Source organism: Hyalella azteca, unplaced genomic scaffold (genome assembly GCF_000764305.2).
Source record: "Hyalella azteca isolate HAZT.00-mixed unplaced genomic scaffold, Hazt_2.0.2 contig6871, whole genome shotgun sequence".
Taxonomy (NCBI): Eukaryota; Metazoa; Arthropoda; class Malacostraca; order Amphipoda; family Hyalellidae; genus Hyalella; species Hyalella azteca.
In genome coordinates this window covers 2,663-74,751 of record NW_025937012.1, presented here as the reverse complement: position 1 = coordinate 74,751, position 72,089 = coordinate 2,663, and the positions used below count along the sequence as shown (strand labels likewise).

Below are 72,089 nucleotides of genomic sequence, written 5' to 3'. Positions count from 1 at the left end.
GATAAAAGATCACGTACAAATTGCAGCGCCAGATCAACATGATCTAATATAGATTATGAAAGTTGTTATCGGGAACTTGTTCTTATAATGATTATATTGGAATCTTGATAATTGCCAACATCTCCCGAGGAGGTGGCAATATGTAAGGATGATTTCTAACGTGGGTTGCATAGTCAAGGTAATATAGAGTTCCCTAAGTGAGAAATACATAAGCGCCACCTGCATCCCAGTAAAGGGCGATCAGTAAGACGCTGATATTTAAAAGAGACAATTCATTGTAATTCAACCCAACACATAAATTCATTCGACTATTTGTTCATGTTGACGAAATGAGCTTAATTAATATGGCAAGTCAGACAGGTTCCGGACGATTGAATCGGTTTACTATAGTATCAACCAATTAGGTTTGTAACTTTGAGTACAGCATGAAGCAAAGACAGAGAAACCAATTAAAATAATGATACACAAGTTTGTAACAAATTGTGCGTTCCTGTAACAGAAGAAACAACCCAACCAAGCGACCTATAGAGAAGCTGCGCCGTCCGAGCAAACGACTGAGCTGCATCGTATGAGGCATGTCTGCAACTACAGGCCGCGTCATACGGTACGTCTTAACCAAGATAGAAACGCGTGTACAAGATGTCGATAGTTCACGTCATGTTTACTAACAGAACAACGAAGTGATGACCACGCGTTCTTATATCAAATCTAAGTAGAAAGCCAATATACACAAATTATACAAACTGCTTATGAATAAATCATGGAATATAAGCGCTGACGGTTCCTTCGTGCCAACTTAGGAAGGTAAACCACCCCTGAAAATAAGTAGAGCACTGAGAGGATGTATGGGGGCGCGACCACACACGCGTTGCACCAAAGAGAAAGGTCGCGCTGCTCGTCAGATCGAGAACCGGGGCAGGACGACAGCTCGACGGTTTACACCTGTGCCCACTTTGCTGGTCATTTCTCGACAAATTCATCTTTCTTGATTTTCTCATTGGAAAATTATTCATATTATTGGAGAATCATGCAAACTTGATAACTATCTCTTTATTAGGTGAACAGATGAAACTCGTATTGAAGCAGCTTCAGTTACGAAGGCATGTCAATGGGCAGCTAGGCTATGCCAGTCCCAGTAAGTCAAGCGAACACATCGAGGGAAATCTCTGGACCAAAAAGCCAGAGCAAAAATTGGACGCTATGAATAGCGCTTTGACAGAATTATAAAATAACTATAGAAAGCCCATCAAGGAGAAGTATGAGTAAGGGAGATAGTAGTCTCATACGGCATATGGACCGAGATGAAAGCCCCAGATGAAACATGAAGGGAGTGTGCGGAAGTACCCTACATACGATCCATAGCTTGCACAGTTGCCAGGAGTCCTGAAAGTCGTGGCCGCAAGCTCGGACGCCGCGTCACGGTTTGAGCAATCGACCCCCGCGCAAAGAACGACGTGAATTCGACAGGGACCTGTTAAGGAAAGCCATCTGCGCCATGCGCGTACCGAATATCCAGTAAATACAAAACCACATCGACTGAAACTGCTACCATTGACAAGAGCAAGTGCGATCAATAGTATGGCATGATAACCGAGAACTGAAGTTAAGTCCGAAGGCAATAGTCATCGACGAACAACACGCCTTGTGCATGGCATATAACTCATGAGTTTAGGCGTCATTGCTCCACAAAAGCCAAAAGCGACTTCAACTTTATTGCACTGGCAGTAAAAATATTCAACGATGAAGATTCGGACGATTCGCATATGTTAGCAAACGACAATCGCAGTAACAAGACTAGCTTGTTGGCGAGCGTCGCCGAGTGGAAAGAGTTGTAACCGGACAAACGGAGCGTCACAACACGCCTCACACGAAAGCCCCAGCATCACTGAATGACCTCCTCAATGAACGGCCCGTCAAAGATACCTCCTCACCAGCTGCTGCTCGCTCCTCCGTTCAACTCAGCCCAACTGGCGACTGGTAACCATACGCCAACATCTTTCTAACATTTTTTTTTCTTTTCCTACACGTATATAGGCAGGTGCAGCTAATCACAGGATCGGTCGACTAGCAATTCCCGAACCACCAAAGCAAAACATTGACACTTCTCTTATGTTAATAATTGCTTAGAAGTTTTATTGTTCGCAAGGTGATGTAGGTGTGAAAGTATCTTGATTCGCTAATGTGTTTTACTACCGAAATAACAGCTGGACTCAACACACGGCACAACAATTGCTTGACTTAAGAAGATTATTAGGACAACGGCTCACTGGGTGCACGCCACCACGGCTCTATCGTGTTACACTCCCAGCGTCGGGTCGCTCGTCTTCCCACAGTTTTGTTTCTTATCTTCGCTCTCATTTGAGGCACCCAAGCACTCGACTATTGTTCAATTGATTACTAAGGCTGTTCGAAAGTTAATTTGCCTCAAGCTGTGAGTTAAGTTAAAAATTACTTGTCTATTCAATAACAAGGTTTGTGATATTTTTTAATGGATAGGTGATCTTTGCCAAAATCTACTACCTTGTCTCTAAGTCACCATCCCATTTTTAGTCAAACATCGTAAGTTGATAACGCGTGTATTCGCCAGCATTACAATTACAACAAGCGGCATCAGATACGAGCCACGTAGACTACAACTGTACTACAGCCAACTAATACTAATGTACTGTACTGTAACTAATATAATGTTTTTGCTTTCTGCGCTGAGGGCAATTCTCATCGTTCGTACGGCTATTCTTCCTACGGGCGTTTCGATGACTTATTGAAATACAGGTCAACGTTGAAACGTTGAGGCGACGCATGACAGAGAACGGGTAGCACATATGGACGCTCGCACACACCCGCAACAGCGGACACGCCATCATTATTCTATAGATCGATAAACTTAATGCTTTCTAGCTTGGATAGGAACCCACGAGCTCAGTGGCAGGCACAAGCGACGTTAAATAAGAACACCACCTCAAAATTCTTAGGATATTCTGCCCGGCATGCATATTATAAAATTTTATTTAAACTCGACATCGACGAAAGATTAAAATACTTGCATTCTGTAAATGAGAATCATTCAAGATTATATCACGGTTAGCCAACAGAAGAATTGTTGCCGCAAAAAAAAAAACGTGCGCATGTTTAAAGTTAAGGAAGATAGGATACTGTTTATAAAACTTTTCGGTATAGGTTGAACTCCTTACATATCGTTTGAATGAGAAATTATTATCATATGTGAATTTCCGTCACAAATATTGCTATGAAGAATATCACATCAGTAGAATTTTCTTGAAACTGTCATTATGGAAAACTTGTTCATGTTGTTTGCGTACAACGCAGTGCACTTACCTTCAGAAAACCACGGAAGAAGCAAGATGATTCTCGGCAGTTAAGTAAAGGAGATAGCACACACTTCTCAGGACGACATTAGTAGCAATCCGATCAGTCAACAAGAAGCAGACATTGAACTTTTGAAATCAACAATCAACGTTTGAATATTTCGAAAGAATGATCAAAGCAAATAGTTATTTCATCGCAAAGGTTTATTGAATAAACGTTAGTGAATGGAAAAACATGAATGCCAAAGAAAACTGTAAGCACACAGCTGATTCAAACCATCTGCAAAATAGAGCCGAAAAATCCCCTGAAAAAAAAGAAAATTACTTACACTGTTCTTAACTATGCAACATATTCAAGTAAACTTCCTACAACAATTTCCTTACAATAACATGGTTAGCTTAGGAAGTAAAATGAAAGCAAAAGTAACGTACGAAATGATGAAAAAACACCCAATGAAATACATTACTAGTGAAGCTTATTTATAACATGAAAATGTGTTCATATTTTTCATCAGAAATTAGTATCAACTATAGATTATTTCAAAAATATACTCTTCATTTGCATACAATTATAAGAAGCCTTTTCCATGTATGTTAACATCAGAAGACAGTTGGCTCCTATTAGAATGTGAACACTTATATTATACAATTTAATGGATATGAAAGAAATATTTTCTTCTTCTTTTTCACTTAACTACAAGACCTTGAAAAAATATTAACATAATAAGTAAGAACAAATCTAATCATTTAGTAGCAAACAAGCAAGAAACTGTTGAAATAATCAATCTATTCGCTATATAATATTAAATTTACTGCTGACATATGTTTTAGGGTTTGTTTCAAACCTGGCACTAAAAAAACCTACAGGGGCTATTATTTGCACTTCCACAGTACTCATTGTAGCAGATATTACATGGTCATGAAATTCTATAGTAGTATAGTAGTAGTATAATGGTTTGCAAGCGTTCCAGCAATCAAGCTATTTCGCACCGGAGGTCAAAATGTTACATCGCCAGCGAGGCGGAAGGTCTCAATTATTCAATATCTTAAATTAATCATCACCCACAAGGGGCTTAAAGTCTGAATTGTCAAGCCCGCTGAAGCTGGCTTGAAAGAAGCAGCGTTAGCATCTCAAAGAGACGAAGTGACTTAAGGAGGGACAGGTGAAAAGCAACAGAAACACTCGAACAAGAGGTCGCTTACACGGGACGTCGGCCGCCCGCACGAGGGAGGCAGCGAAGGGAATGTAAGGAATCCTACCTACATAATAACTTAAAGTAAGGAATCCTATACCTACACAATAACTTAACCCCACAACTAAGATCTGGAGTCAGACAACGCGAGCTCAGCGGTGGGGCGCTCAGTAACAATCCCCCTAGGAGCGCGAAAACTCATAGGACTTCTGACGCGCACAGACACACGTCGGAAGTCCCCCCGAGGGGTGAAATCAAGTGAAAGATGTGTAAGATTTATTCGTTACTTTATGACGACAATAAGTGAATATATAATTAACGCACACAGGTTTGCCGCACAATCCTGAATCTGACATCACATCATCACAGAGAAGGATGATTCAACATAGAATTATTGAGAAACTATCTCTATAGTAGTACGTCTGTAAACCAACAATACTACTTTCAACCACATCATTCACACAGAAAACAAAAGAATGCATTGAATGTAAGCGAATATACAGAATGGAAACTCCGAAGCCGGTCATGAGAGGACAAACTAAAATTCAGTAGAATAATCTAGGTTTAAATTCTCCCATGTGTATAAAAATTGCCGGTTTTACACGCAAATCTCGTGTTGCACGGTAGAACAAACTTTAAAAGTGTGTTTCAGAACATACTCATATAACGATTTTTTTGCCGTTTTCCGATTATTTACAATTTTTTCGCTCTTTCACGAGGAAAACAAAGCTGCATCCCCCAGATTAATTTGGGGAAATTTGCTAGCTGCCGACAAGAAAAGGCACTCAGGAATTTCCCCTATAACTGCTGAAATGCAATAGTATTGCATAAATCAAGTTAGTTGCAGTAGTATTATAAATAGTTCACCTTGCACATCCCGCTATCTAATTAGCTGTGCATGTTATCAGCGATAACAGCGAGGGAGCAGCTGTTATCTTACAGCTAGGAAATGCAAGGTAAGAGCCGTCAGATCAACGGGATATGCAAGGAATCATCTAACTAAATGCTTGACATTTTCTCAGGCAGCTTGAAACTAAAAATAAGCATGAAGCTCTCTTTAAATATCTCAAAGATCGAGCTTTCCATAAGGTGCAGGCGAGAGCGTCTTGATCATCGGTCTAAATTGTATTCATGGCGAGCCTGGCTAAAGTTGAAGATTGAAATGATTTTTGCTTCTCTGTGCATAATCAAATTAATTAAAGATGCCGCACCGTTTGCACTGGTTTTCAAAGGTTGAAAATTTGGCATTTCGCTAAATTATTACGGCAGGAAGGAATTGTTTGAGGCGTAATTTGTTCTATCGAAAAGCTGCTAAAATCGATTTAAAAACGCTAAATTAGCTTTGCATTCTATGCTACCAAAATATTTTTGCTATTATTTTAATCAGAATTAGTCCTGAAAAATAATGCGCTTGGAAATTTGAGGAGCGACCGTAGTCATGATACCTCAGACTCTGCCGAGTATATCAATCGGCTTAGCGAAAAATTTTCAAAGATTTCGCAATACTTAAAAACGAAATGGATCCATTACCGCTGAAAATTGCCCTCAACTCAGAAAGCGGAAACTTCAAACTGAAGATACTTCAAGATGCACCAAGTCGAAGGAAGGAACAAGAGTCTTTGCAGGAGGGTTTAGCCCTCGAAGAAGAAACGTTGCGATTGGAAGCACTCGCAAATATCGAGATGACCTGCGAATGACGAATGAGTTGCAGTATAGAGGTGCAATCAATGCACGACGCTTAAGAAATGCTGCAGGCGACGAAAGTCGCCAAAGAAGCGACACTGCCCTGCATGGTTGCTGGGCGATGACAGAGAGAATGCACAGATCCTAAATCAAAAGAAAACGATTAGAATTTTGAAGTACAGGTTGACTTTTGCGACAGCAAGCAACAAAATGAAATAGAAGTAGCTGGAGGCAATGAAAATCAAAACCCAAGAACAGTAAGTGAAAAGTCATCAGTGGCAACTTCGAAAACTTCAAAACGTAACTGATCTACAACCCGTAAATCACGTTTTGAAGTTTTCATTGCCTCCAGCTATTTCTATTTCATTTTGTTGCTTGCTGTCGCAAAAGTCAACCTGTACTTCAAAATTCTAATCGTTTTCTTTTGATTTAGGATCTGTGCATTCTCTCTGTCATCGCCCAGCAACCATGCAGGGCAGTGTCGCTTCTTTGGCGACTTTCGTCGCCTGCAGCATTTCTTAAGCGTCGTGCATTGATTGCACCGCTTACTGCAACTCGTTCGTCATTCGCAGGCCATCTCGGTGATTTGCGAGTGCTTCCAATCGCAACGGTTCTTCTTCGAGGGCTAAACCCTCCTGCAAAGACTCTCTTGTTCCTTCCTTCGACTTAGTGCATCTTGAAGTATCTTCAGTTTGAAGATTTCACTTTTTGAGTTGAGGGCAATTCTCAGCGGTAATGGATCCATTTCGTTATTAAGTACTTGCAAAATCCTTGAAAATTTTTCGCAAAGCGAAAAATTTCTAAATCGCCTAAATATAAATCATCTAAATACAGAATGAATCTAAATGAAGAAAGACAACTTGCAAATGATCATCTGTAGAAAAAGTTACAAGCTCATAGTGCAAACACAGTGCAGGAGCCAAGAGCAGTCTGCGCAAAAGTTGATAGATGTTGTTACTTCAATCTTGGTTTTCATCATAATAGTCATATCAGGAGCATATGAACATCAGGTTGTTCAATGAATGTCATTTTGAATTTGAATTTCATAAGATGGCCTAAAATTTTATTCAGATTGCAAGACCCAAAAAAATTATGAAAGAAAAAAGGGTATTCATGTACTCTAATCCTATTTTGCAGTGGGTACCATATGCTATATTGTATAGCATGCTTCAAAATACAGCATAGTAATTGATATTGTTATTAATAATAATTACTGATAGCTACATAACACTTTACTGAAATAGCAGATACCTTACATTTTGCCTGTCAAAATCTGAAAAAATCAATTTTATAATAACTATAACTTGCTTTCAATCTCACAAAATTTTGAGATAGAGCTTTTTTTCACTGCATCAATAAAGATTGTCCCTGCAACAGCGCTGCATTAGCACTGATCTTGAAAGTTTTCAGAAGTGAACCCAGGGCCTATACTTTCAAAAAAAGTTAAGAGATCGTAAGTTCATCAGCCAATCATTGACGGCCTTTCAAGCAAAATCCACCAATCATTGACAAGAAAATAGAGCGTAAGAACTTACGTTCACTTAGCAAGTTTTGAAAGTATGGCCCCTGGACTTGATGGATGGCTTGAATACATCATCATACAATTTTACAAGCAGCCCTTTTCAACTGAGAAATTTGTATTCAGAAGTAAATTATGTGATACCTACCATATTATACCTACTGCATGGTAGTAAAAGGTTATCCACATTCCTATTATTTTTAAGACAGATCCAGATTCAAAAAATAAATTCCCATTTTGCACGTTTGAATGGTCTACAAATGTAAAGTAAATAAAAAATTTAGACCAATCTCCAAAGTTAGCTCAATCTACTCATCTACTCATTTCAATGATAGTAGCCTATGACTGGTAGCCTATTATTTCTGGTAGCCTATGACCTCAAGAGCCTATGATGAGTAACCACAAGCAACAGTTTTTACCCATGATTTTTGTAAAATTTCTGCCTGATATTTCAGATGGGAAATTAAGTATTTATGAACTAAATTTTTGTTATATAATTATGTATTGATTAATTATTTGGTAGAACCAAAATGCAGGACTTTGAATTTTGAAGCTACAATATTTTCTATTTAATAAAAAAGGTTGGTATGGCTCAGAGCCTTAAGATTTAAGAAAAAATAGGATTATTCCAATCCTGGGGCCAGGGGCTAATGGCAATGGAGAACATACATTGTTTTGTGTATCCTTCTTCAAGTTTAATTTTGAATCCTATAAGTAGACTAATAAGTATACTGGATAGCAGCATAATCATGCACAAGAAATTGATAAGAATATCAACTAGATGAGGAAATTAAGAAACACTGATTCTAAAAAACCTCTGGTTCCACAATGGAACAGGGTGCAGGAAGTGGAAATTTGGCCAGAAACTACCTGTGAATTGGACAAAAACGCCTGCAAGTCTGGCCAATGTTACATGTTCCAGTGGCATTTTCCCAAATTCTTAAAAAAGAAGAAAAGTTATTGACTTTTACATACAATTTAAAAAAATCATCATTTGCAGAACTGCTAGATTCCTGCAAGATGAATCACCTCCTATCAAATTGCAAAATTGGTAAGGAAAATGCATGGTTAGGCTATGATATTCCAAATGTATTGAAAATTTGGCACTTTAGAGCTGCAAGATTCCAGTAATAAGTATGAAAATCCCAATCCAGGGACATGGGACAAAAACAGGGGATCTAGGCAGAAGACATTTAGTTTTTAAAGTTCCGTTCAATTGGCAGCATTATTTTACCGGCTTGTGCTGAGAAACGAACAAAAAAAACTTGAATTATGATGATGCCTTCTTATTTTTCAATAAATTTGCATAGTCTACTGCTTGGCTGGGTTTTGCAAAAGGTGCCATTTTGTGCAGGGTGCATACTGGTATTTAGAAAAAAAATTCTCTGACTTTTCCATGACCTGGTGCTAGTAATCTTTGAATGTTAACTGAAAAGAGAGTAGTCAGCGCAGCAGAACTACACTTTGCCAGAACATGTACAAGAGGTGTATAAAACCTATGCATCCACTTGTATATTTATTTGATCCTACAATTTTATTATGAATCCATTTTTCTCAGTATGTTCCAAATGGAACCACTTGGCATTAATGGGTTAACACATGCAGCACAGAAAAACGCTTCATTTTTCTTCATTTATTCGCAAATTCCATGACTTTCCATAACCTGAAATGAAATCCCATGACTTTCCAGGCCTGGAAAATGAAAAATCAAATTCCATGACTTTCCAGGTTTTCCATGACCAGTACATACTCTGTTTGTGCTGAAAATAAAACGTGATATTGTACTACTCATCTATCAGATATGATATAAAAATAAGCTAACAGTTCTTTGAAAATGCTTGCAACATGTCAGAGGCTCTGCCTATAGTTAAATAGTGATGGTAGGAATCAATAAAATGATGATTTTTGGAGTTGAGATCTGATATGTGAATGACATCTGAGGTATGGCATTTGTGATGCAGTACCTACTACCGTATACTAGTTTGTAGCATGGATTCTTGGTGATATGACATTCACAGTGGCTTCCTGTTTTGGTTCATGTATGAAAGTTCCAGAATTTATTGCAAATTATTGACTGCCCAGGATGATTTTACCGTTACAAAGACATCGGTACATGAAATTGTTCACTTGCACCTAGCCCCTGATCTACTTGCTACTGAAATCCATCACATGCTAGCCTGTAGTCAGCCTAGGGGTAGGTTCTAAGCTAGCCAGCCTGCTAGGGGTCAGTAGAAATGGCAGCTGCAAAGCAAAATGGCATTTGGTGATGTATTATTACTAGTCCAAGAATTATTAATTTATTTTCAATCTTTATTATCATAATTATTTATCGTTTGTAGTTATCATTATTTATAATTATATAAAATCTATTATCATTTACGCATCATTTCTCCATAATTTCCTCATCATTTTCCCATTATTTCCCCATTGTTTTTACATCAATTTTTCCATAATTTACCCATCATTTTCAAATCATTTACCCATCACTTTCTCATAATTTCCCCATTATTTCCCTACAATTTTTTCATAATTTCCCCCATAATAATAATAATAATAATAATAATTTCCCCCATAATCTGTCATTTTCCCATATAATGAATGCACCAATGAAGTATGAACAACCCTGCATTATTCATTCAGCTTTAATTTCTCATTCATTCATCAATTATTCATTATTCATTTATATATCATTTTTTATCATGTAATTTTTTCAAGTCACTAATTTATAATTTATTTATAAAACTGGAATTTATTCTGCTCAATTCTGCCTTTTGGTAAATTTATACCATTTCTATCTATCAGTCACACCAGTTTCCCCTACCTAACTGCAATCAAAATCTTAACCAAAATGTTTTATTTTAGTCAGAATATATAGATAGCCTACAAGAGCTTTCTGATCAAGCATGGAAAACTTCTAACATTAGGGCCACAACTAGAGCTTTCCCATAATTTCTGGAACTGCGAGATATCTGCCAGATGAATTACCTCTTATATAATTGCTAACAAAAATGCAAGATTGGGCCACAACCGTATCAATCAAAGTCTCAACCAAAATGTTTTATTTTAGTCAGAATATATAGATAGCCTACAACTACAAGAGCTTTCTAATCAAGCATGGAAAACTTCTAACCTTAGGGAACGAGCCCACGACTAGAGCTTTCCCGCAATTTCTGGAAATGCGAGATATCTGACAGATGAATTACCTCTTATATAATTGTTAACAAAAATGCACGACTGGGCCACAAGCGTATCAAAAATTTGTGAAGTTCAAGCCACAAGATTTCAGAAACAAGTATGAAAATTCTAATCCTGTTTCTAATGGTACTAAAATCTTTGAAATTGCCTCATAAGAAACCAAGAAATTATAGTTTTTCCAAAAAAATGGCAGAATTGGTCCATTTTGAAGTCATAATTTAATGAAGGAAAAAATTCAGATTTTTTTCACTTACAGGAGTTTACACTTTACAGGACTCAAAAATTAACTTGAGGAAAAATAACACAAAATGTTCTCTTTTGCCACTAGGCCTATGTATTTTGTGAACGGTGAACCTTGAGCATTGACAAATTTCTGATAGGAAAAACATGGAAAACTGCACATTTTTGCCTGCAGTTTTCTAAGAATTGGCCATAAAATTATTGTTTCAACAGATTTCAACCTATGATTTTTAGAAAATTCCACTCAATAAAAGATTATGCAGAAAAGGAAGGACAATCTAGCCTAAACATTTTTTGTGATAAAGCGGCCAAAATTAATGACACATTACCGTCAAGATTGCTTCAACTTCAGAATGTTTAGGAATAAAATTTGGTTAGTATTTCAATAATAATTTCATCAGAGATTGCCGTGCGCCCGTGCCTCCTAGTCACAGAACTTACAGAAGTCACTCCTAGCCTACTAAGCCTAGGCTCCAGTGATCCACTACTAGGTTTGGTACGTCGTACGTGGAGAACTGTTCAAGATTTCACTAAAAATGTTAAACCCTGACAGCTATGCATGAAAAATGTGTTGGGCGCTTTATTATTGAACAACGACAGCAGATCAATAAATCATTAATTACACAATATAAACATCCAAAGCACAGCTGACCGTAGTATTTCCCTGAACCTAACGTAACGCAAGAAACAGAAAAAGTAAACATAACAACAAGGCTACCAACCTCCGCCCATCTGTCAAATGCAAGAAGTAAGCCTTTTTGATGAAAATTTGAACGGGTAATTTAGATTTAGTCCAGTGAATAATTTGAAATATTTTTTTTATATTTATAAAGATTTTTATGATATCTGGGAAAACTTTATGAAGAATCTTCTCTATAACAACGAATATTGAAAATATGTAATATTCTAATTATTGTCTCAATGAAGATTTGCACATTAATTTCATACGACCAATACGACATAAGTGCGCGATCGTAAGCGTGGACCATCCTGATTTGGCCAGCTGCATTCATTCAATACGTAACTAATAATTATGAAGTTAAATACACATATTCCATAATCCATTGCGCTGCGGCGAGGATTTATTTCCTCATATTTACTCTTTCATGTTATAAATTAGAACGGGGAAACGGGGAAATTTAGCCCGTTTGACGCGCTTTTGTCATTCAATTCGTTAACTATAATTAGTTTTTAATGCCCGTTACGCTGAGGCGAGAATATTTTTATATTTTTACCTACTCCCGTTTTCAATAGGTTAGGTTATGTTAGATTACGTATTTCAGGTTAGGTCAGGTTCTACGCCTTTTATTTGAAAACAGGAGTATTTAAATATATAAAAAGTATTCTCGGCACAGAACAATGGATACTAAGAACTGTATTACAGTTCATAATTATTGGTTGCGAATTGAGGGAAAACCGCGCGGCCCGTTGTTCCGTTTTAATTGAAAACGGGAGGTGGTAAAAATGAGAAAAAATCCTCGCCGCAGGGCAATGGGCATTGTAATATGTGTGATAAATTTTATATTATAATAGTTAAGAATCGCATGGGAAAGACGCGTCGAATCGGCATTGCCCACGCTAACGCTCACACACTTTCGACTAACTGGTCTGTTTGCGATACATTTCTACTCAATCAATTAGTCTCTATGATAGGTTAATTCAATTTAACAGAAATTTTCATGTTTTATTATTCTTAACAAATAAATCATGTCATACAAACACTAAAAACTAGACAAATTCATTCGAATGATATACATTAAACGATGACCCGCCATAATGTTGCAACAACTGTTATGTACACGTGATTATTACGAAGCGTACCAACCACTTCGACCTCTGATACGTGACACTTCCATGATATTTTTATTCAATTAGTGGCACAGAAACATCAAGAGGTAAATCTTTTAACCTAACTAGGTCCGTTGTGCCTCTTAAAATATCCAGAGCCAGGGATACTACCAATTTACCAGGTATTCGAAAACAATAAAAACCTTTAGTTTTCCATGTACCAAATTGATTTTGTGAACGAACAAACTATATATTTATCATCATTATTATATGTTTCGGTTCCTGCGGAATGAGTCAGAATCTTGACATCCTTGTTATGTTATATAATAATAAGTAAAATAGATAAGTGATAAGATATTTTATGATGATTTTATTTTCCAGCCCAAGGAAAAAACTTTGAAAGGCATCAAAATTAAGCAAGAATATGCTCAGCGGTGATACGCACTATGCCCAAGTCATCTGATTACAAGTTTAGTCAATTTTTTTAGCGGGGCTCCGAGTTTCATTGGCCAAAAACCTGTCGCACACTCTAGATTCTAGAGTCTAGAGTCTAGAACCTTCGATTGACCACGGCCGGTCGCACTTCTGCTTACGATTTTTTATTAAAAAAATCCTTGTCAATGATAACCTGTAACAGAAAATTAATGGCTGGCTATAACAATTTGAACAAATAGAATTATTATAAACTGACCATAAAATTACAGATATACAAAAGTACTGGTACGTGTGAGCGTAACTAAATAACATGTTCTGAACAGATAGAGAACAAAGAGCAGTTTAGTTATCGGAGAAACAGTTGGCATGAGACTTTCTACGATTGAATAAGTAAAGCGATTCGAGAGAGCAAAAGAAAATGATTAAATTGAAAATTTAATCGCGATGAAAATTTAATTGAAAATTTAAATGATTAAAATGATTAAATTTTAAAATCAGAATTTTTAAGCAAAAAATCGAACAATTAGGAGTGGAAAGTATTAAAAAATTCTTACGAAGTTCAACCAACAAATGAATGCATAAAATATTAGACTTAATCGTACGTTATGTTAACATTTTATAACCGCAATGAACAACGCGTTATGTTTTCCTTTACATTCCGGCCATCTCGAGAAACGTAATCTTTCAAACTTTTTTGCATAACTGAAGTATAAATGTTTTAAACATTCAAAATGCTAATTTGCTAAAGTCTGAAAAATAAATGAGAAACCTTATAGCAAAACTAAATTACGTTGCGGGAGTTAATCCTTATGTACACATTAAAAGATTCTGGCACGGGAGCAAATTCATTGGTGAAATTTGATCAGGAACATAATATTAATTAAGCTCGCAAAAAAACATGTAATCCATGAAACAGCGAGCGGACCTCGGTTTATGTGAATCTCAAACTGAATTATTCTCAAATCACGTCACTCATTCGCATGGTTTATTGAAAATCTTTGACAGTAAAAAATTAACGGAGAAATTTACTTTTATTTATTTATGTTCAATTTAGAAGGGATGGGCGAGAGCTTGAAGCTACGACCTTCTCACGCTTTTCTCCCATCGCAGCTGAAAATGCGAAGAAGAACTTTGGGTATTGATATACAATTCTAAAGTCACGATCTACTGAATAGCCCGAAGTAACTTAATCATTAAGAGCCTATTCTACTTCTATTCTAAAATCGGATCTTGCTCGTCACATCCTTAATCCTGGTCGTAATCCGGTGGGCAATTCTGGAGGTAGTATGGCAGAGTCCCATTTGAGTGGTAGCTTCTGGTACTGCGGGCTCCCAGCGTCCCGTATTGCTGGGGTCCCAGTGCCACGGGAGTACCAGGCGGCTTCATCAATTTGAGGGTACTTGTACGCGAGCTTGGATGAGGTAGAGTTGGGTACTGTGGGTAGCCCCAAGACGGGGGAGGCATGGGAGGCTTGAGACAGGTACATGGAACCCCCGCCATGTGGACTGGGTGCTTAGTTTTGGAAGAATCACAAATGTACTTCACAAGACAGGCAATGAGAATAACAAAGGCAACGAAAGAAATCACGCCACCAACGATTCCAATGATTAGAATATCCATATCGTTCAAAATGCCCGCTTTTCTTGTTTTTGATTTGGACGACGGAGAGGAAACATCTTCGATTGTAATAATGTTGTCTGTCGTCGCGCTTCGATGTGTGGTTGTGAACAGTGGAGGAGCCGTTGTAGTGGTCGTAGGGATGCCATCACAAGTGAGTTCGTTTTCTTTAAGGAGGCGTATATGCCGTCCAAGAAGTTCAGCTGGCGCCGAACACGTAACGTTGTATATAGGGTCTGAAGGTCTAAGAGTGCCGAGCCATCGCTGTAAAGGACGAGCGTTGCAATCACAGAAGAGTGGGTTAGTGTCCAAGCCATCAAGCTGCAGATGACGTTGCCGAGGGTTGAGGCTGTTCAAGAATTGGGGACTCAATGACGTTATTTTGTTGTTTGACACGTCAAGATTAATTTGTGACGACATTGGAACGGGGAAGAAAGCGTTAGAAAACAAGGAGCTCACGCTTGTATTTACAAGACCAATGTTGAGCACGGGGCTATTAATTCCAGCAAATGCTCCGCCGGACAGCGCCTCGACCGCTTTGCCGCGGATGATGAGTGACTCAAGCCGAGGTGTGAAAGCGGGATGAAGTTGATCGTGTATTTCAGAATCTGTTATTTCAATATCAGCCACTTTGAGACCTGGAAGAGATTCAAGGATTCCTCGGGCGTCCATAGAATGAATTGCAGGGAGACTGTGTAAATGAAGCTCCTCTAGTGTCTTCAGCGACTGTAGGGCTGACCGCTCAACACGGGACAGGCTGTCCATGTGAGTAGCTTTCAAAACTTTCAGTTGCGCAAGGTATCCCAAGTCACCCCTGATGATGTACATGAAAGGATTATACGAAATGTCGAGGTACCTCAAGTAGGGTAACTTGGGCCACGCAGAGGCAAGCCCAAAACTGAGGTTCTTGAGTTTGTTCTTGGAAACGTCGAGGGTGTGAAGATTGCGCGTCAAGGCAAAGGAGTCGTCTTTGAGCTCTCGAATGTGATTGTCCGAAATATTTAGGAAGAGTAAAAAGCGAGCTTCAATCACTGGAATTTCACTGATGTTAGTACCAGCGAGGTTTAGGTAACGAAGAGTCTTAGGTTCGTTCAAAATGACACTTATGTCGTCCTTTGTGAGCGGATTGTACGATAGGTCGAGTCCTTTTATATTAACAATGATATCAGCATTGCTGGGCACATTTTTTATTCTGTTATGTGCTAGACTAAGATCACTTAGGAAGAAGTACTGCTGTCTCAAAGCTTTGACAGGAATAGATGTAAATTTATTGTGTGCGAGATTTAGGTCTTGGAGTTTTTGTATTTTGGTTCGTTGGAAAATGGAATCTGGAAAAGAGCGAAGATTGTTGTGACTTAAATCCAGTCTTACTCTTGACAAGCCAACAAATACATCACTTGGAAGATGAGTTATATCGTTGTGGCTCAAATCGATTACTTGTAGCTGCGTAGAGTTCTGCAGAGATTTCTCAGATATTTCTTGAATCTTATTATGCGAAAGATTTAGCTCTCTGAGTCTCTGCGAGTTTGCAAGATCATTGTCATTTAGGCGTTCAATTTCATTGTTTTCCAAATACAAGTGCTGCAAGTCAGGCAATCCTCTAAAAACTTCAGCAGGGAAAAGAGAAATACGGTTACTGCTCAAGTTAATCCAAGTCAACTTGGAAAGCAATTTAAAAGCCTGGTTTTGTAGGAAAACAATCTCATTTTTACTTACATCCAGTAGTCTTAGTTCAGTGCTTGGAACAGGAATTGTTAAGCGAAAGAATTCTTCTCTGAAAGTGTTCAACTTATTATCGTTCAGTCTGAGGATGTGCAAGTAAGGCGTGTCAAAGAAGGCTCCGTCGTTGATTCGTTCAATTCTGTTATTGCCAAGATCAATCGTATGGATGAAGAGCAAGTCCTGGAAAGCGTTTGATTGCACCTCCTTGATTTGATTTCCGCTCAAGTTGATGACGTTGATGACTGATTCTTTAAACTGACCAGCCTTAAGTGACGTCAGTAAGTTTTTGCTTAGATTAATTTCAGTCAACTGCGACAGTGGGCTCAGGACATTCACTGGAAGAGTCGATATGACATTTTCACTTAAGTCCAGCATCTTTAGTTCAGGTAGAAATAAGAAAGTGTCGTGATGAATGCTTGAAATATTATTCTGAGAAAGGATAAGTTCCGAAACATTTGGGAAATCAAGATTAGGCACTTCATTCAGCTGATTCAAGCCAAGATTGAGATAAGAAAGGCTGTTTTTGAGGCCCACAAAACTAGCAGGTGACAATGTCGAGATCAAGTTTCCGTACAGGTTAAGTTTCGTGAGCTTCGTCAGGTTACTGAAAGTATCTGCGGGAATTTCACGGATGATGTTGTGAGCAATTGAAAGTTCTTGTAGGAGAGGGACGTTCTCGAAACTACTCGCCGAGATCACTCCCACTCTATTGTAGTCCATCGTCAGCACTTTCAGGAGTGGCACTTTGGCAAGAGCCACAGAGGGAACCGAGAGAATTTTGTCGTCGTCCAAGTGAAGCTCCTCCAAGGAATCTAGCCCGTCGAATGCTTCGTCCTCGATCTGGGTGGAATTCCGGTTAGTCAGTGAGAGGTGATTAAAGGTTGGACTGTCAATGAAATTAAAAAAGTGATCCCTGAGCACAAGTTAAAAGCGTTATATGCTTTGCAATTCGGCCTATTGTCGGAAAAAAGATAAACTGATATCGATTCTACTACCGAATCATAGATTTGTGATGTGTTCTGGCGAAAAAAGTTTTCGCTGCCTTAAATATCACTCTAGGGATACGCTTGTCAAGTGGAGTCTATGTGATTATATTTTTAGAACAAATTGTTACATCAATAGTAAAGAAGAATGCGCAGAGTGGTGAATAGGGCATTTACCTTCCTGATAGAGTTCACGGAGAGCTTGAGTGAGACCAGGCCCTTGAGTTGCCTGAATGTTCCGGGGTTGAGTTGGCCGAGGGAGCAGCGGGACAGGTCCAACTTTCGCAGTGACAACAGAGGACCCAGGGCTACGATGCCTCCTAGGTTCTGTAAATCAAATTTTTTATTATTTATTGTTAAAATATTTTAAAATGAGTAAATTGAAGAAACCCGTTTTTTATAATTAGGCTTTAAAAATTTCACAACGAAATCGAAAGCAAGAAAAGAAAACTTGCTGTTGATCGCTGTTGACACTGTTGACACTCTCATGCTCTGTGAATTTTTTTAATTATTCCCATTCTTAATGTAAGAAAAGAATTCAATCCGAGGACCACGGGTTTACTGCAGCCCGTTGCACGAATCTTGTACTTTTAATGTACCTGAATGAGGTTGTCTTTGAGCACGAGAGTCTTGAGGCTGCGCAGGTCCATGATAGCCTCTACGGGCACCTGCGTCAGGAAGTTGTCGGACAAGTCGAGCTCCTCGAGGCGGTCGAGCCCTTGCAGAGAACCGCTCTCCAGGCTGTCCAGTCTGCGGGGACAACAACGTAACATCGTGTCGTGATTAAGTGAATGAAAAACATCGTTAAGTGTAGCTTTAAAAATTCCTAACACTGGCTGAATAAAAGTTAGTTGACATATAGGTGATTTGAAGCAAATATTGCAACTTTTTGTACACCATGCTACAAGTACACTCTCTCCAGGCTGTCCAGTCTGTGGGGACGACAACGTAACATCGTGTCTTGAATACACACATAGTTCCTCCCAATCCTCGTAATTATTTAATAGCCTTTCTTGTCATTGTTGTAATTCACTTTATACGTGTTTACCTGTTTTAACTAAGGAAACTAAGGAGTGACTGAAAAGCATAGTCACGTGTAGCCTAAAAAATTTCTAACACTGCATGAATAAAAGTTAGTTGACATATAGGTGATTTGAAGCAGATAATGCTACTTTTCATACATTATGCTACAAGTTACACCATGATAATGATCAAATACTGCTATGCACTCTTAAAAATGAAGTGCCTTGATTAAAACATGGAATAATTGAAGAGTTAGTTGAGGGATAGCGTTGATATTACCGGCTGTGTGAGGCAAATATTGCTACTTTTTGCAGATTATGCAACGCGTTACACCACGATAATGATCAAATACGGCTATGCACTCTTGAAAATGGAGTGCCTTGATTAAAACATGGAATAATTGATCATTTAGTTTAGAGATAGAGTTGATATTACCGGTTGTGTGAGAGGTCAAGCGTAGTGAGCTCAGGAAGGTGAGCGAAGGCCCCGGCGCCGACATCTGGTATGTTGTTGTTCGAGAGGTTGAGGAAGACCAACGCAGACACCGGCGAGAAGCTTCCCGGCACCAAAGGTCCTGCAACAGTGAACAATAAATACAAACCATCAAAATAATGTACTCAAAGGAAATTTTTAATTTGTTAATTGTAATTAATGTACGTTGTAATTACGTCTTGATCTTTGATGTTCGTCAATTTCTAGAGCTCCAGTACATCAAAAGTGTTCGAAAGTCCAACAATTTTTAAAGAGGCAACGCGTAAAGGATCTGATTAGTGTCTACGGTTGTGCCAGTACTCTTTGTAATTTCAAACCTGTAATTGCGCAATTCAGCCTTCATTTGTTCTTTGCTCAGAGCGCGCGGTAAGCCAATAATAGTACGAATAATTGTGACCTATACATACACACATAGTTCCTCCCAATCCTCGTAAATATTTAATAGCTTAATAGCCTTTTTGTCTTTTTTGGAATTCACTTGATACGATTTTACCTGTTTTTAAATAACTCTTTGGTCTGTGCTGTGCTTTTGTTTGCGTTTGAGTGTTTGCAAGGAGAAACCGTTTACTGGTTCACATCATTAAAGAAGTCCGAAATAAATTTAGAAATTCTTATTAGAGTTTGTTTTCTTTTCCCGATAGTCCGATACAATGTTTCCAGCGAATCTCCAAACGACACCTTGCGAAATGTCTTGAGCCAATACCACTAGTAAACTATTCTAGTAAATAACTGCGTTCACTTATTAAAAAAAGTTAAATGACGCTGTCTCACTGTGAACGCTATTTACAGAAATACAGCAAAATATTTACCCCTCAAAACCAACTATTAAGAGAACAATGCACATCACCCCACATGACACGACTGCTGAAGGCCCCCGCCACGCACCGATATTGTTCTCCTGCAAGGTGAGGACCCGCAAGGCGGCGAGGCCCTCGAGAGCCGCCGTAGGCACCTCCGTCAGGTGGTTGCCCTCCAGCCGCAGCACCTGGAGCGCCTTCAGCGGCTCCAGCGTCTCCACGTCCACTTCACGGATGCCGTTGTATCCGAGGTCTAGTGTCTGGAGTATACATTAAATAAAAATATAACTCAGTACTCACTGCAGTGATTGACAGAGAGCGCATTTTCTCGTCGACGAAAACGTGGTCACGGACAGACAGACAGACAGACGGACGGACGGACGAACATGGCGAGCACAATAGTGCATTTTTTCCATAAATGAGAAAATGCGCTAAAAAACTGTTATTCTCCCTCGGTATATACTTATTACTTCATTCAGATCACAACACAGGATTAAATTAACAAAGTTTATGAGCTGGACGAGAGCCAAGGTATTATGGATGGGAGGAACGAAATTTGTTGATAAAAGACAAATTCAGCATCAGTGCAACGAGCATTAAAAATTATCAATATCGCTTAGTCTCATTTTAGTCGCACAACTACAGAAGACAAAATTCAATGGAAAAAGTGCGGCAGTAGTGTTAGATGGAAAAAGATGCAACAATTTAACACAAATTTGTGTTTACTTACATAGTATCTTCTCCATAATCAAAGGCTTGTGCTTACTTAGATGCAAGTAAAATGAACGGTAATTACTTATCTGTTTCCTGTTCAGCAATTGTAACCGCTAATAAAAAGCTGTAGTGTTCGGTTAGAAGCAAACTACTGACCACGAGAGCCGTGAGATTAGCGATCTCGGGGCTGCTGAAGACCGGGCTGTATAATAAAAAGCTGTAGGGTTCAGTTAGAAGCAAAGTACTGACCACGAGAGCCGTGAGATTAGCGATCTCGGGGCTGCTGAAGACCGGGCTGTAGGTGTCGCCGAGCAGGTTGCTGCGCAAGAACAGCTCCTGGATGCGGTCCTCGAGACCGGTCCACACGCCCGCACTCAGACGCCGGATGGAGTTCTCTGAGAAATCCACCTGTTGATCACAAGTTTTATGATGAAAATGTGTGAAATTGTTTAACTTAAATTAATTTGTTTTATCGCATATATCGTTTATCTACTACACTGTTAGAAAAATGACCGTTAACGGTATTACCGGCGTTTCAGTGGCCGGTCGGCGCGTGAAAAGAAACACCGTTTCACCGTTTTTATTCCAATTTAACACCAGAAATCAGTAAAACATATGATAAAAACGGCGAAACAGTTTATTTTCACGGGGCGACCGGCCACTAGGATGCCGGTGGGACGGTTTTTTCACCGTTTTTTCTAACAGTGTATAAATTTGTGTATAGCTAGGTAGTCTTTGAGTAACAGGGTTTTTTCAGTAATTTTATTAGCTCAATGTGAGAGGCAAGCAATTGAATTTTAGATGTCAGATGAATTTGAATGATATTCTGAAAAGTTTAGAGCTACATGTGAAGATTCTTAATTTTAGTGCTAGCATGAATCTTTGAAGTGGCGCAATAAAATTCATAACAAACATGTCGAAAGACTCACCTTTGCAATCGGCAGGTTAGCATTTGTGAAGAGTTCCGCGGTCAATGCTTGGATTCCAGCTTTTCTTTGTTGGAAACTCACTATATTTACTCTGTGGAGAGAATTCGAAGGCGCCATGAATTTAATTCATTAATTTCATGGTAGGCTTTATACTACGATTTGTCAGACATTTAGTGCATTTTTTTGTATTATCTTTGAAATTAATTCTAGAGAAGTCTAAATGTCGGTCTGTTTGAAAATTAAAAAAAAAATTATTGAAGAAATTATAGATGAGGGATTCGAGGTTTGAAGTCCACAAATAAAGACGTGGATTACACTAATTGACGGCTTGTTCCTGTCCTCAATTATCTATGGCATTGATCTACCGGAGAGAACGTTTGTAATTTTAGGGCATTTGCCATTTCTGTGTGCAGGAATTGTTTAATCAATAAGCAAAGCTTCACAATACCCCAATCAATATTTTTCTGCAAGAGTTGCTTTCTGGGAAAAAAAGTAGTTCAAATGTTTAATAGTAATATATATAATTCAACCGGAGTAAATAAATTTGTTGATTTTTATTGCATCTTACCGTTGGGGAAGGATGGGGAAGTCTCCGGGAAATGAAACTTTGTCGCAGTTTATGTGGATTCCATTGCCCTCCTGAGAACACACACATGGGAGGCGCAATCTTTCGTCGATTGCAGCGCAGTTGGGGGAGTTGTGGAGAGCCTGGGCCGTGTAGAGCAGCTGCAGCGTCGCAGCCATGGTCAGCATGCGTACTAATAGCGTTGACATCCCCATGACTCCTGAAAAAAATTAAAATTATTCCCGTTATGTGCGAATGAAATACTAACGGCAGATACGGCAAGAATTCAGAGTAAAAGCGGAAACGAACGAATGGAATGAGCTATTCGATTGTCGACTAATTAAAATGTCAAAGAAGTTGCTATAACAAAACATAACATAGTGATCTCGGCGCTGAAGCGTAGGCCTGATTCTCTTCCTTTTCGTGCCTTGTTCACAGAAGATGTGAACAAGGCTGTGAAGATGTGACTCGTCTTACTGACACAAATAGCATACGAATCATTGTTAGAAAAAGTTGAAGTTGAAAGTTGAAAAGTTGATTGAATTGTTTGCTTCGCGATATTCATGGAAGAATATTGGAATATTCATGGTCCATTATGCTTCATTTTGGCGAATTATCCTTGCGCGCCCAGGGCGTTCGTGATCACTAATCACGAGCCACCGACTTGCCGCCTTATACAGCGGCAGCAATGCACTGCGCATCAACAACAGCTGCAGTTTCGCTTTTGAATCGAAGAAAGGGAATATTATTGCCGAAGAAAGGGAATATTATATTATAATAATCGAAGAAAGGGAATATTATTGCCGTTATGACGCCGGTACAGGCTGCGATAAGTGCAGTAGTTCGCTAATAGCCTCCAGGGAAAGTTCTGAGCGCGTCGACGCAGGCGGACAAGAACGTGCCTAAAGCTTGGAAAGTGCGCAAAGTCTTTGTGTTATTGGCTTTTATGCTAACTGAATAATTTAAATGAACGCTAAAGATACAATGTGAAGGGGAAAAATTCGGAGTATTTAATTTTTTGGCAATTTATTTTAAGTTTATTTACGATCATGAAGGAATTGAATTGTGGACGGAAGATCGAATAAATGAGAAACTGAATTCGAGACAAATTTTTTAAAATAAAGTAACCATCACTCAAGTAACTTCTTAAAGTAGCAGAATATAAGTAACACGCAAAAAAAAACACTCCATATCTACAACCTGCTCACATATACAAAGTAGGTACTCTTATTTCTATAAATTATTATATGCGCAGGAGCTAATTTCAAATAAGCAGAATTAACTAACTTAATCACATGAAACTTTCACCGAAACTCGAGTTGCGCAACTTTCCTTCACAGAGCTTGATTACTTCGTGTCCGGCTGCAAGAAAGAGCACTGCAAAAATTGCAAGGGCGGGACACACAAGCGTAGATTTCACTTTACGTGGAAGAAACCAAATTTTCAATGCAGCCGAGTTGACTAATTACATCCAAAATGGGAATTAGAATAGAAAAATTTATTTCATGCATATGACGGCAACTGAGAGCCTTTGCAAGTAAATATAACGCATGCTCGCCGAAATTATAGAACAAAAAGATGCAGAAATCTTTGCACTTAACCCCCCCCCCTCCACACTGTAACTCATGTTATTGTGCTTTAAAGTAAAAAATATATAACTCAGTACTCACTGTAGTGAGTGACAGAGAGCGCATTTTCTCGTCGACGAAAACTTGAGGTCACGGACGGACGGACAGACGGACGGACGGACGGACGGCCAGACAGACAGACAGACAGACGGACATGACGAGCACAATAGTGCATTTTTTCCATAAATGATAAAATGCGCTAAAAATGAGGCAACGAGATGAAAGCAAGAGCATATTTTAGAAAAATTTTCACCCATGCAGCAAAAGTAACTGAAACTCGTTATTCATCAAAATTCATTTACTCAAATTACATGTGCCGGGAAACTGCGAGACGGAAATTACTGCAGATCGCAACAAAATTAGATCATTAAAATATTATGGTGACGCGATCTCGTGTAAAAATTATCACAACATCGCCGAAGAAAGTTTCGTCGCAATCATGCGCAAATTCAATTTATTGTAGAGAATGAAAAATATAGTTATTATTATTGGCAATTTCTGATCATTGCAACCTGTCGCACCGGAACACGAGCGAGTGTGGCTGAGCACATCAGTCGAACTACTGATGCTACTGATGCCAAAGATGTGAAGAAAAAGCTCGACATGCTAAACAAATCACACGAACCACTGGTTCGATTGATGTGGATAAAATGCTTAGCAAGCTGACTACATCAGTCCAATCACTGATGCGATTGATGTGCATAGGAAATACTTAGCATGCTGAGCACATCATTCGAACCACTGATGCGATTGATGTGTAGGAAATGCTTAGCATGCTGAGTACATCACTCGAAACACTGCTGCGATTGATGTGTAGGAAATGCTTAGTATGCTGAGTACATCACTCGAAGCACTGATGCGATTGATGTGTAGGAAATGCTTAGCATGCTGAGTACATCAATCGAAACACTGCTGCGATTGATGTGTAGGAAATGCTTGGCATGCTGAGCACATCATTCGAACCATTGATGCGATTGATGTGTAAGAAATGTTCGGCATATTCTCTGTCGTCTGTCTACTCAAGTAACTGCGCGACCTTGCAATGAGATTTAAATTTTTCGTTTTCAAATTCCTAATGTCTCGCACTTCTCGTGCTTTTCACCAAAAATGGCATAAATGATAATTTTGTTGCAGCACTTGGGGAGATAACGTGCATTTATGTTTTGTTTGTCTCGCTTCATATGAATTTCGATCTCGGAAACAATTTAAGAAAGCTACAAATATTTGCACAATTCATAATAATAAAATATATTGCATGACACATCGGCTCCAATCAATGTCAGCAAAAGCTATAAAGGTGGAACGGGGTAACAATTGCAGCGTGCAGGCTTATTTAAGGTTTTCAAAGAATGTTCCGCCAAGTGCTAGAGACTGCTTGATAAAATAAAGATTAAGAGTGCAGGACGAATAACCCGCAGATCGGGCTTGAATGCTTTTCAATTCTTCCAATTACGCCCAATCATAATTGACAATGGGGACATTTTTGTTCATTTTATAAAGGTTAAATAATATTATTCTCAGAGATGAGGAAACGGATCTAGATCTGGCACCAGGTCTGCGATTTTAAGGTAAAGCTCAAATTTACTGACATTTGTGGTTAAGTTCTAGAATCTCACCTGCATTCTAAACTCGAAGCTTTTTAGCAGCACATTATTTTATGCTAAATGAAAATACGAGTAGCCATTGTTATTCTAGTTTCCACCTTTGCATGGTATGAAAGGCAAGCACTCTCTAGACCAGAGGAATGACCAAGTGAAGAACGAATAAAAATTTACAATTTAAAACGCCTTTTGGAAAAGCACCAGCGATGAAAACAATAGAATTTCTTTGAATACGCTGTTCATTTCTATGAATGAATTATACATAATGCGGAACGAAGTTATTCATCATGAGAAGTGCGAAAGGTGAACGATCAATTCAAACCTCTCGTGGGCTGTACATGTACGTAAGCAGTCACTTTGATGTGCATTGAATATCTCAGACAGACCGCAACAGTCAAGCAATGGATCCAGTAGGCGATTTCTAACTGCAACTTTCGCCACAGAGAGACACGCTCGACAACAGAACCAACTCAGCAACTGTACGAGGAGCTTTGTTTACAATTTCGAAATTAACAAATGAAGCTTTGAGATTTAGGTGACACTACGAATTTAACACATAAAAGATATCTCAGTTCTCACTAGACCCAGTTTGTCGTGAAGTTTCTAGGGTAGTCTTCATATGTACATATTATTCCGTACCGTAGTGGATGCCAGTAAGTTCCTTTGATCGAAAAGTATTGACTATCAGCATAACTGGCTCGACTCTTGCATTGTTAACTACTATTCTCATTCTCTGTAAATATCCAGCAATTTACCGCTTTACGTGTGACATTTCATGTATGAATATATCCACTTATTTCGTTCTTTGTATTTTTTATTGAAGTATTATCTTGTTTCAGAATATTGCGTTCTTGTGGATTAAAGCTCTTAATGAGTCGCTTCGAGTTTGACTTACAATACAGTTATAGGTGTGAATCGGATTTTTTTCTTCTTAATGTGCACAGATCCAGGACGTGAATTTTCCGAAACCAATGCCTAAATTTTTGCAAAACTCTGCTGTAGTTTAAATTTCGGATAAATCCAGCTACGCAGAGCCAACGACGCAAGATAGATGAAGAGATTGCGGCTAAATTACAGTGACGCGAGAGCAGCCATCAGCAGGAAGTTAAAAAAAATCTTGAAACAAAGACGAGCAGCGCAGGAGCAACGGCTGGAATGGAGGTGGGCGGTCCGTGGCCTGGAAGTGATATTACCAAATTATTGCAACAGCGACGTGATTGCGACTCCGCGATCAGCTCCATGCAAGAAGTCAACGTCGAGACAAATCTACGACGTCTTGCATGGAAGCTTCGTAAAGGAAATGCAGCCTGTTGTTCACTTCGGATGAGAAATTTGTTAATCTTAAAAAATCGAAATTTTTTGTTTATTTATCTTTTTTAAATTGTGAATGAGGAACTGCAAGTCTCAGTTTATATTTCGTACTGAATGAGAGAAGGAAGTTCAATGATTCAATTATTGAACTGCAAAAATTTTTGAATTAACGAAAAATTCAATGTGAAAATAAAAAAATTATCCTTCATTTGATCTGTTTCAACTATAAGTCAAAGTACCCAGCAAATTAAATGGATTTATAACAGTAATACTATGTTTTCCAAACACATATTACAAAATATTCTGGTCACAAAACCAGTTCGAATTTCTAGATGAAGAAGTCAATGAAACTCGTGCGCTGCCCCGGGCTAGACGAACTGTTTAGTAGACCGGATTCCTCGCAACGCATCCGTAAACAGAAATGCTGTAGAAATTTTACTTTGGTTTCAATAGAATTTCTACGTTTAAAGTGGCATGAGGCATTCTAAGAATGACGTTAAATCTTTGGTTAAAAATTAGGCCAAGTAATTAGTGCATTCTCCATGATACGCTCTACCGGTACTTATGAAACGATACTCTGACGAACACATTGATGCAGACAAGATTTGTTACATGCACGGATCTCGTTGCTTCTGAAAATCTTGAGATCAAGCCAATGCAGCACAAAGTTAAGGAGGAAGCCCATCAAAAAGGCATGATTCCTATAAAATATTCAATTTGGGGGTTAAAAGAAGTGTACAAAAACAAGCATTCCGTCGAAATGTCATAGTTTAGCTTACACTTACAACGGCAGAAAAGGTAACAGAACAACTTACTAATTACTAATAATCCGATAAAAAACAGGTTAATACGATGGGTAAATACAAAGCATATTGCTGGTGTAAAGAGGAAGAGAATGGCTCGGTTCGAGTGTCCGGCAGTAGACGGAGCGCATCAGACTGCGCCGCGCCACGCAGACGCTACCGCGCCTACGGAGTTTACGCCACACCGACACGGCTGAGTGTCCCGCTCTTCGGACCGTGTGCAATCTGCACCTGAAATCAACAGCGCGTTGCCCAACACAGGTGAGTGGTGATCTGGACAATCTGCACCTGAAATCAACAGCGCGTTGACCAACACAGGTGAGTGGTGAGCTGGACAATCTGCACCTGAAATCAACAGCGCGTTGCCCAACACAGGTAAGTGGTGAGCTGGAGGCGAGGACCTCACGGGAGGTGGCAGCTTCAAGGTTTGGTGACCAGGGATATGTTAATAGAATTGATGAGATATTATATGAGCCCAGACGCGAGATTTGGGTGAAGATTGAGGCACTTACATTTTCCAAGCCTTTGTGGTTTTGATTTGAATCTGTATTTGATTTGTGCGCTTTGTCAATATAAATTATTTCTAATTTCATTCTGTGACGTTCAAATATTGAAATGTCGTATTCCTCTAACTAGCGTTTAGATTGCCTGTGTGGCAACAGGAATAGTATTTTTTGTAATCAATTGTACATCGTAGCTCAGTTCGTAATAAACCTACACCGACTACAATTGCACTTCTCTTTGCTCCTTCATACGTCAACTTTGGTCACATCATGAAAATCGGCTAATAAAATGACAAATAAACCTAAATTAAAGAAAGGTATAATGCAACTCGAAAGGTTTCAGAACCGAGCCGATGAGCTCTCGCCTGAGTGTCAGCGATCGCTCTGTGCGTGTGGGGCCGGTGAGCGCTCGAGAGCTTCGTGACGCGTGACGTCTCATGTCACGCTCAGCGGACATGAAGCAAAGGGTAGCGCTTCATCGACAGCCGCTGGACACAAGAACGCACTTCTCCGCGCACTATCGGCAGTCATGAACGACGCACAACATATTATCCTCCCTCCGTTCTACCGTGTACTCGCTTGTAATATAAGCACTGTTTTCCAGGAAGTGATATCGTACAGACATCTTATTTTATTTCTTATTATTTTTCATATAACTTCATTGAAACGACAATAAAATAAGTTCGTGTGTCATCTTAGGGGATTTCTTCACGTTGGATTAGATTGGCAAAGCCGATTAAGTTATTGGTCGCGTCGGTTTGGCTCAATCTTCAAAGCCGTTGGGAATTCGTTGGCTTGATGTAAATATTGTCTCTCACAGAGGTATTTAGCGTCTTTTTTACATAATAAATGGCTACTTACATCGTATACGGCAAGACAACGCTTACCGAAACTTCGTTCTCAAGCGAGTCCGCTGTCAGTGCAATATATGTATAGCCTCCCACTCCCAATGACCGCTTGTGCATTAGCCAGTAAAAAAGTTGCCAGCCGTTAACACGAGATTAAAAAAGAAGCAAACGGGATCCAGTAAATCCCGAGAGAACAAAAATGCAGTGAAATCTAACAAAAAGGGATTTTGGTTGGAAGGTAGAATCAGTGGGATAGGATAGGCATATTAAATGATAAAAAGAAAAAGACACCGTCAAAATTCTGTTAATTAATGATCATTTGATTGCCAAAAGAATATTAATGCATAGAATAGCAGGCATTGGCCTGATGAGGTTGAAACGTGTCAACCTTCTCAGGTTGACATAACGTAGTTTTCATCAGGTTAAATAACGTTGTTTTCATCGATGTCACGCACTGAACTCGAAAGCATCTGTTACTCAACCGCTTGTCCAGACAAGGCATAATGTAAAAAGCAGATAATCATCACACTGAGCGTCGCAACAACAATAAACAGACACGAGGGCCAATATGGACCCGTAAGCTTCTAGTTAAATGACCGAGGACCTGGAACGCGTCACGCCCATTATCTAAATTACGGCGCACCAGAAACGAAGCTTGAGGCTCAGCTCACGTCAAAATTTCCAAGATATTTGTAACTATGTTCCGTAATTCATCATTTCAAGTTTAAAAATACAACTATTTATATGTCCGAATAATTCAATCAAACTACAACACACGGAACGCTAGGTTCCGCGAAGCTAGGTTCTACATGCACCTACAAAGTTTCGCACCTACAATACAAAGGTTCGCTAGGTTCGCACCTACAAAGCTAGGTTCTATGTCTCACTTTATACTTAGTTCTGATGCATGGAAAAAGGCGGTAAAAGCGACAAACGCCCGCATTGGAAAGTAACGCAGCACATCGAACCGACGCCCATCGATCACGTGTTGTCATTGGAATGCTACGTAGAACTGCATGACATTTAGAGCACAGGACGGCGTTCACTTGACGCAGTGGAGACCTTCAGTCAATACTGCAGACCGCGCCCTCATAGCCTGACTCGGCAAGTCTTCAAAGTATAGAATAAGTTGTGTGCAAGGCGTGGCTATGAATTTCATTTCACTCAGTAATCGCGAGCGTCGATATTAAAAATATCGTTATAAGTAGTGAGTCTTAAGCTATACATTAAGAGAAATAAAAGACTTTGTCCAAATAGCTATGCACATTTTGTCCTAGATTGTGTCATCGGTACCCAGTTTGGTTCGGTTAAAAGGGAATGAAGTGTATCACTGTTTGTACAATACGATCCATCCTCTTGCTGAGTGTATAGGGCGCGTCCCACTAGTGAAGAGTATAGCCGCGTACTAGCGATTGGTCTGCATCCTGAACGTTTATTTTCTGGTGGCTGCTTACACTGTCAAATGAATGCTCATAAGTAATTAAAATACTATTTACGAAAATTCAACGATGAGCGGACTTGATGATCGAGGCGATACACGCACGCGTGAATGTAATAGGACATGTAAGGCCTGGGATTCGAATGTACACATTGTAACAGCAATGGTTGACTTCTAGTGATAGTTGCATGTAGTCAGTGATCACAACGTGATAGCGCATTCATGCACTTCGAAATGACAGTTATAATAATCCTATTTCTATTCCAATGACGATTGAAATGAACCTGCTGTTTGGGTACTGCTCAGATATTGAATAAATTTTACGCAGGAGTCAACCAAAAGTATTCACACATTGGGCAGAGCCTTGCGCACACTATTATTTTTCGCAAATCGTATTACTGCGATACTCCTCAGGTGAAAAAATCTCCCTCGATCGTATAACCGTGCGAAATGCACCTTAGCAGTGATGGCGTCTCTAAAAACCGTAGCATACGTGGCGCAAAACTGAGCACGACTTAGGAATGGCAGTTCTGCGGCAGAAACCAAATTTTGAGAAGCTGTGCAGTGCAAAGCAAGCTCTTCGAAGTCACAAATTCGTTGGAAAATTTCGGTGTTTTTCGACTCACGGATTGCTAATACAGATTCATCATTCGCTTACTGTAATTTCCTTTTTCAATTTTTAATCAAATTATAAATGGAATCAACAACATTTCTGTATCCAGTTCTTGACCTCTGATAGATTGGATTTTGATTATTTCTTTCAAATCTTGAATCTCAGTGTTGGTTGGACAATGTTGAATAAGATTGGACAATAGGATTTTTGGCGCTAAATAGAGCAATGGGGGCTTGACAATTCCCACACGACGTAAGTAGGAGATGACCCAGAAGTTTTGTAGTCACTGTACATAAATGGCTGGCGACGTGCAAGTTTCGTTGTAAAAGCGCAACGCAGAATTCTGCCATGAAGGTACCACGAAATAAAATTAGCAAAATCAAGTTGGAAAATCTGCACAAGTATTCGCAACAACTTGCTGCAATCTCAACAAAAATGTGCTCTTATTCGCAATTATGATGAATACGCAAGATTATCTAAGACTAGTGAAGCACTAAATTGATTTTACTGAGTAAACATTATTTGAAAAATGTCTCGCCGAATAGCTTCAAAAATGTTCCTTACTTGATACATGCAGTATGGATGGAGTTCAAAATTCGCAGCGGTTGAATGACTTCGAAAGACAAAATCATTTTAAATGCGTGAAAGGTGTTAGTTTTATACCTTTCCGATTAGTTAGACAAATAATGAAATATTCTATGCTCACATTTTTGATGATAGCGGACATTTCAAGTAATATTCGTAGAAAGAAAATGAGCATTGCACGATTGCAACGTAATGCAGAGGTGACCATGCAGCAGTCCAAAGACGCCTGACCTCTGACGACAGCTGAGCGGGCTATTGAACTCCGGCCAAATACCATTCTTTGCAGCCGAACTCTAAACGGAAAGTAGGAAACAGCTTTATGACCTACTGAGTAGAACTCGGTCAATTGTAGGCACTATATATGGATCAGCGGCTTAACTTTACATCAATCAAATAATACAAATCAATTATGTTTATTTATTCTATGTCTGAAATAACGCCAATAGGCAAAGCTAGAGCAATAAACATTTAAACTCAACACCATAAAATATTACAAGACCCCATGCACTCCTATTTTCAGCATAAGCCACTATCTATATCGCATCAAAGCAATCATTTATTTGGGCGCTACAAATGGAAGTTTCGCAACAATAAGTTACCGCAGGAATTGCACGCAGATATGACTCATATTTACACTCATAAATAAATGAACATTTTCATCAAGAAGCTCCTGAAAACGTTTTTTACTATGTTCACTCACATCGAAAATATAGAAACCATTGGTTCGCCAATGATCGTCAGTCTTTGAAAGGTTTAAATCATAAAAATCTCATCAATGGCTCTCATGCCTGTTAACGAAGTCCTCGAGCGGAAATGCTAACACTAGAGCCTCAGTGCAAAGACCCCGAAGGTACTTTGAATAATACGAAAATTCTGATCTTGCATTCCAGCAATGACCAAGAAAAACATTCCCTGTGATTGCGCTAGCGAATCAAATGAAGGAAATGTTATGTCAAGGTTCGTTAACCAGTTCACAACGTGCGTGGTGACCTTTTTGAATGAGTAATTTGTTGTAAGAAACTTGTAATATAATTTCTGAACACGCACGTAGACCATGGGCTGTGGTCAAGCCATACGACCGTACACGTACACAGATCACGAAGCACGTACATGGTATTTGAGCTGCAAAATTTGCTGGAATTCGGTCAGATAAAATTCCGATACTTGCAACGGCGTAGTCTTGCAGGTCTCAGTTAAGTCACATAATTTCCAACCTCCATCAGCTGCCGAGAGATAATTTGTTCTAGCTTTTGATTTTTCGATTGTTCGCATGAATTTAGTTCGTTTCTCCGTGTTCACTCGTTCAGTTGATCGAATACCTCGTCGATCGGACGTTCGAACCTCTGCGTACAATTGAAGCGTGCAACAGGAAAAATGTCCATAAATTATCTCTGCGCTTGTTAACAGGTAACGTATCGATTTTACGACCAAATTTGGTATCATCAAACTAAGTGAATATCTAAAACTCAACATTTCTGACGCTGACCTTAATCGAACTGTTTATTTTTCTAGCTGAGATGTAATCAGAACTGGTTTAGGGAGCAAGACAGGTGCTGCAGGTGCAATTGGCTTATACCGATGGGGCCAGGTCTCGCAGGCTGTATATACATGGATGATGAGGATGAATTCGGCTGGCAGGGCGTATGCGGTTAGCAAGGAACACTTGCGACATCGCATCGTCTCACTGATAATTATTTGACACAGAACAACAACTGCTGCCTAGAGAACGAAAATATTTATTTGTCGAAAAATTATTTGGAGGTTCCTGAATTTTTAACTTTGCGCAATATCATTTATCTTAGGAATAAAATATGATTAGATGGAGATCGAGTGAATGCTAATTCAATTTAGACATATTATTCACTATATGATTTTATGACAAAATCTGAGTCGGTAGATAAATTAGACATGAGAATGACTGCCAATTCTAGATTTCCGAGTTCACCTCAGCTAGATCGACTCGTAGCTGACCTCGAACACTTCCCACCATTGCAGTGGCTATCGCTCGCTATTAATCCAACTACATTTAACTACTGACTTCCTACTGAAGCTGGGTACATCACAACTCTGCATCAATCGCAACCTCGGCTCGTCAAGACTTGGAAGTTCATTGGCTAGCCTAGCCACGCATCTTGGTCAATACTGCTCGGTCTCTACTATACTGGAGGCGATGGACTTACCGCTCCTGCCCCAAAAGCCCCAACGAGGGACGGTAATAGATATTGGCCAAAAAATTATGCTGGAACGGTACTACAAATCCTATTAAAACTCATACTTTTAGTTCTATTAATGAGGCGATAACAATACTAAAGATTTTACAGAAATGTTAACTTGTCGCATGTAATTAATTGCATTGGAGTTGCGTCAATTCTCTCAGTAATTTTGAAGACACAATGGAACAGTGAAGCCCGCAAGAGTACTTTTGTGCTACACGACTAAATGTGATATATATAGACGCCATTACAAAGTGAGCACATGCAAATCTACGTACTTATGAGGAAAAAATTTTACATGTGAGATGCGTTACTCCAAAAAATTGAGAAAAGCAAATTTACGAAACTTGACTCCATGTGCGTAGTAAGATCTGGCAAACACGAAAGTGTAATGGCTACAAGAGACGCATAGCTTTGGAATTCGCATATCTACGCTACGCCAAGCGGTCAAGGCTGCGCCACGTTTCCCGATTTGTAGTTGAGGGTACACGCATGAGCACCGTGGCCAGCTTATAATGGGAATGAATGCGAGAACCTTGCCAACGATCATGCATCGCCGAACGAAGTCTGACTTTTTTGCGCACCCAAACGTGGTTTTTCATTTGTAATCTCTCTCAAGGTGCGTGCAAACTAAAGAGAGCGTTGCCATGGGCCTGTTTACGTCTGGATTTAAGATGTTCGTTACTTCGTTTTTTTTTATTTACAATTCCAACTCGTTCTAAAATCCAGTGGGAATGAGATAATTAAGTTAAAGTTTATATTTGGTGTCATCACTACATATCTGAAGACTACCGGCAATAAGGTAAGCATTTGCGGATGATTTTCTATGTCCCTGTCATCATCCGGCCTCTAGGAAGCGATAAGGAAAGCTATACGGTGCTCAAAAACGTTACTTATAGCTATACGCTGGCCCCTATATTAAAATAAAATAAACAATCAGTAAACATAAATGAGCAGACGCGCCATCAAATGGATAAACAAGAAATTAAAATTAACGAGAGATGAGAGAATAATATGCAATTAATAAGGTTTTGGGCGTCGGGCTGAGGCGACAAGCAAGGACCCGAGAGAGTCGATTTCTGCATCGCAGAGTCTCCCACGCGTCCCATTCTATGTTTTTTTATCACCTTTGGGATCTGTCCTCTCGTAATAATGCAAACTTATTGTTGTTATTGACGCTATAGCCATCGAGATTATCAGATACCTAACATGCTATTCCATTTGGCCCTGAGATTTTCATTCTAATTCACAATCATTTTCCGACGTGATAAAGCTGATAATGGGACGATTATAAGTTCAAGAGATTTTGTTAAGTTAGCATTTAGAAACTAAATAACCTGAAGGTAAAAATGTCTAGTTTTCTATATAGAGAATATAGCAAGTATTTGCTTGTATACAAAGGTAGCGGCCAATCTTTCGCAATTCGATTTGAAACTGATCTAATTGCGACAATTTATCACTAAAAAGTCTGAAATTATTGCTCTTTACCGTCAAATATAAGAAATTACAAGTATAAATACACGCTCATCATACATACTGCTGTTGAAAAAACAATCTGTCGGAAAAGCGTGGGTTACCTTGGGCTAAATTTAGAGATGGAACGATGTACAATGAAATTTTATTTCGTGTAGTTCAACAGAATGTTCTCTTATTATCAAAAACACGTCGCATAAAATGTTCAGGGATTGAGCTCAATGCTGCTGAGAGGCCTCAACAATAACAGACTTTTTACACCTTAATAGAGATGAGAAAGCAGCAACAATAATAATCACAGTGATCCTCCTATCGATCATCAGAATTCCGCACTGATGAGGGAAAGGTTCTATTTTCCAACACAGGCAAAATGAAAGTAAACGATGAACAAAGGAGAAAGAGAAAAGACTAATTGCTCTTACTATATCTGTCATCATGGCTCTCCCAAGCCATGTCGCTCTAGTCTCCTCAAATCAGTTTTTCTTCAGTCTGCTAACCTCAGTGTGAAGTTGTCAACGATACGACAAGCAAATTGGTAAACTATTTGATTTAACAGTGTCATCAGATGAACATCATAGAGATAAATAATTACGATGTTATTGTTCACTTGAAGTGAGAAATAATGTCAAGATCAGTGATGTCAAGGTCAGAAAAACTTAGTCACTTACACCAAGCATACACCACTGCATCTGCCTCTGACTTGTTATCGCTTCGTGAACCACAGATGATCTTTGGATAACCTCCTAGCAGAAGAATGCGGGAGTCAGGCTTACCGGACAGCAAATTACCACTAAATTTTCTACGTAAAGCAATGAAGATTATTTGACTTGATTGGCTACAAGACTGGCGCTCTGACAGGATGCAACCTTGAACCATCATCGAAGCAGTTTATCGCTGCTGTTAATTTCTAAACGATTTCTAATGTCCGCCTGGCCGTGAGAAGATGTGCGGATTTTCATTTCCTATTCTGAGCAACTTACAACTGAGTTAAATGAATGTATGATAAATTTATGGCATATTTTAAAAATCATTTAGTATTGGGCAGGATATCTCTTCAAGATGCGTTGAAGTTCCCATGAATTGTCTGCGGCAGAATAATATCGAAATAGCGTGTCCGCCGAAAGCCAAAAAAAAAACAATAATTGAACAAATTTCCGTGATAGAAATATACATCCATGGGCTCGACAAATAAGTTATGACGTAACTTATTTGGTATTTTCGAGTTTTGGCATGAAAACATAACTTGGATTTGGCATGGGAACATGAGATTGAAACTCGTGATCTGTTGCGAAATTTACCAAAGCCAGACTGGTAAATGAAATAAGGAAGGTAAAATGAAACCTTTATCCAAATCCAGTTTAAGGAAGAATACTTATAAAATCACATGATTATATTCATTATTATCAATCGGAATATGCATTTCAAGAAGCAAAAGCACTCCTACATACGAGGACAGACTGGAGCGCTGTAAACATGATGCCACCAGATCACCTTGAGCTCTAAATTAGGACCCGGCGAGCGGGGCTTGAGCTCGACTGTTTCCACAACAGACCGAGCGGCCTTGCCAGTGATGTGACATCTCTTGTATCCTAGCGTGAGGGGAATACAAAACTTGACTCGTGCTTGATGCCGACCATTAAGTGTTCGTTTAGAAAGATCGACGTTGACCGCAAACGAAAATATTCCTTCGATTTATGAAGCGTAAAATAATTAAAGTAAGACTCTAGTCGCCGGTCGTTGTTTCACGCGGTTAATGACCGACTTAAACATCAGAAATAAACAAAAAAAATTTGGAAGAATTTCGCCTCAAGAATTATGCTAAATTGCTATCAAATACAGTACGTCATCATGGCCACGAGTCAGAACGCTTTCAAGAACGTACTACACATAGCCCTGACGCGGTGTATATATGATTTGTATGTACGAGGGTGCCTCAAAAAATTCGGAGAAAATGGAGATAAAAATTGAAAAATTCCATGAAAATAATATGATGCCAATGCACTTGAACGATCATGTATAACGCGTTCTCACATGAACCCTTAAATTAATTGGGAAAACGATCGAGGGGCGCTGTTTTAAAAGCAACAACCGTTCATTCAACATGGCATCTGCCGAAATCGAGGCCAGGTTAAACAACAATTTCGTGGTGAAGCTTTGGTGGAAGAACAGCCAAATTATTGACTCTCTAGAACAAGTTTATTTTGACAGTGCCTGATATGAATAAGTCAGCTACAAATGGATTATTCGAAAGAAATGATTAGAAGCGAAAGAAATGAGACAAAAGATGAACCCCGCGGACGCAGGCCACGCACATCAGTTTGTGGGGAAAACATCGAAGCTGTTCGTGATTTCATCGAAAAATATAGACGAATAACCCCCAAATCAGTACCTAGCACACACCCTCAGCATCTCCGTGAGCTCCGCACACCCAATGATGGTGGGCAGCTTGGGACTGAGCAAGCTGTCAGCGCGATGGGTTCCAAGACATTGCGGGAAACTTCAAACAAATGGGTTTAGAGCTGAAGTTACACGCGGATTATGACCGGGTATGAAACATAACTTTACCAATACAATTTTGAAGACAAAATTCAATGGAAGCAGTGGCTGTTCAGGGGAGAAAGTGGGCCCGTCGAAGAAAAATGTGAGGTTCAAGAGGGAAGGATTCCTGAGATACAAAGGGAATCTTGTTAGTTGAATTCTTAGGAAACAAGAAATATATTACAGCTGTTTATCGTAATAAGATTTTGATAAAAATTTCCAATAAAATCGCTGAAAAACGTTCTAGGAAGTAACATCGACGCGCACTCTTCCTCCAAGACAATGCACCCGCTCATGGCGCTCGGCAGACAGGAGCTTGCTACGCGAATTTCGACGGAAAATCATTAGGTATCCACCTTATAGGACCAACTTAGCCCCATACGATTTTTTATTTCCAAACATGAAAAAATCACTGAAAGGAACCCAGTTTCCATCCATTGAAAAAGAAAAAAGAGCTACCAAAACATGGTTCAAATCGCATGACTCTCATTTGAACACAGATGGACTTAATGTCCGGTATCAGCGTTCATAGAACTGTAGCGACCTGGATGAAGACTTTATGTACGAAAAAAACATCATGACTTTGATCGTTTTTCAAATGTTGTTTTTCCATGCATTTTTTGAAGCCCCTTCGTATGTATGAATGAAATGAACATACGCCAGGTAAAATAAAAGCTGCTTTATAGCTTCACAGTCGTTATGACAGACCCAGTCCCGAAACGAGCACCACATGAATCGGCAACCTGCCAAACAGGCCTAGTCTTCAACACCGACACTATAATTGGTACTATGCTATACCAGTGCTACAGATAATTCGAGTTTGCAGGCTACGTTCTGGTCAATCATCCAAATTGTTTTCATGGTTGTTCTACTTATCAAACCTTATGTAATACCGAATACTTACTGCGCTGGATACCTGCCCAGGGGCTGTCCAATTACACACCAGACCGAGCAGGTTTTACTACATAAAAACACAGTTTTTATACCTGGGCAGTAAAAAGTATTTTTTATTAAATGAAATACATATGTTGCAATAAATTTAGTTAATTGTTTTTATCTTAGATAGGGCAATTAATTGCTATTACTAATCGAGTTTGTATCTATCGATAATATCATATCTTTGAAAGAACCAATATACTAGTGTTATCAATGGACTTTCGTAACAGTTTTTGCTTGTACATAAGTAGTTAAGGAACTGGAAAAATTAGTGAAAAGAGATCTTCTGTTTCAATACGTTTCTTTTCCTAGTCCTAGATCATGTACGATCTTTGCGCCCCCCCCCCCCAAAAAAAAAATCATTAAGTCACCATGCAACTTGCCACTTGCCTTGTTTACAATAGTCATACAAAATACCTCAGACTCAACCTACTTCTAATTCTAAAGTGGAAAAGTTCAAAATTTGAAACAATCAGTTCAATAGACACCGAGCTCACCGGACGAGACAAAACTTTATCATTGTGACATTCATTCGAGACTAATTTTTTCCATTTATAACATGGTTTTTACGAATATTTCTCCATCATTCTTCTCATTCAACTCCACACACAGATCTTTATTCTGGTTTGTTTTAACGGTATTCTTCTTCGCCTTCAATGGTCAATGACAATAATTTAGCAAGGTTCTTTAGATTATATACCTACTTTCTGTCGTATTTTTTTTTCATTTCGTTCCTAAGCAAGGTCATGTCTTATGTTCTTATATATATGTATATTACATATATACATGTATATATTTAAAATATTATGGTGTATATTATATCTTAGTATCTTATTATTATATTAATATTATATAATATAATTGTGTATATTATATCTTATATCTTATTATAATGCAGGGGCATTGTTCAAACAATGTAAAAATGCACAACTTCGTCCAAGTTAAGGTCATCTCAGGACGAATTTTCAGCTGCATCTTTACGTGTACATGGCCTGCGTGTGGATGACCGCACTCTTATCGACGGCCACTTTATTTTTGTCAATCCGAAGCTTGTGTTGAAGCTGCTCAACAGTTGTTCATGACTAATTGATGAAAATCATGACCAATATATAGAATAAGATTAAATTAGACGGTTATACATACATTTACATAAATTTTGTTATTAGACACATTTAACTGACGTAAATAACAGAGTAAAACACTTAAAAAACCCCTTCATACCCCTTCTTTTGGTGCACATGGGTATATCAAGCGATTTAAAAGAAGCTATTTTTCAACAGATCCGTTACACCTACAGAGCCAAAATTTAAAACACGAGCTTATTCCAATGGGAGAAGCAAGTAATCAAAATATCATGGCGATCAAAAATTTGGTCGGGACATCTCTATTTATTTTCCTTCACTAATAGCAGTATGCGAATGGATACCATTAAAAACGAATTACGAAAGGTAAAACCTATTATTATAGCAGTCTGAGTACAAACTATTGGTTGTGCTAGCCCCAAAACAATTTCAAACAAACTCAATGTTTCAACCTATAATTTAGCAAGTAAAATTTTTGAGCGACTGTTCCGATTGAGTTGCGTCTCTCACATGCCCTAGTCAAGGAACTCTAGAGCGCCGGCCTGCTCAAGGAAGGTCTGGATGTCTCAGCCTTCGCATTCTTCACCTGACCGGTTCCGTTAGCTGCCTGATTGCGCTCTGCTCCCACGAAGCTGCAGTGCCCCGACCTGCACCACGTAATGCAAAGCCTCACTTGCCGGAAAAGAGTAATTGATGAGAACGCACCGAGTCACAGAGTTTATAATAACTTCTGATTTGGATGACGTAACATCGTTCAGACTTGACCTATAGAGCGGAGAGAGTGAGAACAACTGAGGCGAAACACTAGGCAGGAGCAGCAAAAGATGATTTGTTTGCGTTTCGTACGTAATATACGAAAGGTAAAATGCTTCAGTCACCACTCATACCTTACCTTCACCACTTTCTCCAATTAGGAAATGAAAATGCCAAACCTCAAACACAACTCGACATAATAGACAAATTACTTACGAATTCTCATAATTTACATCGAATCGAAAGACGAATTGCAGCATCATCTGAAGACCATATAAGACTCGCATAGGATAAATAATGGAAAAAATACATTTTTTGTATCTGATCGAGTAGTTCAAAAAACCATCTGACAACACCATATGGCAGTTTTTTTACTTTAAAACTTATCAATTATTAATTTATTCAAATGCACGTTTTAAACTATGCTCAAATTTTTCGATTGGTTTCAGATCAGATTATTTTTAAGATAATACCCGTTACGTGCAGATAGAGAGGATACAAAAATTGGATAAATGAGTTGGTGGTTCGATCTCAGCTGGCAGCGTAATTTGGTTCATAATTGGCAAAGAGGTCGGGTGATTAAGATCAGAAATATTGAAGTAATAAATCACCTACTTCAAGTAATTTTTTACTTGGAGGAATATATTACCTTAAGTAATTTATTACTTGAAACTCTCCCAAATTTGGCAATATCTAGAAACCACCAGAACGCCCTTATCAACGTCAACACCATTGTTACAATTCATTATAATAACAATTTGCCACTTGTAAAAATTGAAGCGAAATTTTTCACATTTTGCTACCCAAAATTACAAAAAGTTTCTATGAGAAAACAAAATAATAATAAGGAGTGTAGCTTGTCCTGTGGCCTAAACAGCGCAACATAGCGTAACACTGGGCACAATATCATCCAAGAGAACACATACTGCATAATGGTAAAGTGTAGGTCTCTTTAATGGCACACTGAGTCAGCAATATAGGGGAAAACGGGGCACTGAAGGCACCCCGGCCCTTGTCAGATACCCCACTGTGATGCCGGCCTAGCGGGACCGTTACTCGGTGCGCCCGCGGGACGGCCGGGTGCGCCGGCCGCGTCCCAAACAGGATTGTGAGGTCGCCCAAAACAGGATTGTGAGGCCAGGCGATAGGAGCCTAGGCCAAGCATCCTTCAACGCCCAAGCCGACAACGATTGAAACGCAAATTATTTAGTACCGAACATACGAAACGCGAGTTTTGCATCGATTCAATTTGATAAATATTTCTCAAAATGAAAATCATACGCTTGCGGCTTGATTTTCGAAGCATCAAACAGGCATTTAGGGCACGAATAATTCATCAATGCGCAAGATTCACTAGTTGACTAGAAAGTTCAGGAAAGACGCAGTTCGTTCTTTCATTTGCGTTCGAAAATAATAATTTACAAAATCGAACGACGAATTATCCTCGAATATATAATTGAGTATACAGTATATGTATACAGTATGTGGCCCAGTGGTTAAAGTTTAGTACCAAGATTGGAGGAGAGAGGTTCGGGTTCGATCCCGGTTCTGTGCGCCTGCTTCTGCTCAGAATCGGCAAGGAAGCCGGGCGGTTAAACCAAGAAAATTTGAAGCAATGAGTTGCGAGTTGAAGCCCTCAAAAAGCTGTGGATGTTCTGCAATGTTAAGAATAGGTGACAGACGTATGGTCTAATAAACATTGATACTGCTACATTATTATATAATACTATTATTATATTATGTATCATAGATGCAAACACTCAAATAAAATAACTTGAAAATACTTCGAAGCAGGAGACAATATCGGAATACAATCGTATCAATTGACGTTAATTTACTTTCTAAATCTAACTTCCGTTTACTTTCTTAATTACACTCCTTAACTTTCTCATCGTGAATGCATTAACACACTCAACCACGATGAAGAGAACATATTAAGCACTGGCCACCATGCAGGATGCAATTAATATGGCACCCACAAGTAGGGCGGGAATACACAGCACCACCGGCCATCACGTCCTGGGTCCATAATTTCAAAGTTCGTTAAGTGAACGTAAGTACTTACGCTCTATTTTCTTGTCTATGATTGGTGGATTTTGCTTGAAAGTCCGTCAATGATTGGCTGATGAACTTACGATCTCTTAACTTTTTTTTGAAAGTATAGGCCCAGGGTCCCCACGACCACAACTTTGTCCGGCCCGGGACGTTCTCCCGTGGCTCCGGGTGAAAGCGCGGTGCTGGGACGAATGCAATACGGAAATGTCCTGTAAATATGGATATTTCTCACGCACCTGCAAGACTTTGTCATGCGATAAAAAACACATCCATCATAGGTAAGAATGAACGTCTCGACAAATTTCAGTGTACAAGGTTATTGAAAGATTGGTAGTCAATAGATTCCACAATCCAGCAGGAAGTCAGCAAAGTGAGAAAATTATATCGTAACTAAGTAATACACGATGCATGATTGGATGGAATGTTTAGGAATTAGATGGCGGCAATTTATTAACAGTACACAGTGGACGCGCAGGAGAGCTGGGGACGTCATGCTTGTGCATGATTAAAGGCAGCTTGAACTCCAGGAATACAAAGCAATACGTCACGAGTTACTCCAACATAGACCATGCAATTGAGTCCAAACAGGCTTTTATGTGTAAAAGAACCGTCAGCCATAAAGCCCGCTCGTCTCAAGTTCTATATTTGGGACTTGAAGACTTCTGGACAGATATTATGTTGTACATAATTTGTGGCCCAGTGGTTACAGTTCATAATACCAAGATTGGAGCTGAGAGGTGCGGGGTCGATCCCAGCTCTGTGCGCCAGTTTCTGGTCAGAATCGGCAAGGAGGCCGGGCGGTTAAGCAAAGAAAATTTGAAGCAGTGAGTTGCGAGTGCAAGTCCGCAACAAGCTGTGAATGTTCTGCAATGGTAAGAATCGGCGACAGGCCTACGGCCTAATACGCCGAAACAACTATATTATATTATTATATTAATTTTTCATTATTGTAGGAGGACAAATTTCAAAGTGCGGAAACGCACCATGGCTGTAATACAAATGCCGAGTGTACGATAATTAATGGTTCTGACGTAGAGACGGAATTTTACGTATTAGTCGGGGCGTACCGTCGATGCCTAGCATTTTGCGTATACAATTCGGAATTTGTTTCGAAAGAAATTTCAATTCAAAAATCTGCATTGACATGATCCGACATTTTAACATTGTTCATCGTTGTAAGTTAAAGCAATTTTACGTGTCGCGGGGCTTAGTTTGTATAATCCCGCTTCTACGATTCGTATTTATATATATCTGTGTATAAAAAGCCTTGCTATAAGCCTACTGTATGTTCCCGTATAATTTCTCAACTCGCATGAACATCCAAACACCACGTACCCTAAGAAGGATAAGCATTCATAGGAAGTAAAAAGACGAGCAAGGGAGTCAGTGCAACGTTGAGGGAGTTTTGGCGGTGCGTCTTGTGCAGCGGTGACGCGTCGTGCCCTCAGCGCTCAAGTCTCGCACATCGGTGACACATCGGCTTCAATACAAGACGCAAAATCCAGTCAGGCACAGAAATTTTGCAATTTATATTGCACATTATCATGCCTGCACAGAGGTTACTAAGGCGAGTGTGATTTTGAACTTAATTTTCAATCTTTAAAGTGCATGCTCTTGATACGTTCTTTATTCAATGTGGTTGAGGAAATCAGCAAGAGCCATTTCGTTTGACATTGTCGGTTTTTTCCTTTGTGCATTTTTAAATTTGACGACAAATTTTTGATTCGCATTAGTTGATCAATCAACCAATTTACCAAGCCAAAACAGTCTACTTAAATTTGGTAGAATTACTTACACGAGATGGAGATATTAATGAATCTACATGTGCGTCCAAGAATTGTAATGACAGATGCATATTGAAGCATATGTCCGTCATATAGATATGTTATTCGTGAGATCTCTCTGTGTAGAGGCAGGTCAGGCCCACGGTACACGACAGCGTGGGAAATCATTCTTCAGCTCCGCTATTATCACTGGAATTGGGAAAAATATTTCCCGTCTAAAACGTGACTTGGGTGATTGACTTTGGCCTTCCATGCAGTACCTATACCGAGAAGTCCTACATGAAGATAATAACTTTGAAATTGAACTACAAATCTTACCAAACTCACCGGCTCAAATGAACAAGAACGAATATATTAACGGATAAAAATGGTTTTGTAATAAAACAGAACACTCTAGAAAAAAAGAGTGTTGCATGAAGAGAAATTATTCAGTAGTTACGTTATGGTTGTTGAACGCTAATTTCACTGAGTATTGTGCTAAAAACTGAATATTAACCATACATATAATTGGTACACCAGAGTGTCTCCTGAGCAGCAGTGAAAGGGAATATGCATACCCTTGTGTACAGAGGAATGAATTACATGCGTATGAACCTCGACAACATTACGTGCTGCAAAAAGCTGCATCGTTGCGCATGCATAGCGCGTGTTGTCTGCTCAGTCACTTTCACTGTGTAAGATAACGCAAGACTAAAATGTACTGAAAAAATCCTTAGCGCACACGGAGAGAGTCGCGCTTGACGGACATCTGGATTGTGGAACGATTACCGGAGTCCAAGTAATCTCGATACACCCGAGCTCTAGATTTGCACCATTTGTACCGTGAACGCTCCGCAACTCGTGAGTTGAGGATAACATTCAGAACTAACATTGGATACTGCGTCATTACCCATATTACTTATATTATTTTTACTTGAAGAGTAATTAAAACAGATAAATGGACTTGGAATGTTACGCGTAAAACCCTTACAAGGATTTTCAAGCAATTTGAACTTAGAATAATGCAATATTACTTCGCAATGATATAACTGCACGGCGTCGTAAAAAGAAATTACTCAGCAGAACGATATTTCAGTGAACTTATTAATCTTGTGCGAGGTCGTTTTTCATGTCGTAATAAAAAATATCTTCTACGTGAGCATATCATACGCTGTGCACTAACCTTTTGTTATAGAGATAGAAGTTGTAGCCGCTATTGTAGAGCGATCATTTCAAAGGTGAAGGTCCTGCAACAAAGTAAACAAATACGGATTAGTCACTAAGCTATGAACATATTAATGTTAATACAAGTGTATGGCAATCGCAGGTCTCGACGCTGGAGGCATAAAATATTCCTATAATATGAAACAAAAATTAATTGAACATTCATAAACAATATCACCGCTATACAAACGTTGATTTTCATACAGCAATGAAACTTGTAGAAACAAAACTAGCCTAAAAATGCAGCAATACGCAGCACTGCGTCTTCCAGCATTGAAACAGCATGTTTTACAACACTGTGTCTTCTAACATCAAAAACATGAATAAAATTACTATATCTTAGAACATAAGAATTGACTTCTTTAGCGTGTGAATTGCTGAGTGTTGGGTTGAGTGCCTTAGAAAAGTGCCTTGGGTGGAGTTCCTTTTTATCTAAAAAAAACAATGTACACACAGTAATAGCATTAATCGTTGAAAAAAATCCATTCCAACTGAACATATGTGTGCTTACGGTGCCAAGAACCGTAGATAAGAATGTGCGAAGACTTGATTGTTCATTTAGTTAAAAGAATGCACGGGTTGTGTTGAAAACCTCATAATAGATCGTGTACAAGTGAACGGTCTAGCAGCCATCTTCAGCTACAGATATTGTGCCTCCATGTAACGGCTCGTCCTGAGTACATCCTGTGACCTGGCCCAGCAGCTTCCTCCACTCGGTTCTGTGGACGCCCAAGGAGACCATATATCTGCATGAGACACTTCACTGATGAGATCAGAACGCTAGTTAGCCCATTATTAGGCCAGTTTATGTTCATGCAGACAAGGGAAAATCATTCCAATTGTCTTCTTTTAAGTTGAACTGTCCTCACCGTGTCGGGCCAACCGTTATCTCTCTTTCTCGTCCGCATCCAGTGCATAAAAAATTCGCCCGCGGCAGTTTATAGTGCTCATTATAGCCCCGCTTCATCTGCATCTATACCATACTTCTACAAGTATTCATGCAAATATAATAAAACGAATATTTACTAGCTATTTCGCCAGCTTCAGGTATCAAAATATTCATTCACAACACTGCCACTTGTGCAGACGGTGAATAAATTTTCTATGAAAGCCTTGCTTAAGGGCGAAATATTGTATTAGATAGTTACACTTGCTGCTCCGCCGTTAGGTACGTAAAAGAAATAATTCTATTAATTCTATTAATAATCTGCGGCAAAAGTTGCTTTAAGAGAACAAGCATTCGAAAGGATCGTGGAGTCAAAATTATGCATTTCAAATTCGCGCTGCCCGCAATGTCCTTTCATTGTATATTTACTAATGTTCTACTAAAAGAAACGATGTTGATGCAAAGAACATATTCTCACTACAGTACGTATAGGTAAATCACTGCTTTGATAACAAAAAAGTCCTACAATTGGTGCGACATCAATTTATTAGTTAGTATTTAGAACATCTTGAATTTCCATACGGTAAAAGATAGCTACTCAAATCATATGACCAACGAGTGGATAGAATGCCTCGTTTGCTGTTGAGAAATTAAATATACTGATAATCTTATAAAAATGTGATAACGTAGTGGGTTTTGTGAAGAAGGTCAAAGAGCGACGGCAGCCGAGCAGCGTCACTTAAACCGTCAATAGCCTGGAGACTCTCTGAGGAGAGAGGGGAGCACCGCGCACGAAATTGCACGGACCATGAGAAGAAAATATGTCCAGGCCCGAATACCGCAAGAATTAAGTGGTACCTCAGTACGCCATCTCTGTGCTACCATCATCCTGTTACCAGCGGTCGCGCAAGGCTACTACTCAATTACAAGGACCATGAGAAGAAAATATGTCCAGGCCTGAATACCGCAAGAATTAATTAAGGGGTACCTCAGTACGCCATCTCTGTACTACCATCATGATCATCCTGTTACCAACTGTCGCGTATGGCTACTACTCACGTTTAAGAGTAGAGCTTATAACATCATCCTCTCGTGGTGTAGTTATTTTGGATCTCTACTGTACAAATACTTTTCACTTCGTGCTGTTAAGAAACCAGCCAGTCTAACGAGACGCGTAAATCTAGTTGAGACTTACGTAAGACAAAAACTCCGACACAAACGTCATTACATTTCTTGCGTTCCATGAAAAGTATAGATCACAAAAATATCAAATGTATTATAGATGGTTTTCTTACACATTCTCGATGTTCATTGAGAAGGAAAATTCTTTCAGGTAATAACACTAAATTCAAATGGCTAGAAAAAGTGTCGGCTTATCATTCAAGAGGTTGAAGAAGCTCGTTGGACCTAACGAATTGAGCATTTTCTCATACGTAATATCTTGATAATGATGCTTTTAAAGGTAGTTCAGAGTAATAATATGCATTAATGACAGAAATCTCAATATAGAAAAGTACAAATTTATAGTTCTCAAATTTGGTGATTTTTAACACGTTTTTAACACGTTTTTCTTAGCTTAGCTTCGCGTTTGTTTGTTTGTTTGTTTGTTTATTTGTTTGTTTGTTTGTTGTTAACATTGACAACGAAAATTAGCCCACTTCTGATTGTTCTAGAGATCTGAAATTCGGCATGCAGGCTATTTTCGCCTAAAAATTTCAGATACTGCCCGACCCACGTTTTTTGGGGCGAGCCATAATTTATTTTCCACTTTTTAGTCTACAAGAAAAACGTGGTTTTTTAAAAAGTTTTTTTTTAAGTATTTTATTTCCCATCCCCACTCCTATCCGGTTTCATCATGGCCTAGTTTTCAGTCATCTTAAGAATCCATGAGGATATAACAAAGATCCTTCTCTTGCGTAGAGGTAGACCCAAAATAGCTTGTATTTTTGACTCTGCAAGCCTGACCAGCAGATCAGCTCGAGCGTCTGTTGCTGAACAGCTTTCTCAGCCCCGGGCCACTGCTGCTGCGTTGGGATGACGCAGGGAACGTACACGCATAGGGTAGGTTTAGTAGCAACCACTGCGTACTGCGCATAGGATGGCATCACATGCACTTCCATGTCCATAGCAGTGTTCAGCATGCATGAATTCATGTAGATTACCCTATCCCAAAAATTAATTTCCAGGCAATATGAGTGTCGTTCTACTTTAATTAGTTCAACATGGAACATAAATAAAGAACAACATGAACAGTCAACTTCCAGGAGCGTCATCTGCTAGGCACGCTCGACAGCTAATCGTCCAGTCAGGGCACCCGGTATGTCCGGAGCTCACGAGTCGAGATTAAAGAAAGCTGACTTCTCTTCGTCGGCATTTATACTCTGGAGTTTAGCGCCTTTTATTTAAGCCATATCTTCTTAAATTAGTTCAAATCTTGATTGTTTTATAACACATGCAAAGTAAAGTAAATCTTGATTGTTTTATTACACATGTAAAGTACAAATTTAGATAGACTTCTGAAAAGGAGCGATCGAATTGCATTATTTTAAAGCGCCGAAATTCAGTACGTAATACAAATTAAATGCGAGTAAAATTCTCAGCATGATTTAAATTCATGACAAATCGCCTACATACGTTTTGTTATGAATAGTTTAGTAGATTGTAATAGTAGTAGTTTAGTAGATAGTTTGAGCGAGGAAGCTCCATTTTGACTGCGTGAGTGCATATGTCGTACAAGTTTGACGGCTTTGCTAGAAAACAAGAATATGACAAAAAAGAAGAAGAGAGAAAGCAATAGGTATACGTTGACGCGCTTGCTTGGGCTTCTGAAGATCTTCTGAAGGCGAGATGGTCAATGCAGTTCAAGTTAAGACACTTTCTCTAGCCAGTAGAAATATCGTAAAACTTTCAATAAATGAAACTTCGTTATAAGCCAAAATAATTTCACTTGTAAAAGCGGTGAATTGAAAGTCGGTAATACGTTAAATGTACAAGCAAATTTAATAGTCGAAACGTTATTTTAGGCATGTGCCGATTCAGTTTTTAAAGTCTATACTGGACTTATGTGCGTGTGCGATTTTAGAAAAAAAAACAGGTTTTCATCAAAGAGAGTACATTAGCAATTCACTAATCGAGTGCTCGTCTCACATAAAGAAGTGTTGTTGGTGGTAGGAACACAAGCAAAGGGTTTCACTCGCCATCAGTTTACCGCTACAGCGGGAGAGCGGCGGCTGAATGGGTCAGAGAAAGTTCTCAGACGAGCTTACCAAGACACGATTGAAGCTGGCCTTGCCGATAACTGTTTACCACCATGTGCACTTGTGCAGTGTGCAGAGGTTCCCAATGAGTCGCCTCAGTCTGAAAAGTATTCGCCCATTCAGGATTTCTACATCTTTTTCTCTCATTGGATTTCTACATCTTTTTCTCTTTTTCGCATGATACAGGCTTTCGCATGATGTTTTCTCCATACGCATGATGTAGGCTTAACCAATGAGATATATAATATATGTTGAAATCCAGAAAAAGGAAAGATGCCCGAGTTATAAAGTACATAGTTCCATGGCGCTTGAAATCGTTAACAAAATAGTAAAAATTGCAGAATCCAATGGATAACTTAATGTGCTTTTTTAATGTTGAACCGAAAAGCTCGATCATTGAATTGATAAATTTTCCGCACCCTTGGAACGCATGGAACGAATTGGAACGAATTGGTTTGAAGGATATATACTCGCTTAACAGACCCAGACCGGGAATGCAGCAGGTGACCGCAATGCCTATTTCGGATAACATTACGCAGATGTTTTGTAGTATGAATCTTATACTAAATTAACGTAGACAGCATCGATTATCACACTTAACTTCTCTTTAATTACTGAACGCATCACATTTAGTTGCACGTTCGTGACAACATCAATTGAATCATTGAAGTTTTCCGCATTGTGGCTAAATATTTCATGAAAGCAATCAATTTTGATCCTGATTTATATTCAAATTGAAACTTATGGCTCACTAAATTTCTTGAAAAAATGCGTAACAGGAAATAAAGACCGTCGGAACCACGCGTGGGTCTCGAAGGTCGTTGGAACAAAGCGTGATCATCAAATTCGACGTCTCACATTCCGTCAAAAGACCTCTGGCGTTCTCTCCTCCGGGACACTCATGCTAGAAGTTGGATGTCCTTGAGAATCACGAATGTCCAATAAATCTAACGTGGGCGCTTCGTGATATTGGCATATTTTTATCTTGTTGAAAGTATTAGTGGAAGATCTGTTAAATACATTTTCATCAGCATTCGATGCAGCCAATGTGATAACAATATAGAAAAAATGTGGATATTTCAGAATTAGCACTTAAAACAATTGATCGACTAATAAAATTTCTTTCCTTTAATATTATGTCTACGCAAACTTACAAATTATTGTATTATTCAACGCCCAATTCCACCTGCGAAGAACTTATATGAGCGTTAAGCAACCGTTGACTGGAAAGTGGAAAATACTTTGAAGAATTAAAAACTATAGTGGACATGAGTCTAGAAAATCGAATTCAGGGTCCACATCTTACAAGAAGAAGGCGTTCAAAGTCACATTCTGGAACGATAAGTGCCTTAAATGAAGCAATGAAATTGTCGTGCTTGTTCAGAATTATAATTTTAGGATACCATTAAAGTATTTTATTTTTTTCCACACTGAAAACGAACACCAAAAAGACTTATTAACATAACATATTACATATTAACATAACATATTATATATTAACATAACATATTATAACATAAAATTAAGACTTATTCGTTAATATAAGTGACACAGAGCAGAATCGATCGACTATAGACAAACAATGTTCACACCACCCATGCTCAATGCCTGTCATAATTACTTGCATTAAGAACAAGATAAGCTAAATAAATAACATCTACGATCACACAACCAAAATATTGCACAACTTGTCTCTGCAAACATCGCATCACAAAATATGTCGTAAGTTTATAATGAAATCCTTCGTATTTCTAGTCGTGATCGCCGCTTGAATGAGCGCTTGCGGCGCGTAAACTGAATGGCGCTGGACAATGGCGCACAGCCATTCATTGTGGCGCACGGTGAGATGCAGCCATTCATTGTGGCGCACGGTGAGATGCAGCCATTCATTGTGGCACACGGTGAGATGCAGCCATTCATTGTGGCGCACGGCGAGATGCAGCCATTCATTGTGGCGCACGGTGAGATGCAGCCATTCATTGTGGCGCACCGAGGAGGTACAGTCATACAGTATGGCCCACCGAGGAGGTACAGTCATACAGTATGGCGCACCGAGGAGGTACAGTCATGCAGTATGGCGCACCGAGGAGGTACAGTCATGCAGTACGCGATTTCTCGGAGCTTAATCTCATATAAATATATTGTGAAAGTTGATTCAGACAATTATTTCTGATTATTTTATAGAATACACAACACGGTACATGTATAATATATGCAAAGAGAGTGCAAATTATTGCCTAACTTCAGTATAAATTAGCAAATAAAATGTCACTTATTAATCGAGTCTACTCAGATCAGCGTAGGAAAAAAGATGCGAGAGAATTACTGAGAGAGAGCAAGAGAAGGAGAGAGCAAGAGAAGGAGAGAGCAAGAGAAGGAGAGAGCAAGAGAAGGAGAGAGCATTATAGGAATCGAGTAGCGGTAAATATTTGCATCTTGACTTCCGTGTGCCACCAAGAAAGTAATTCTGAAGCAAGCACTTGTGCTTATCTCCTTTTCAAAACTCTCCGTCAACACAATATTATTTCATGATAAGAACATATCAGTATATACAAATAGAAAAATAGAGATTATCAGGTAGTAAATGCACAATACAGTAGAAAAAACATAACGATCATGAAATAAGAAAAATTGATGTGAGCTCCGAGTCTAAACCAAGCTCGGATGAGACCGCCAATAGACAAATGGACTATTAACGTGACCTGACCCTGACAGCACCGCGAGCTGTAGGGATCCGGCGCGTTCGTGCGACCAAAGCAATGTCGCAGCACGACATTAGCCTTGTCTCTTACTGATCACAGGTGCAAGAACGTCATTACTTCTAATTAAGTTTGGCGAATGCGCGGAAAATGTGACGGTGTGTGGCAGCGACTCGTACTTGGGTTATGGGCCATGGGTTTCTTCCTAGAGCATCGCACGCACTGTGTTCAATGTAGTGCGGGCTTTGAAGAACAGAGAAAAGTTTAATAATAAAGTTTACCGACGATAACTTTCTGAATAAAAATTATAGATCATAAAAATTCAGTAAATTGAAACAAAGAACTTCAAAATAATTCAATTAATTAACACGCAGCAAGGTTAAACAAGAAAATATTTTTACGAATAAGATGAAGCAAGAAAATATTTTGACCCATCCATAATACACAAGCCTAAAGTATTGATTTGCATGATTACACTAAAATATTTGTACAAGCCCAATGCAGCGCCACTCACAATTGACTCCTACGGCAGTAATGTCTCGTGAATCACAGTATGATTCACGAATCCGGGATTTCACAACCCCACTAACAATATATTAGCATATCTGTGTTTGAGTCAACTGTCCGAGGTTTCTAGCTCTACAAGTCCCCGTACACGATCGGCAAAACAATGAAAAAATGAGCAGATATAAAATAGATAAACTCGCAGACTATCTCAAATACTCGCATACTTTAACGATCGACAATTCTTATTATTACAATGAACCTTTATTAACAGATAGCTTGTGGTAATTAAACATCTCGTACATTGAGTTCAAGGCACTAATTCCCATACAGTATACTAATTGAACCCATTTTAAAACACAAAATACGCATTATTTTACAGCGGTAGTGCAAGCCATATAGCAATCCAGGAACGGACCCACCCCGCATCTCTAGATAGCTCGGTATAACAACGCGTGCGTTATTTTCTGACGTTTAGAATACCTCAGTTGCTCAACGAGCCACGCCTTAACATGCAGTTAGGCGCTTAATGCATATGGCCTCTTCGTTTGCTTTAGGAAAACGTCTTTGGTTAAAAATAATGCTAGTTTTATTGAGAAATTCTTTTGAGTTTTAACTTTTTATTGGAAATTAAGCAAAAAAAATTGGAAATTTGGTTGGAAATTAACCAAACATGTTTAAATGAAAGGCTCTACCCTAAATATACAAATTTCAGGAACGTCTTTCAAAAATTTCTCTATCTATAGCATCGACTGCATCCACCATATGAAAATAAATTTTCTCGTAATAATATCGTTATCAAATATTTCGGTACACGGATCGTGATCATTGATTGTTCAAGGTGACGTGTTTGAATTATGCGCTTGAAAAAATAAACGTACAATGAAATGAATTTAGTCACGAAGAGACGCTCGGTGGTTGATCAGAGTTGCAAGGGGACTTGCTGCGCAGGATTACAGATGGAACCTTGAATGGTCCGAACAGCCTCCAGTGGGATAGATGGGTGCGGCTTGAACTTCAACCATTAGTTTAAGTTCAATTATAAATTGTAAGCAAATCATTGAACCAAAAAGTCATTCCAGCCACGGGCCAACGGCTTCTGTAAAATTGCACTTTTATGCCTGCGCAATTTATGAAGGAAAGAGATTGAAATATTCTTTGAAGGTGAACGTTAAATTGAGAACAACTATATAGATTATAATTATGATCGAACGCTCACTACAGTTTAAATCGCCGCATAAATCATAAATAAGTTATTGAGGACAGTTGTTCCTCTTGTCCGCGGTTGCATTAAAAAAATAATAAAAAAGATTAATTTTATATAAGCAAGGTTGTATCAAATAGATACTGTTTTATAATTCGAAATGGACTGCCTTCATAAATTATATCAGTGCCGAATGTACATGGTGAGCGCACACCTTAAGATCAAGGTCAGGTGACCACGCAGATTTACAGAACGCGAAAATAATACCCGTTGAAAATAATAATAACTGAAATAATATAAATAATAATATTTATTATTTATATTATTTCAGAATATAAATAACTGAAAATGAAAATAATAATAACTGAAATAATATAAATAATAATATTTATTATTTATATTATTTCAGAATATAAATAACTGAAAATGAAAATAATAATAACTGAACAATAATAAATAACGTTATACGCGAAAATAATAATAACTGTACGCGTTGCTGAATTACTTGAAAATAGCACAGCGCTAGGAAAGGCGGAACGCTATACTCAGCTTTTAGCGTCTCATGATAGATCATGACATGACATGTTCTATCCTTACTTTAAGTTTTGTGTTACTAACAAGATGAGTCTTGCTGGTAACACAAGGATAGAATGGAAAAAGTAAATAAATAATACTGCTCCATTTGTCAACAAATGTAAGATGATAATTTCAGAAAATATGTTCATTTTAAACAACTCACATGGAGCCTAAGCAAAGCAACAGCTGAGCAGCGCTTTCCTGCCTGTTCGTGAACGTATCCGCATGTCCCATTGTTATGTAATTTTTTCAGCCGAAAACTGGGACACATTTAATAGCGTTGAATCCGCGGCCTGGATTCAGCTACGTTGTCGTCATCAACGAAAGCGCTACGCCTTCTGCGCAAGCCTATAGCATTTCTCAAGTCGAAGCGCGGACGGTTGATTGGTCTTGGTGAGGCAAGGTTGAGATCGAGAACAAACGCGAGGGCGCGAAGGTCGAACAAGCCATTGAAGCTGATAATGATGTTGTAGCAGCAGATATTTTCTTGCAGCGAATTACGCAAGTTACACGAAAGCGTAATTGAAACAATTAAGCTGTAGGTAGAGCATTACCATCGTCAGTTAAAACCAACGAAAAGATCTGGTCGTTATGAAAAGATCTGGTCAAACGACCGTTTTTTTTATCTCCAGTGAATCAAGGCACGAAAAGAACAAGAATCGTCAACAGACAAGGAGAGAGCAAGAGAAGGAGAGAGCCGATTTCCTCAGCGCCGACACTTCTATTAAATTCCATTAAATTTATAATTATTTAATAGAATAAATATTACATTAATATAATAATAAATTAAATTCATAATTATTAAATTATTGCATAAAACATATTTATAAACAAAATTTTGTAAATACAACATGATTTATATATGCCAGTAATCGTTTTCAGTGATGCGCGTCATGCTAAGCGCTATGCCTTTCCGTCGTAACTTCACTCACACACCATTAGATGTCGACAAATTTCATACGTGTTGAACACTAAGTAAGTTGTAAAACGTCCTCCTGTGTTCAGGGGAATCATACATGCAACGTTTAATTTATTATATATCACTATTTATTTTCGCAAAGCGTATATTTCCAATGCATATACGAGAACCCCTCTTGTTCCCCAGCATTCTCACAACACCAGGGGCGTTCGATTTAACCTACCACCGGTTCGTTTAGACATAGAAAAAAGCGCTACCGTTTTTAATTGTGTCAAATATTTTAACGAATTGCCCGATGAGTTCAAACAAGATTGCTCTAAAATGTTTTTAAAAATAAAATACCGTGATTTTATCCTTAACCAGTATTAATTTGACTTCGATTATTATGCAAGTTTTTAGGTATTTTGACTAGATGTTTATAGTTGTACTCTGTTTTTACTAAGTGTGATGTTGACATTGCCTCTTTTTTGCTGATTTTTCTGCTATGACATACGGTTATCAGTTTTTAAGGCTTTTGTCAATGGTTTTGCTAATTTTATAAATTTGTTACTTATTTGTTCAAATAGTCGTCTTGTTATCATTGGAATTCTTGTACCTATTGTTTTGCCTGCGAAGCTTTTTTAGCTTATGGGCATTCACCTGGAAGCCTTGCTATTTTATTTCACGTCTCTTTTTATTTTTCATTGTAACGTGTGCTCCTGTGTGAATAAATAAATCAAATCAAATCAAACAGAAATCTGGGCAAGCACAAATCACAAAAATCAAGTGACGAAAATCCACAGTACAAATAATTTTCGGCGCAGTGCAGTGATGAGTTGCCGATTCGTTGCGTGAGAAGCAAGACGCACAAAGAGGCAAGAGGTTTCAATAATTATTCTACTGCTGGCACTTGGTTGTTTAAATTATATATGTTATCGGATCGAACATATTATAACAATCAGCTAACATTGCTTGCCGTTGTAGTAATAATGGGTTTTGTAAGAATACTGAAAGAGATAGACACAAACGTTGGACTGCAACGCTTAAACTTTTGCCAAGAGGCTTAAATTCTCCAGATAAATCATGTTCATTACTGGCGCAGCGAAATTAATAAGATGGGTGTTGGTTAATGAAAACTGAATTTTTTGATGAAATAACTCATGATATTTGTAGTATACTTTATGATACCAAAACTTCGCGAGGAATAATACATTTTCGATAAATTAATCTTTCGATTTTGTGGGAAAAATTAAGTTATTTTTATGGTTAAATGAATAAATATTCGCAAATGATCGCTAAATAAGCAGAAATTTATATTTTAAAATCATGAAGCCTGTAACTAAGCTAATCTAGATCATTTTTTAAATACATTTTCCTTCACATTTGCAAGAAGCTCATTGGCAGTAATTTTGTTATATATTTTGTAAATCTATTTTTTGCAACTTCAAGCCAAGCTTAATAATGTTCTTAGAAAAAACCCTGCTAACCCCTTTATTTTTCTTACAATTTGGAAAAACTAAAAAAGGTGTGTAGTTCATGCTCATTATTGTGGAGTTACCCATTAACCACGACGCAAATCCACGATCTTAAAACATCAGCAGCATTTGTGTGATATTGAACTTTTTATACATTTAAGTATTAAGGTATAATTAAACTTATCAGCTGATCATGATACAGCACTGGCAGTGTTACAATGTTGATCATTTATACTCTCTTATTAGATGCAGGTCGTCCAGTTAGTTAACGTCGTTCTGAGGGGCAGACAAACAAGAGTGATAAACAAAATATAGCACAAATGAGTTTTGGCTTCGTTAAAAATAAATGAAGGTTTCCCCTTCTTCCTTCCGTCGTTAGGCTAATTGTTTGGCTGCTCGTGGCCTACTGATCTATATGAGCTTCATCTGAAGGGTCTCATAGGCCACAGCAACTGGACAGTTGAAAACTTTCTGAGGTCCAACTGCAATTTTTCCTAACTTATAGGGATGACAAATCCACTTACTTAAGCTCATTAATTCCAGTCCCAGGTTCCAGCATATATTCCTTCCTTATATTTTTGATAATAATTCAAAGTAGTTTTGAGAGTGACACCTATTGTATCAGGCTTAGCTTTGCATGTTCTCTTTGTCGTGCCTACACCAATTCAAAGCAGGCTCCTATTCATTCACCAGCAAATCCAGCACAAACGATATCCCCGGCCGGTATTCGGGGTAACTATTATGATTTCAAAGAAATTCCAGTTCAAGTTGCATCTGTTAACTGCTTCCTCGAATACGGGACCGACTGACTCACTGAGTAAAAGTGTAACTAAATTCACACTGACCCAAATAATTACTGCAAACCGCAGCAGCCTTTTTACTGGAAGTGACAAACGCAGACTTGGAGCTTTCCTCTTTGAGGTCACCATTATAGTCGAGAACTTCTTGCCATTGCCGAGTAGTGGCTTAAGAGGCCAGCCTCTTCCAGAAGAAAGCCGGAAACGTGGAAGCTCGTTAAAGGAAATTGGCGTGCGTTTATGTCAAGAAACCAGCATGTCCTCGCAAGCTACTGCAGTATAGCTCAAAGTCGATTGCTCGTCCGAGACCAAGTCTCCGGCTAATGCATACAGCAACGTCATCGGCATGGCATCGCATAATGTTGAATCGATGGTAATGTAAACAAAAGAACAATATGCAGTTAAGAAAGATGTACAACATATTCGCTTAAATCTTCAGCAAGTTCAAAATTTTACGCCCAGGAGCTTGATTGTTGCAGCAAGTGGGACTTCGATCTTACTACGAGGTGGAAGGATGTAAAATGTATATTAAAGTTTCGGTAAGGTTTACGTCTTCTGTCGGCTTGAGAAAGCAAGCAAGACAGTAGCAATGTGTGGCGCACGTCAGATGATGCTCAGTCGCCCCGAGTTATAGGATAGATAACGGAGGTTGCCGACAATAATATACAAATAACTTTATTATCATATGGAACAGTTTGATAAACTATATTTTAAAAACATATTGACAAAAATTAACCTACCTTGAATGATAAATTCAATCAAGAGGCATTTTAGCCAGATAAAATTGAATTCGAACATTTAATTAAACGAGATTAGTCCAGATAACAAGTTTCAATTGTTATCAGTTGTATATGATTATTAATTTATTAATTATAGTTGCGTACAAGTAACTAGAGAAATTCGTGTTTAAAATAAGTGGGCAATTCTGCTAGACGTGGCTATGCATGGAGAAAGACATGAAGATGATAAATCAATTTGATAGGAGGAAATTGCGGTAGATGACACGTCGCACCAACGTCATCTGTCTAGAACTATATATATACTGCCGACAACATTCTTAATATGTGGTCACGCAAGGAAGCTATCTATTTCTCCCTTCAAAATCGCAAGAAGAAAGGAAAATTCAATTTACAAATTCTAATGCTTTAAATTCTGCAAAAATGATGCAAGAATATAATTTTCCATTTCTAATAGCATATGTCGATCAGATTCACTCCATAATCTTGAAAAACATCAAACTGTGTAGTACATATCTAATAAGTTTGAATGCTTAACTATGTAAAGTACCTAGTTGGTACTGTTTTTTAAGCGGTTATTTTGATCAAATTGGGAATTATTGCGCGGTTACAAAACTTTAGTTTTATAGACTTTAGATTTCGGCGCTTGCAACATTGCCAAATGAAATAAAGCTATCGGAACTTAAACCACGCATTTAACTAACAAGTGAATCACATCCCTGGGTTGAAATCAACGTGAATGTGCGCATTTACCGACAGAGATACGTTATCGCTGTATGCGACGGCAGTGACCGATAAACTTGTTGTTTCTAAACATTTAGCTTCACTCGGGTTATGACGGCATCTAAGTATCCGACATTTGCTTCGTTTACTTTAAATGACGAATACATAAGCAATTACTATTTGTTTTTACCATTGTGCTTTTTAAACCCCCGCTGTTTTGTGTGCATTTGTTTCAGAAATTCTTGATACGCTGTAACCTACACATCCCATCTATTTAGATAAAAGGGGTCATATTCCCGTAAGAAGAAACGTTTCTGGCGACTAGTCAGCCTAGCGCTCTTTTGCCTACTACAACGGACTGAGACAAAACCGGTCTGCCCGCCGCTCCTGCAGTCGCATCCGGCAGGCGCCATGCGTAAAGACGAGAATCATAAAATCTTCTAAGGTCCATACTATTTAATCGTGGAATTATCTTTTTTGTCCTTTAAAAATGATGCTTATTTACTTGTGGATTATTATAATTGTTTGAGCAACGTGATTTGGACAAATAGAGATTGCCAGATGACTTACGTAATCTCTGCACTGCAGAGATTACAAACATTCAAGTCTCTAGAGTATCCGTGCTATTTACTGCGATCCCGTGGCTGGAGCGATAGTACAGGAGTCCTAAAAGCATGTAAAGCAGACACGACTGATGGGCCAACAATGTGAGGTCAGAAACATGGCCTTAACATGAGATAAGTGATAAGGGAACAGCTTCGTGGAATCGTCCTTGCAGCGACGCGTCTCCTAGATCACCACCTCCGGTGCGTTGCAGTCTCCAGCAACTCTAGAGCTGATGACAGCAAGACGCGTCTCCTAGATCACCACCTCCGCAGCGTTGCAGTCTCCAGCAACTCTAGATACAGACGAGTGTGCCACAGACGAGTGTGCCACAGACGAGTGTGCTACAGTCGAGTGTGCCACAGACGAGTGTGCCACAGACGAGTGTGCCACAGAAATGGAAGTATACTCAAATTATTATGCATACATAATATCCGTCATAAGGACTTGAACCGTTTGAGGATGAGAGTTAATATACTGAAGCAAAAGCCAGAGTTATCATGAAATGCACTGGACCGCGTCATCGGACGTGTGAGTACTCAACGGGTTATTTGTGCGAGATAATAAATGATCTGTAGGCTTCATGCAGTGAAGAATGGGGAACAACACTGAATATTAATTCTGTACCTTAACTTAATGTTGCGTCCGCATAATTTAGTCAATTAAAATATACGAGGATAAATGTAAATTATTTGCCACGAAAATTCTTGTGTGCCTTCAAACTGAACCGCAGTAAACTATCAGCAGGATTTCAGGCCCTATACTTTCAATAAAAGTTAGGAGATCGTAAGTTCATCAGCCAATCATTGACGGCCTTTCAAGCAAAATCCACCAATCATAGACAAGAAAATAGAGCGTAAGTACTTACGTTCACTTAGCGAATTTTGAAAGTACATGGCCCCTGGCCAAAAAATCAGACAGGGACTGAATTCTTATAAACGTTACACAAATTGAGAACTACACAATAGCCGAAGGCCACTTTCTGGACGGCATTATTAATTTTGCTCTATTTAAGCAAACCCTTTGTAATGTTTCATAAGTATTCGGTTAACAATTACAATGATATGCGCAATACTATTGTAACCTACTATACTTTCCTAGTCTTACTAGGAAGTCTTTTCCTAGGACTCTTGCTTCTCCTCGCCAAACGTTGGTTGTCGTACCACTTGATCATTTTAAGCTTGAGGCTATCGTACGAGTCATCCACCGACCTCACAGCTTTAAATGCTTTCAATGTCTCGCCTTGGAATTTCTTTTCTAGCTCTCCTATCCAGAATAATTGAGCGCCTCTGAAATTTTCTTTACAATAATCTTCAAATGACTTCAAATACACTTTCAAATCCATTCCACAATCTTCGTCATAGCTTTCAAATGTTGGTGTTGTTCTCATATCCATTTTCTTCATTGCATTTTTCATTTCATTAGAATGAAATTAGTTTAAGACGTTATTTAACGTTGGTGAACAGGTATGTTCGAAAAGTTATCATAAGTTATTCATGTCTCTTCGGTGTGTGTGATCTTCTTCCCTAAGTTATTTACATCTGCATTAATTGCATCTCAAGTGTTTTAGTGCATGTCTAGTGAATTATTCTAAAATCGACATGTTGACTCATCATCGTCCTGTTATATTTAACATCAAAATGCGGTTAACTTCCTGATTAATCTCGAAAATATAATTTTTGGTCTTTAAAACAATTTAATCGTCTACGTGTATTGCTTCTAACAAATTTATAAATACGACATTATAAGTTCGTAGTAAAATTATTTCGTTTGTATAATAACCTCCTGGTATTTACTATATAACGTTTAGTTTATATTTAATCGGTAATCAGCTATTAAACCTTGCTTTTGTTGTGATTCACTTGACATTCATTCATACTTTTTTCCGAATTTACTCAGACTTTTACATTTGGTCATTTAATAATAATAATAATAATAGCGGTTTCAGCGTTTAGTAGGCCGTAGGCCTGTCGCCGATTCTTAACATCGCAGAACATTCACAGCATTTTGCGGTCTCGAACTCGCAACTCGCTGCTACAATTCTGCTGTGCTTAACCGCCCGGCCTCCTTGCCGATTCTGACCAGAAACTGGCGCACAGAGCTGGGATCGAACCCGCCACTCTCTGCGCCAATCTTGGTACTCTGAACTTTAACCACTGGGCCACCCTGCCCTAAGCGAATTGAAATAATCAGGTTGTACTGGAATAGATATTAAGTGTAATTTGAGAGCACCGTTATCCCGTCATCCCGCATGCCAATCAAATTAATAGTTTTGCAAATAAAATTCGTGGGTTGAAGAGTTACCGATGAGACCTATATTTAGCATGAACTTTCAAGTTTTATATCAGAAGGAAAAATTTCGAGATATTATCAGGATTTAACATAACATAGCATAGTGATGTCGGCGCTAAAGAGTAGGCCTGATGTGGCCTGTCGACGAATCTTGATCTTTTCGTGACTTGTTCACAGAAGATCTAAAATCGTGTCATTTGACCGGATATTTTCAAGCCTGACGATAGTTTGAAATAGCTACTATATGTAGACTTCCACCGGGTTCGATATGGTGCTAGGCATTTCAAATGTGAACATATATATTTTTCCATAGCTTTATCTAGTCTGTTCTTAAACGTTAAATGAAATTAAATGTCTGTCTTTAAGTTAAATGTCTTTCTGTTCTTTACATTTAACAATTAATAATCTAATTACAAACTTGATATTTTCCATAATTCTTATCGCGTATCGCAGTGATGTTCGATTTCCGCATCAAAAATGCATTGATACACTCTGGTAAGATCTAGACATGAGATATTACCTATTATCGTAAGTACGCATAAAAACTGCTTATAGATATTTACGTTGACGCGTTCTTAAGAAATGAATATTGGATGGGTGAGTTTAAAGTAAGAAATTTACAGCCTTTGTGTTTGCTGAAATATATTTTTTATCTGCAGATACTAGTACTTTTATAAGCCATTTGAAATTATGTTTTATTCATTGCTGGGTCATTCTTATATGTATGTATCTCAGGATTAAGACATAAATTATTTTCGCTATAACCTTTATTATAAAATGTTGGAAAATGTGTAGCTACAATGGCAACTACAACGTTGCCATAATTAAGCAATAATCATCTGTTCAAATGAACTGGGCCAGGTCCAACTGAGGGCCCGGCGATGTTATTGATAAAATCGCTGACGATATTATTGATAAAATCGACGAGTAAGCAAAAGACGACGAATGTATTTTGCGCTCGGTTAGTGACAGCAGGCAAAGCAAAGCGAGTTGATGTGAATGCGACATTAACGTGGACCGCCACTCTGAATCGGCCAATTAAACTTACGTACGAGTTGGTAAAGATGCTTCTGAATACTCCGTCAACTGTTAATAATAACTTGAGAAATAAATAAGTAATGTCTACATTTAACACGAAAAAAAAAACAAGTATATAAGAAATTCTTCAAGTTATTGGGGAGAGGTGCGAATAACGAACACACACACAAAAAAAAAAAAAAAACAACTCTACTGAGGAGATAATGCTCATTGAATATGTGTATTTATGTATTAGAGCGTTCATGTATTGGATTCCGCGTATGACCGTATAAGTCGAGAACGAGGGCGAAATTGGAAAAAATCACACGGGTTAGAAATCACCGGTAGATCCTAAAAGATACAGTTTCATTAGGCAACGTCCAATTGTTTAAGAGATATTTCATAGTCAATAGAAATTTTCAAAATCGACCGCAGAAACGTCGATCATTTCGTCGGACAGCCGTGTAACTCGTTGATGAAGGCGAAATAAAAAAAATTGCACGGACTCGACATTAATGTTAGGTGGTTAGGATTGTGTATACAAAGATGCAAAGTTTTGTTTAAATCGGTTCAGTATTTGAAATATATTCCGTGGTCGCAGCGTACGTATTTTTGTATGTAGAAGTCGAGAATGAGGGCGAAATAAAAGAAAAAGTCACACGGGATATGTTAAAAGTCACACCATATGAGCCTAAAAAATACACGTTTAAAGTTTCATAAAGCTGCGGTTATTTAGGAGATATTTTATGGTCGCTTAGTTTGTGTATTATTTTGGAGGCCGGCTGTAAGACGGACCGTGTGTCCTGCCGTAAAATTGTCCGAGACTTCAGATTCAGGTAGGCTAGGAGAGAAAAAGGGGGTTCGAGAGAAGAGAGTCCGCGGCGTTCATACGGCAAACATCTTCATATTGTGCTCTGTGAATCGTGAATCGTGATCAACGTAACGATCTCTTTTGCGTTTAAACATATTATTGTAAACTATTACAGTTATACATTCACTAATCACTAACTTGATTTTGTATTGCACTTTTCTTTATACCACGAGTATATTAGCTAAGTGTTCAATTTCAAGAACCCGGCTGGCTCTCTCGCCCCTCCCCCCTCCTCTTCTCGTCACGGGAAGAGGCAGTAGGTAGNCTGTCTCTTATACACATCTAGATGTGTATAAGAGACAGGTGTAGGCAAACGGTTTTCAGTGGCTTAAAAGAGATTTGCCTGCAATGTGCTATCGATTATTCAGACCTTACAAATCAGCGATGATTCATAGATGACTGCCATCTTTACTCGCCACCCTCTCGATTTATTGATGTTTTATTGTCGATTTTTGGCAAATCTGGCCACTCACCGTTACGCCACCTATAAACTACTATAGCCACCTATAATCATCGGTGCACCACCCTTAATTTTTATTTGGGTAATAAGAATATTATTAAATTTTAATGCAGTGACCAAGCGAATAATTGCTCACTGACTCCAACCGTGATTTTCACTCACATCCTTGTAAGCCACATTGGTGCCGTTGCCTCACAGCTCAGCAACATTTGAAAAAAATTAACTATTGCGACTATACGTACTGAGCTCAGCTGTAGATATACGAAAAATTAACTGTCAACTATACGTGCTGCTGCTTTGGACAAGCGGACTTGGCTTGCTACAGTTGTCTCCTCAACAAGTGTCAACTCAAGAGTGTTCTTGCTCGGTTCCATGGACATGTAGTGTGCAGCAATTACATTCTTGTTGAGATAAATCAAGACCATGTGAATAATTATTATTGCTTTCCAACTGCCAGTTCTCGCGAGTAAGTTGGATTATGTCTTTCAAGAATTATTCCCTCTGAACCCCTCTATCACCCTGCGGTGGTTGAGACTCGACAAAATTTTCCATGCATCAAGCTCTAAAAATTAAACATGATGATTTCTTCCAGGTTTTCTCCGAAAATCTCGAGAACGTGTTGGAGACATCGTGTTTGCAATTCAGAACAAAGGTGGGCCAATTTTTTTTCATGGTGGTCCGCATTGTTAACAATACTTTTATCGGGGGCCATAAAGGCCTAATTTGCATAATACATAAATTAGGAAAGTATGAAACCATGAATTATATAATAATTATAAGAATATCAGTTTAAAATTCACTTGAAATTACGAACTAAACGTTACTTTGCAAATGTGGCAATTAGAATTCACTTAACACAATCGTTTCAACAAATCATTATTACCTATGAAAACATTCATGAAGATGAAAGAACTTAATTAGCATCCATACAGGTCGCAGCGTACAATTTTAATTAATGAATGGATCACAGTTGCGAATAAGGGCTTAAAATATTCAAAATTCAAACAGTAAATTGAAATCTAAATAGAATCGAAATGTAAACATGCGCCAGGCAGCATGATTTGGGTGGCAGCAGGGGCAGCTTTACAGCACCAAAATAGGAGCAGTGAGTTGTGGGTTTGATACCAGAATCCTACTTAAAAAACGTATGATCAAAATCAGCGAGGTGGCTCGGCGGTTCGGCTAATTAAGTGGATATTGGAGCAGTGAGCTGCGTGTTCGACACCAGCAATATGCTTGAGAATTCAAGAGCAAGAAGCCTCATTGCCTCTGCGACAAGCCTCATTGCCTCTTCTTGAACACTGACACTGTTCTGAGGGACAGTAGTTTGTCCACCACTGGTCTAGAGAAATCCTCAAGTCATTGTAATAACATTCTGGGACGTCTTTCGGAACCTAATCCAACTAGACCATAGCGTCATGAAACAAAATATTATAACCCATTTAGTGTTGTGATGAAGCGAGCAGTACAGTAACTGTGGTAAATTCGTATATCACTTAATTTAGAATATAATACTGAATAATTCCGAGCCAGGAGAACAATAATGACTGTCAGCTAGTTGAAAAGTAAAAGAATTGTGTTATTTCTCACGATATTAAAAATAATTAATGAAAATTTGCTTAATCAATCGCTTTGGAAATTAAGTATTGATGGGTTGAATAGGAAATTGTCCCCTCAGCTCTTTTGAAGCCCGATATCTGCATTATTTGATGATGAAGTGAATGATCTCGTAGCTAGGCAGAATAATGCTTTTCTAAGGCTGCTGCTGTCACATTTGGGGAGCCATCTTCCTAGCCCGCTCCCAATGGACGGAACAAGAGGTGTTCTTAGAGGTGTTCTCACGTCTGAGCATGCGCATAGAAAATTTCTTGATACGCAAGAGGATTAGTATATAATGATCAAACTTCTTCTAACCTTCAATAGATTCCTTACAGTGCTTTCAACCAAGCGCATGATATGAATTTCGACGACTGAGACCGCCTGCCTTCACGAGACATGGACTGATCGAAGAAGCACTAGTGCAAGCTAGCAACGTGCGTCTGATCATTTGTCCCTGCAGCCTGGTGATTTAATTTTCCATCATTCTATATAATAATATAATAATAGCGGTTTCAGCGTTTATTAGGCCATAGGCCTGTCGCCGATTCTTAACATCGCAAAACATCCACAGCTTGTTACGGGGTCGAACTTCGCAACTAACTGCTTCAATTTTTGCTTTGCTTTATCGCCCGGCCTCCTCGCCGATTCTGACCAGAAACTGGCGTACAGAGCTGGGATCGAACCCGCGCCTCTCTGTTCCAGTCATGGTACTCTGAACTTTAACCACTGGGCCACCACTGGGCTAGCATAACAAATTCTCGAAGCTGACAAATCGTTCAGGCAGACCGTAATATTAGAGTGACAGAGCTTACTTGCGTTGCTCTATACCTGCATCGGACAACACCCAATGCTGATCGCGTTCACAACAACTCTCTGAAACATTGAGTCATGCTAAATGTCTATAACTCTTATTGTTTCTCAACCAAAGCTACTGCACATGCGTTGTCCCATTTTTCTGGAAGAATGGAGTTGTCCGACTCACTGCAAAGAAAGGATGTGAATAAACGGTGAAAACAAGTCGTGCCTGTTTGGCAGGAATACGTCCTGAAAGCTCCAATACTACTATCTATAGATCACAGTGATGCTTCAGGTTTTTTGGATTTACTTCTTTGAAAAGTATTTCATAAAATGGTCACTTCACCTTATACCTCACAAGTCTGCGTCGGGTCCTTAGTTGTTAGGTTACTAAACGGAATTTAAGTTTTGAAATTCCCATCCCTTCATTTCCATAATCTCTTATCCCTTTAATTAAACAACAATGCTTGTATGTTTCAATTAAATAAAGACTAATTTAAACTTGCACTCTACATACATGATAAGTCTCCCATTTCCCTCTCTTTGAAGATATAGAGAGAACTATTTTAAGCCTTTTAAATAATATTTATTTATACCAAGTGCTATATTTACAATACAATATCATCAACAATGCTCACCAATCAATTGTTGTTTAGAAATTTGTAGCGCTAGACCTGAACAACACGTCAGCATTAGCGAAATACAGACAGAAATGTTTAAATCATATCTTCATATCAGATATATTGTGTCAGGCTAAGTTTCAATACTGTTGTGGAACGAAGATTTTTCAGCCTTTAACGATCCTTTGATATTTTTTTTTATTTTGTCTGCTCTACGATAGAAATACGATAATCATTAATTTACAATATTACAAATTTCATTTATTTGCTAAACATTCTTTGGAGTCCCCAATTGTTTAATAAATGTATATATACAAAATTTTCTTTATTTTTACGCTTTGTATGACCAATTTCGAGTGAGCGCAGAAACAATATGCGCCTTGCAGGAGGCTGGTTTGCACCATGGTTGAATTAATACATACCTATTAATTCAACCATGGGTAGCACTTGCTTGTATTGAATACTCGACGATTATTTGTTGCCATTTTCGTGGTTGGTAATATTATCTATGCTGCGCCACCAAAGCAATCCTTTAATTACGAATTTGGCATGTAAAATATACGTCTGTTGCGAGTATTTATTATGAAGCTATTGTTAAGCTCTTTTAAGTTATTTTTAAGTCACATTATTATTGCCTCATATGAATAGTACATGCTCTATTATATATTTTCACCTATATACTCCATGTTCATGAGTCAGTCATGCAGGATTAGCTACATTTCGTGTTTTCCTTCTATTTTTACCCCTTATTTTTGTAATTTATCTCATGGACATATTTTTCATAAAAGTAAAACCTAAATTATTATATTTTTATATATTTTTTATTTCATGCTGTAGACTTTTTATTGAGCTATTGAATTTTTTAAATACGATTCGTTTCCATTTTTTTAAGTAAATAGAGACAATGTCTGCAATAAGAATAGGAACAATTTTATAACTAGTCCATTCAACAGTGAAGGATCAGAAGTGTGCCACAGACGAGTGTGCCACCGACGAGTGTGCCACAGACGAGTATGCCACAGACGAGTGTGCTACAGACGAGTGTGCTACAGACGAGTATGCCACAGACGAGTGTGCCACATGCAGACGAGTGTGCCTCAGACGAGTGTGCCACAGACGAGAGTGCCACAGACGAGTGTGCCACAGACGAGTGTGCCACAGACGAGTGTGCCACAGACGAGTGTGCCACTGACGAGTGTGCCACTGACGAGTGTGCCTAGATCACCACCTCCGCAGCGTTGCAGTCTCCAGCAACTCTAGAGCTGAGGACAGCAAGACGCGTCTCCTAGATCACCACCTCCGCAGCGTTGCAGTCTCCAGCAACTCTAGAGCTGATGACAGCAAGACGCGTCTCCTAGATCCCCACCTCCGCAGCGTTGCAGTCTCCAGAAATTCTAGAGCTGAGGGCAGCGCCTCAATTACAATGCAGCGCGTTTCTCATTGTATATACATTATACAATTTCTATTCAAAACTCACATAAAAATTTTCATTAATCAATATCTTATAATATCACGTAATAGTGATGTCGGCGATGAAGAATAGGCCTGATGTGGCCTGTCGCCGATTCTAGTACTTTTCGTGACTTGTTCACAGAAGATCTAAAATCGTGTCATTTGACCGGATCTTTTCATGACTGACGATAGTTTGAAATAGCTACTCGACTTCCACCGGGTTCGATATGGTGCTAGGCATTTCAAGTCTGAACATATATTTTCCATAGCTTTATCTAGCTTGTTTTTGAACGCGTTTATACTCGGAGCGCCAACGACGTAACCGGGGAGGCTGTTCCACATGTCGGTGATTCGAAGCGAGAAGATTTGTTGTCGCGTGGATGAGTTGCAGCGCAGTTTTTTTAGTTTATAGTCGTGGCCCCTGGTGTCGATTCTTGTTTCAAATTTTAGTAATCCTTCGGGGACCTTGTATAAACCATGAGTATACTTGTATACTTCAATGAGGTCATCACGCAGACGTCGATAACAGAGGCTTGGAAGCTTCATAATTTTTAATATTTCTTCATAGGACTTTACCTTAAAGCCTGAAATTATCCTTGTTGCACGTCTTTGAACACTCTTTACTAAATTTTTGTCTTTTTCAAGTTTCGGTCACCACACGGCGTTTCCAAACTCTAGATTCGGGCGCACGACAGCAACAAACAACTGCTTCATCGCTTCTGCATCTAGGAACTCGTAAGAGCGTCTGATCAGTCCAAGAAGTTTGTTGGATTTATTAGCTTGCTTTTCAATATGCTTAGAAAATTTCAGCTCCTTGTCGACATGAACTCCCAAATTTTTTCCCACGCTAGACTTTTCAATCATTACTCTCTCGTTGCAACCATGTCTTCTCATACTGTAATCTTGCTGTTCATTGTTCATTCCGAGGTGAAGTACACTTGTCAGCATTAAAACGCAGCTGCCACGTTTCAGCCAGTTAACTAAAATATAAATACCAATTATATATATTTTGAGATGTTTAGTGCAATTTGATATATTGTTACAAAAATATTATATTTGTTAAACCAATTTTAAATCCGCCTTTCGTCTCATAAATTGACAGGTTGAACTCGAAACCTGAAGTATGAGATTCGAGCCTGCGCTCTCATGCCTACCGTGAACAGTCACGCTTCCGTCGCTGGCATGTGAAACGTCACGGAACCTTAATCACTGCAGGCCCAGTTTCTGGAACGATAACCTCAAACCGGTGCTAATAAAAAAAGTTCTAATGTCATTTAAACTTCTTCAAAATATCTTAAAATCACTCAAATAAAGTACAATGTACTTTTGATCTATGTTACATTTTTTGTGCGGTAAATTCACGAGTTAAGCCCAATTGCGTCTGATGTGTGATAGTCGCACAAGCAAGAGGGCAAAACAACTTACGTCTACTTGAAGAGTTTGCTGGAATCAATTTCCACATAACTTTATTATCAACTAATAAAGCACTGAATAAAACTCTGTGGCTCTTAAGTCGCCCCCGCATTTTATGTGTCATCTTTTGATAGGAATGCTGAAATGATTGACAGCAGTGGAAATTGTTGTGTTTAAGCATAATATAGAATGACAAAGCTTCCCAAATTTTTCTAGACTGTTCTTCTTCAATACCATTTAAAACATATGAATAATTTCTGGTTGAGAGCCGCTTTCCTCCAGTATAGTGGGGACTAACGTGTCTTGACGGTAGACTGAATGAGACATTCATGAACTATTTCAACTATTTCTTGTAGACTCGTACTACAAGTAAGATCGAAGCGTCATGACAGGAAACGTTATGCTCTGAACCTCACGAGCGTCTCTCACAGAATGATATAAAAACAATCTACGGATAAATTTCCTTAGAAATAAAGGAGCGGTTACTCACCAGAATGACCTCTTACAGGAGGCTCGCCGATGCTCCTAGCCAAGCTACCATCAGTTCACCAAATCACTTTGAGAATGAAAATTTTTTACAATCACACTGTTTAATAAACACTTATATGACTTGCGCACACCTGTTTTCTCAACACAATCCATTCATAACAACATGTAGGGATCAAGTTACACAGGTCAAGCGCAAAATTTAGGAGCGCCGTATGTAACCAACCACTCACTACAGGCTCCGCGGGATCACTGACTTCCTACGCCGCTTGCAACCTAACCTCCGCGAGCACAGCGGCTTGCAAGAACCACAGGCTGTTTTCACAATGGAAGTAACCTCAAGTTTCTAGTCCTATGAATTGCTGAAATTTCCAGCATTCAAAGTACTTGAAAGTGGTGCTTATGCGGACAACAGTAGACTTTAAACTTGATTTATGAACTATTTAATTCAGTTTGCTGATAGTTTAGAGAGCCTAAATCTCTTAAAGACTTAACTTTAGACCGTAAATAATGTTTTCAAGTAACAAGCATGATACATCAAGCATATTTTTCGACCGTTGAGAAAATTTATTAGATTAAAGTATTGCTAAAGGTTTGATTGGTGTCTCCCAAGACTTCCTTTGGTTCTCAAAGAACGAATGTTCGTTCCATCGACCAATCAAATTGCGCCAGACCTGTTATGTATATAATAGACAATTCAAGATATTGGGTTTAATTTAGTAATAACCTGCTGAACCAGTTGTATTAGTTATGCAGCTTTAATGGATGGTTCGTGAATATTTTCTCGTTGTTAGATAATTAGAGTTCATAGAAAATGTACGATAGATAATTGTTCCATATTTATATAGAGATAACTGAAAAAACAATCGCCTGTGCACAGTGATCTCATTGACATTGCCCGTTGTTGCTCGTGCTTGATGATTCCAGTAATTCGAAATCCTACAATCCAAAATCCCGTCATTACCATAACTCATTATCTCGTTAATAATAATAAAGCCTGCTTTACTCGTATTCATATTAAATGAAAACCTAATCCAACCTTCGTTTTACATGGTAGATAGAAGTTGAAGCCCCGCCCGCCATAGAACTCACGTTTCACTTGAGTTCAAAATATAGAAACAATATAAGTTTTTTTTA

General features: G+C 38.7%; 1 protein-coding gene across 3 annotated transcripts; it reads right to left on the bottom strand.

The window, feature by feature from the left end:
- Positions 1 to 14,269: 14,269 nt before the first annotated feature.
- On the bottom strand, positions 14,270 to 71,192 carry LOC108671461 (protein artichoke). Of its 3 annotated transcripts, XM_047881024.1 has the most exons (11): positions 70,957 to 71,192; positions 45,548 to 45,611; positions 22,225 to 22,441; positions 21,657 to 21,747; positions 21,001 to 21,135; positions 20,884 to 20,907; positions 20,102 to 20,273; positions 19,160 to 19,298; positions 18,301 to 18,451; positions 17,879 to 18,028; positions 14,270 to 17,558 (listed from the first exon to the last, which is right to left on the bottom strand). In XM_047881024.1, exons 3-11 carry the CDS (start codon positions 22,434 to 22,436, stop codon positions 14,625 to 14,627), a joined length of 4,008 nt encoding a protein of 1,335 aa, XP_047736980.1. In that variant the 5' UTR covers positions 22,437 to 22,441; positions 45,548 to 45,611; positions 70,957 to 71,192; the 3' UTR covers positions 14,270 to 14,624. The 3 variants fall into 3 exon arrangements, with proteins under 3 accessions (XP_047736980.1, XP_018014500.1, XP_018014501.1); XM_018159011.2 differs by lacking the exon at positions 20,884 to 20,907 and having other exon boundaries at positions 20,977 to 21,135; XM_018159012.2 differs by lacking the exon at positions 20,884 to 20,907 and having other exon boundaries at positions 20,977 to 21,135; positions 22,225 to 22,438.
- Positions 71,193 to 72,089: the final 897 nt, after the last annotated feature.

Coding starts and splice junctions, on each gene's coding strand:
- LOC108671461 (XM_018159011.2), bottom strand. CDS start 22,436: ATGGGGATGTCAACGCTATTAGTACGCATGCTGACCATGGCTGCGACG. Junction 20,274..20,976: donor CTAATCTCACGGCTCTCGTG/GTCAGTACTTTG, acceptor TGTATACTCCAG/ACACTAGACCTCGGATACAA. Junction 18,452..19,159: donor CTTGACCTCTCACACAACCG/GTAATATCAACT, acceptor TTGTCCCCGCAG/ACTGGACAGCCTGGAGAGCG.